The following is a 72,089-nucleotide window of genomic DNA, read 5'->3' as shown; positions in this document are numbered from 1 at the left end:
ACTAAAGTACTTCCTACCACAACATATATACTTTCCTCTTAATAAAATAATACAAGAGAATTCATACTACTATGATATTAAATAGGGAAAATATATTAAGGAAAATTAAAGGAAGAGGGGCTGAGTTTAGAATACACACAATTTCATGATCACACCATTATATGAATGAATCACTAAGGCATAGCATATTCAAACAGGCAGTGGTAATATCACTTGGCAACTTAAAGACATCAAGGCAGATTCAAACCAACAGTCATAGTCAACAATTGATTCAGAGATATAATCAATATCATGGGTCTGAATTCTCATCATGATTACACACTCACAGATTTAAACATAATATCCCTAAGGTATCAATAGGATCATGCTTCTAACAATATCAGCCAGTTATCATGTTCATGCAATATCAACAAAGGGACTTCAATAAGGTTTGAGAATTAATTCTAGTTTTAGATCAACAGTAGGAAGAAAGACTGAGCATGGTTAAAAACATAGTATGGTATTGCAGAATTAAGCAAAGGCTAGAAACCTTCAGTCAACTACTTATGGGAAGAATAAATGAGGTAGTGACCTAAAATAAGTATAGGAACTTTACACATTACAGAGTCAAACTGATCAAGCCAGTGGAGAGAAGAGATGAAAACATTGTGTCAAACAAGTTCAAACTGAACATGAACTTAGCTCGGGATATTGGTATGAAGTAATCATGCTTCAAGTCTATCATTGGTTTTAGTAGTAGGCCTAAATCATTTCTTCATGAGAGATAAACTAACTATAAATGTATGCAGACTTTTCAATAAACCCCAGGAGTTCAAAGACTAAGGAGAGGGATGTATTGCACATGTGTATGAAAATCTCAACTGATTATAGAATAGAAAAAACTAGTTATGCAACAATTACTAGTTGACTTTATCTAATCAAATCATGGCTTACATTAAAAGAAGAAAATAGTTAATCTTACAGAATGTATATGCAACAAAGATTCACGAGGAAGGAACAACTTGATATAAGTAAGATATTGTTCCTATGCATGAAACAATTAAACATGATCATGGGAAAGTCCTAGTGACAACTCAAATATCACTCTTAGAATTAACATGTATAGATATAGAGAAGAAAACCTCTAGACACCCAGACACCTTCAACTCAGTTAAGTGACATGGACATATGGTATATCAGTTAAGATCACCACATAATGAACCTGACTACAAACATATAGAATATAGGGAAATGATATACGGAGCTGAATATTATAACAATATTATTGGTGGAATGGAAACATGAACATGATTGGCTTATCGATGATAGTAATCAAACAGAATAAAGACCATAGTGCTAATTCAAAAGCAATTTTAAGAAACACAGACAAACAAGAAAGTTCTTGAACATTGTAAGTTCAAACTTAAGGTTAAAAGACAAGGACACAAGTCTTGAGCAAATTTAGATTTTAATAGATACCAAATAACACACTTAGCGTTTAGAACTCATAAAATTACAGAAGTGCAATAAAACATGAATAAGCTCATTATGAGTCACTAGGAACTATGAAGTTTACATTGAACATAAACATATAAGAATTTAGGCATAGATGTTGTAAGAAAGCTCAGAACAAAGATCAATAATTATCATTCAATTAATCGATTATCACTTAGGAATAATAACGGAATAGGCTGCTCGTAAAGGATTATTATGCTAACAAAACATGATTATCAAAACAAGTCCAATACACACAGTATAATTATAATATACATAACTTAACATGAACATATCTAAATCATTTAGAGAGGCAAACAATAGAAAATGGAAATAAAGGTGCTAGCCTTCTCAAGGGCAGCAGACCAAACGAATTCCATTTTATTGCTCAAAGATCCCAGAAAAATTTTAAGCTTGAACCAGCAAAGAACTCGACAAAATAGAAGAAAACAGTAAGAGAACTAATTATGAGAAAACCTAATTTCTTAGTATTTTGGTTTCTCTAGTTTGTTGTGTTAGGTTGTGTCGGTAAGAATATTAAAGACCCCTTTTTACAATGGCATTCAATGCTCTAAGGCTTCATGAATTCAAACCAGTAGTGGAGAGTGATGCATGGTAGATGATGACAGTTAATCGAGTGAAAATCAGAAGACAGAGGGTGGAATTAGTAATGATTTTACCTAAGTACTGGAGTGGAGTGAATCGTTGAACGTTGAGGCATAAGAAACCATCGGTTAAAACCCTAATACCTAAAGGTCATTGCATTTTACCTCTGGGTGTCGAATATTGATGATGAAGCCAGCTAACACCTCCTGCACGCTTTGATTTGAAAGAACAAAGGACGAAACATGTGAGTTTGATGTTTCACCTTTGAGGTCTGATTTTCTCGACTAGGGTTTTGAATTTGAAAGGCGAAAATAGAAAGAATGATAGGACTGAGAGTGCAGGAACAAAAGGAATAGCCATGTATGCCATGAATTTGAAAAATCAATGACAAATTGAAATCTCATCTCTAAGATTAAAGTTCGGATTTTGGGAGTTTTGATTTGGTGATAAAATAGGTAAACGTCCAGCGGGAATCCTGGATATGGAAGACAAATGAGATGATTTGAGGTCGATTTTGTGACCTTGCACCACTTTTTTCAAGGTTTGTTGATTGATGAGGGTTTAAGGCAGACGAGATAAAGAGAGAATAAGAGGAAAGAAAGGCGAATAGGTGCGGTGAAATGAGTTAGGGTTTGGGGTGTGAGACCAGTTGGTCTCTGAGTTAAAATGAGGGAAAAAGATTTGGGCCATTTGATCACTTGATCAACGGCCCTGATAAATCAGAGCATTATTATTTAAGAAAAATAATTTTAGGAAAATATGGGAACCATTAGATCTATGTGATTCAACGGCTGAGAGAATTTCTGATAATGGATCGGGATTTAAACGGAAAATAGGGAATAATTTGTGACCGTTTATGGTTTGAATCAACAGTTCAGATCGCTTGTATTTGTTTTGTGAGTAGGATCAACGGGTGATGTGTTAGGTCATGATTAGTTGAGAGGTAATGGCAAGGATTACCAAGTTGGAAGAGGATGGGGTGTTTGGACTGGGTTGTTCCGATTTGGACCTGGTATTTGTGCCAAAATTAATTTAAAGAATATCCACTTTGTGCTTGGTTAAGGAATTGAAATTGTAGCCTGTTAGTTTTAAAAATAATCCCTTTTATAATTAATTTAAATAAACTTAACAATTTTAATAAAATATGGTGAAATTATAATTACTATATGTTACTAATTATTTTAATTATCTATAAATGACACATATTTTAAATTAGCACTAATTTCAAAATATTAATAGAGTAGCCTAATTTTGGAAATTAAGGAATAATTTTGTCAAATTGTAAAACCTATGTAATGTACATACAAAAGTTATTTTATGATAGTAAATATATTTGTAATTACACAATATTAGTACTATGCGATTAATTTTGAAACTAATACTTAATTAATTTATAAAATAGATATTCATTACTAGAAAAATACCTTTAAAGCAATTATTATAAATTGTTAAGCTTTAATAAATTAATTTTAAAAGAGAGGGTCAAAATTGGCCGTCAACAGGGACAACCAACTGTACTAGTATGACCTTTGGGACCTGGTCAACCTGGACCCGCTGCTTTGGGGTACGAGCTGCGGGAGTCTGTGGTCCTCCCCCAGTCTGGGATATGGCCGGTGCAAGTGGGATCAACCCTGCCCGAGCTAGAGTATCAAACATGCTCAAGAACTGGGCGAGAGTCTCCTGAAGTGCAGGGGTAATAACAGGCGCCTCAGGTGTTCGCCCTCCAATTGGAGCTACTGGTGGCTCATATGTAGCAGCTCGGGCAGGCGCTATGGTTGCACCACGTGCCCGTCCTCGACATCTGCCCAAGCCCCGGCCTCTCGCGGCTCTAGCAGAGGGCGCGGGTAGCTGATCATTAGATGTGTTCTCATATCCTATGAAAGAATAGAAAGACATGGATTTAGAATTTCGAAGTCAACAAATTCGCACGATAAGGAATCAAAGAAATGAAGCTTTTTCCTAACAGTTCCATAACCTCCCGAAGAGAAGTACAGATGTTTTCGTACCGATCCACGAGACTCTACTAAACCTACTTGTGACTCATAGCACCTATGAATCTAGAGGTCTGAAACTAACTTGTCACGACCCCAATTTCTCTCCGTAGGATGTCGTGATGTCACCTAGTCTCTAAGACTAGGTAAGCCTAACATACATGCGGAATATAACTGAAAATAATGAATAAACTCTCAAATACTCAACCATTATCAAATAAGGAAACTCCATAACTCAACAGAATACAACTTTTCAAAATCCGGCGAATACAAGTTACAAGCTCTATAAGATGGTACTAAAAATCCCTATATATCAGTATCTATAAAGGGATAAGAAAAGAAAATAGACTAGATAAAGGGTGATTCTGAGGCCTGCGGATGCCGACAGGTATACCCTGAAGTCTCCGACTAGTCTCATCTCACTAGTGCCTGGACTGGTAGGAGGTACCTGGATCTACACAAAAGGATGTGCAGAAGCGTAGCATGAGTACACCATAACGGTACCCAGTAAATGCCAAGTCTAACCTCGGTAAAGTAGTGACGAGGGCAGGTCAAGGTCCTACTAGATAAATAAGAAGCTAAACAAGTATATAATAGTGAAATAGTGATAGCATTAGAAATAAGACAATAAAGAAATACACCGAGATTAGCTACACTAAACTAAGGCAAATAATGCATCACATGAGGAAAACAAGGAATGTTATGACACAGAACAAGCTACAAAATAAAAGTGAAGTAATAGAAAAGTATCAACAAGAATCACTACCTAGGTACTGCCTCGTAGTCTCAAATCACAAAGCATTTTACAATCTTTCCTTATATCACGTGTTTTAGCCCATCTTATCACACCGCGTTGCTTCAAATAGTTCTCCTACTAGCAACACGCATATCAAGCCCACCTTATCTCACCGCATACGTTTCAACCTCAAAACCTTATACCACCGCATGCGTATCAATATCACAACGTATCACAAATCGCACCTCAAGTGCCCAATAACACAACTTGCCAAGAAACCAACAACAATAGTGCTTTCACAACAAATAGCCCATGGCTCAACCACAATATGCACAAGAGTCTCACAATAACAACTGGAAGTGAATAACTCAACAAGAATAGTATTTCACAACTTTACGACTTTGCCTCAATGTAAATCACGACCTTTATAACCCAATACCAATTTCAACAACAAGATATTTAAATAACAATTTCAAGTAAAGAGGTCAACGGTCAAATAATAAATAAAGAGTAGAGGAAACAATTCTTCAACTAAACATGTAAAGGCAATTAATAAAAAAGAGATAAAACAAGTAGAGCATATGAAGATAGATTAATGATGATGAATATAACACGTTAAGATAACTCAATTAAGGTATGAAAGGAATCTACATAGATAAAATCGATCAATTTCCACATTTAGCCCGTGTACACACTCGTCACCTTGCGTACACGGCTTTCACACATCACAATTATCACAAAACAATACCAATCCTAAGGGGTAATTTCTCCATCCCCCCCCACCCACAAAGTTAGGCAAGGCACTGACCCCAAAATACGCTAACTCAATCTACTAGTAAGTCTTTCCCTTGATTAGCCAACTCCGTACTGCTCGAATCTAACCAAAATAACTTCATACCATAAATATAAATTATAGAAAACTATTTCGAACAATAAAGTTATGATCTTTACAAAAAGTCAACTAAAAAACTCAACCCGAGCCCGCATCTCGGAACCCGACCAAAATTATAAAATCTGAACGCTCATTCGATAACGAGTCCAACTATACAAGAATTACTCAAATCCGACCCCAAATCGCCTTTCAAATCCCTAAATTATAGCCTAAGAAGTTTTCACATCCTCCCCTCCCTCCCAAATTTCCAACTCAAATCACTAACTAAATAATGAAAATAACAATAGATTCGTGTAATATATTCAAAACCGAGTTAGAATCTCTAACCCTGATGAATTTCTTGAAAAACCTATGAAAACATCGCCACAAACCGAGCTCTCTAGGTCCAAAAATTAAAAATGAGATGAAACCCTCGTTTTGAAATTCTAATACTGCTGCCTAGTCGTCCTCTATCTCGATCGCAGATAAAGACTCACGATCGCGTAGAACAATTATCCCCATCTCAATAAAACACCCTTCGCGATCGCGTAAATCCAGTCGCGAACACGATGAACAAGCTTCCTCCCCCTACGTGACCGCGTCCAAGTTCACGTGAATGCAATGCACAAGCATGCTTCACCCCTAGCCTCGTCTTCCTTAAATGCGAACGCAGTATATCTTATGTGTTTGCGATGAACACGCCTAGCAAACTTTGCAATCGCGCCCTCACCTTTGTGAACGCGAAGGAAAAAATCCCAGCTGCCCTTGATGACTCTACGCGATCACGGGTGAACCTTCACGAACACGTAGAAGGAAACCAGAACAGGATAAACTAGTAGCTTCAACAAAATGATCAATTCCCAAATTTGTTCTAGATTCAATCTGAATCACACCCAGGGCCCCGGGGACCTCGTCCGAATATACCAACAAGTTCCAAAACACCTAACAGACTTACTCGAGGCCAAAAATCACATAAAAAAATATCGATTCTATGAATCGCAACCCAATTCAAGCCTATTGAAACTATGAACTTCCGAATTCCAAAACTAATACCGATTCATACCAAAACAACTCTGACTGATTTCAAATTTTGCACACAAGTCATAAATGACATGACAGACCTATTCCAACTTTTGAAATCGGAATCGGAATCCGACCCCGATATCAATAAAGTCAACTCCCGGCCAAACCTTCAAACCTTCCAAACCTTCAACTTTTTAACCTTCGCTAATTCAAGCCGAAACGACATACGGACCTCCAAATCAACATCCGGACACACTCTTATGTCCAAAATCACCATACAGAGCTATTGGAATCGTTAAAACTCTGTTCCGGAGTCATCTATACAAAAGTCAAACTATGATAAATTCTTTCAACTTAAACCTCGACTACGTGTCCCATTTCACTTCGAAACTCACCTGAAACCAAAACCAAATACCCCGACAAGTTACATAATCACAAAGTAACATAGAGAAGGAAATAAATAGGGGATCAGGGCTAAAATACTCAAAACGACCGGCTGGGTCGTTACACTAATGTATTCAGTAAGTATCTAACCTAACCTCGACGCGGTAGTGGCGAGGCTAAGACAAGACACCTACGATAAATATGTGACTTTATATATCGAGAAGTAGAAAAATAACAGATAAAGAATCAAATATAACAACAGGATAAGGACATGTAAATGGGACAATAAATGGAAACAATAAGTAAAGAATCACCAAGTAAACCTATTTTCAAAGTAAATAACGAAACCACCGAGTCATTTTCACATTCCAAGTATCAAGTTAAATCGCAGTGAAATCAACATATATGCATAACATCACCCTTCGTGCTTTTACTCTCATTCTCATATAATAATATAAAAGCAAGTGCACGACATAATCCTTCGTGTTTTTACTCTCATCCTCACATGATAATAATAATAATAAAGCATGTGCACGGCATCACCTTTCGTGCTTTTACTATCATCTTCACATAATAATAATAATAATAATAATAATAATAATAATAATAATAATAATAATAATAATAAAGAAGCATGTGCACGGCATCACCCGTCGTACGTTTACTCCCATCCTCGTATAATAATAATAATAATAATAATAATAAAGCATGTGCACGACATCACCCTTCGTGCTTTATCCTCACGTTCACTTAAGCAATAATATCAATATGCAAATAAGACACGACATCACCATTCGTGCTTTTCACTCTTCCTCACCAAGCAATCACAATAACATAATACCAAGCAACACTACAAGAAAAGTGCCATTTACATAGGGATGTTTTCAGGGATTATAATATAAAATTCGCAGGTAAAATCCTTACTTTGGGATTTTCATGCAAACGGGAATCCGCAGGAATAAAGGTTGTGGGTAACTATTACATGCGAATTTTAAATTCCCCAGGTATATTACCTGAGAATAAATTTGTCGCAGGTACATTACCTGGGCATGTTAAATCCCTATGTAAGTTATTTGCGAACTTTTTCGCAAAAAATACCAAAAAATCATAAGTAAATTTTGGTAAACAATTGTGAATGAAAGGAGTTTTCCTAGGAATTTTTATGGGCAAATATTCACATGTAATTCCTCAGCAAAACCTCCAAGTAAATTTGCAGAAAATATTCAATAAAACTTTCGTGGAAAAAGGGAATTTCGTGGGAATTTGATGTGATAATTTTGCAGGAGAATTCCAAACAAAATCCCCATGTAAATCCCCATATACTATATATTTGCAGGTAAATTCCTAATAAAAGATTGATTCACTTCAGGGCACTTCCCCATGAAAATCCTCAAGTAACTTGTACATTTTTCAAAAGAAAATTTATTAGTATTTAGTCCCAAATTATATTCCACACAATTCAATATACATATGATATTCATCCTCTCTTTTTTTCAAACAAACAACTCTGCACAAATCTGAAGTAATATATAGCCAAACTATGATCTATAAATTAATAAATAATAATGCATAATTGCTAAATGAAAAAAAATTAAAAGTCTAAACTGTAAATCTTAAATAGTACTACCAAGTATCTCAATCTTGATCATACTCATCTTCAGTACAACCAAGTATCTCAATCCTGATCATACTCATCTACCGAGTTGTTGTTATCATCATTATCACTCTGAGAATCTTGTTTGTCTTCCGAAGATGATGGTTATGCATTTGAAGATGATGCCAGGTAACCCACATGCTTCACATGCTTTATCAGTGCTGCTAATTTCTCATTTGTGTCACCTAACTCCTTCCTTATTTTTTTTGTTTTGGCGCCTCATCTCTTCATTTTGGCGTTGTGCTTCTTCCAACTGATTATATAACTCAACATTTAACACATGAACTTGGGCTCTATCCGATCATCAACTTATTCTGACACATCAAATGTTGTTTGCTTAGGTACTTTTACAAATCGACCCAAAGAGCCAAGACCTGCAACTCTTCCTTTTTGTAATATGGCCATTATTTTGTCAAATGGAGTCCATCTCACATAAGCATAAATATCTTTGCAAAGTGAAGACTTTGTTGGCAATATTCTTTGGGACTCAAAAATATTGCATTGTGTGTTGGACATCATTTGCACAAGTTGTATCTCTTCTTTTACACCTAAGAGGTCAAGACTTTTTTGCCTATAAAAGGAAAGGCCATTAGTTCATTTTAGACACACCAACAATACTTGAGTCTTCATTTCCTGTTTCTTTCTTTCTTCCTTTATTAAGAGTGTTTTGTATGAGAGTTAGTGTTGGGAAGCACTTGTGTGAACCCTTTCTTTGGAGTGATCTTGTGAGGTTATTCCCTTAGGGTATTTGGGATTAATTAGAGTATTTACTCTAATTTTGTACTCTTATTGTTATAGTAAATTGCCCTTCTCCGCTTGTGGACGTAGGTCACTTTGACCGAACCACGTTAAATTTGTGTCTTCTTTATCTACTTTAATTGTCGTTGTTATCAACTTTCATTGTCTTTGTTATTGCCATTTTACCGTTGTTTGGCTATATTTCACACTACCCGGGTTCCCGATCCTAAAAAATTGGTATCAGAGCCGGATCTAAGCGGGTTAGTTTTAATAGCCAAAATGACTCTAACAAAGACCTATGTTGAGAAATTTGACCGAACTGCAAACTTCGAAATGTGGCAATTAAAGATGGAAGCTATCCTAATTCAGGATGGCTTAGACTTGGCGTTGCAAGGAAAGGAGAAGAAGCCGGATAAAATGACAGACGAGGAGTTTGCCATCATAGACAAAAAGTCAAAAGCATGTATCATTTTAAATCTCTCAAATGAGGTTTTACGTGAAATTTTTGTAGAAACCACAGCTAAAGGCATGTGGGAAAAATTGAAAACCTTATATATGAAGAGGACGGTGGAAAATAGACTTTACCTGAAGCAGAAGCTTTATACAATTCGTATGGGTGAAGGTACCTCTATTCTCTCTCATCTTGACACATTTGATTCCATTCTTATGGATTTGAGTAATATAGATGCTGAAATAAAAGATGAGGATCAAGCCGTGTTACTGCTTTGTTCTCTACCCCCATCTTTTAAGCATATAAGAGATACTATGCTTTATGCAAAGGATAATATCTCTTATAAGGATATTAAATCTATCTTAAAATCAAAGGAACAGATAGATAGTGATATTACTGGGGAAGCTAGTGGAACTCAAGGGGAAGTTGGCTTGTTTGTTAGGGGCAACTCCGACTCCATATCCAGATATAATAATTTACAGTGTTGCTATTGTCATAAGAAACGTCACATTATCTCCGAATGCTATAAGCTAAAAAATAAAGAAAAGCATAAGGAAAGAAAAAATGAGCACAAAAATACTGACACCGCCGAAGCTAGTGTAGCAACTGATGAGAATGAGGGAACTATATTTTTAGCAACTGAAACTAGTTTCATATTAGACAATGAGTGGATTTTAGATTCCGGTTGTTCACATCATATGTGTCCTAGAAGGGACTTGTTTTCTACATATGATTCAGTTGCAGGTGGAGTTGTCCAATTGGGTAACAATGTTACTTGTAACGTTATTGGCAAAGGTACAATTCGGGTCAGAATGCACGATGATGTGGTGAGAACTCTCACCGATGTTAGATATGTTCCTGAGTTGAAGAAAAATGTCATCTCTCCAGGCACTTTAGAATCCCTTGGGTGCAAATTCACTGGTGAAGGTGGAGTTCTGAAAAATTTTCAAGGTGCTCGTTTGATCATGAAAGCACACAGATCTGGTTCGTTGTATACTTTATTGGGATCCACTGTTATAGGCCCTACTACCGTTTTGGTATCAGACAATTTATCTGATTTTGATGGCATTAAATTTTGACATATGCCCATTGGGACTTTTGCGGAGAAGGTGGAGCAAATTTACTATATCATCCAAAATTAGGCCAAGGTGGAGATTTGTAATATGGCCATTATTTTGTCAAATGAAGTCCATCTCACATAAGCATACACATCTTTGCAAAGTGAAGACTTTGTTGGCAATATTCTTTGGGACCCAAAAATATTGCATTGTGTGTTGAACATCATATGCACAAGTTGTATCTTTTCTTTTACACCTAAGAGGTCAAGACTTTTTTGCCTATAAAAGGGAAGGCCATTAGTTCATTTTAGACACACCAACAAAACTTGAGTCTTCATTTCTCGTTTCTTCCTTTCCTCATTTATTAAGAGTGTTTTGTATGAGAGTTAGTGTTGGGAAGCACTTGTGTGAACCCTTTCTTTGGAGTGATCTTGTGAGGTTATTCCCTTAGGGTATTTGGGATTAATTAGAGTATTTACTCTAATTTTGTACTCTTATTGTTATAGTAAATTGCCCTTCTCCGCTTGTGGACGTAGGTCACTTTGACCGAACCATGTTAAATTTGTGTCTTCTTTATCTATTTTAATTGTCGTTGTTATCAACTTCCATTATCTTTGTTATTGCCATTATACCGTTGTTTGGCTATATTCCGCATTACCCGGGTTCCCGATCCTAATATTCTTTTCTTTCCACCAACTGATAGCATCCAAATATCCATTTCACTTAATTGAGATTGTTCGATGGCTGAATTAATTTCTCCATCAACAGATGCATTTTGGGAAGCTAATAATTCTTCTTTCTTTTTTTCATAGTCATCCCCTAGAATGCTACTTTGACTGCTTGAAGCCATGTCAAATTTACACCCTTGATGACTACTATAAGCACCTGAATATTTATGTTCATTCAAATTAATGGGAGGTGCTTCCTCTCCATGTGATGTCCAATACCAATATCTTGGTGTGAACCCACTTCGATAAACATGTGCATTAACTTCATCTAGCCTAAGGTGCTTCAGATTTTTAGAACGCTTGCAAGGACACCTTATGACTCCCTCAGATAAGTACTTCTGTTGACGACAAGCAAATTCAATAAATTTTTCATGCCACTTATAAATTCAGTTGTATATCCCTAGACCTGGGAGATGTCTATTTTCCATCCATTTTTCAATGCTCAGTAATTCTCATTATCTATACCAAAAGTTAAACGTATTTAGACACATAAACAATTACATGCGGACACTAGATAAGGTATGCCACCAGTGTTATATAAGTAAACACAAATAGGCAAGAAGTATTATTTAATAATCTCACTAAAGCTTTAACCAACCAAAGCAGTAAGCACAGTGCCTTAACACCAAACAGTTAAATTTAGTTCCAGAGAAACTTTTAAGGTATCAATTATCAGTATATAATACCTTTGGTCCAATCTATTATTCGACGCCATCCTTCCTCGTTCACTTTTGTTCTTCTTTTATTCTTTTTATCTTCTCACTTCGTTAACTATATATTAAAAATAGTGTAAAGACAATAAGATCAGACTTAAAAAGTTTTGCAGCACGAGGCATTTGGAAATTCTATTACACTATTGTTTTCTTCTACATATAATTCTAACTATATAGATGATCATCACCATCATTATTGTTACAACGGAGATGTCACGACCCCAATTTTCCTTCGTAGGATGTCGTGATGGCACCTAGTCTTAGGGACTATGTAAGCCTAACACTTACTGAATTAATGGCAAACTCAACGAAAAAACTATTAAACATGAACATAAATTTTTCTTTACAAAGCTTACAATCTCAAAACTGGCAGTACAAGTCATTAGCTCTACTGAATTTACTGGAAGATCTCTATATACAAATGTTCCGGAATAGAAATAAATAGTACAAAGTAAAATTTCAGAAGGTGACTTCAAGGCTTGCGAACGCAACATCAGGTATACCTTGAGTCTCCACAGCAATGCCCGATCGACTAGCTAATGATCAACAAAGTCCGTGTACTTGGATCCGCACAAAAATGTGTAGAAAGCGTAGCATGAGTACACCACGGTGGTACCTAGTAAGTATCAAGATTAACCTCGGTAGAGTAATGACGAGTAACAATCAAGATATCTACTAGACTTAATAACATGTACAAGTATGAATGTGAAACTAATAGGGAACAACATCAATCTAAAGCTAAGCATGATAACACTAATGAAACAATGTTGGTAATAGGAAACTAAACGCAACAATTAGCAATGAGACACAACAGTTAATAACGCCGTGGAGTAAGCTGAATACAGTTTAAGTCCGATGAAACCAAGTAAGAAAAAACAAGTAACACTCAATAAGAGCAACCACTTTCTCACAAGATTTGTTCAAGGACATTCCCGAGGTACTTCACCTCATAGTCACATTTCATGGGTCCTAACGCATTCACCCTAATCACTTGGCATTTCGTGCCCACATAATAATTCATAACTGCACGGACGACTCATGTGCCAAGGGAGTGACAATATCAAATATTCACACGGACAACTCACGTGCCAACAATAATAAGGATTCATGACCACACGGACAACGCACGTGCCGATAGAACAACTCTCACACAGAAGGCAAGTAAATGATAATACATGTAAATGGTCAATAACATCAAGATTCATCTTCTTAAACCGATATGGGTGATTTATTTACGTGTATGCTGGTGCAAGTGTTCTACCACAATTCAAGTCAACAAGTAAGAGTAGAGATAATGAATGCCACACAAGAAACAATCACCCCAAAATGTACATGGTATAACTCACACAAGGTAGGCACACCACTACACAAATATCAACAATAATAATGCCTTCAGGCCATCACAAGTCATCACATATCATTTCCTGATATAGCCCACCTTGTCTCGCCACGTGCGCAACAATAAAGAAAATGCCCGTCTTGTCTCGCCACACGTGCATAATAATATTCTCACCTTATCTCGCCATATGCGCAAACCCACATATATAGCCCGCCTTGTCACGTCGCATGTGCAAATATCAATAATAACAACAACACTGACAACTCACGTGCGAACACCCCGACAATGCTCACAACAATACCACGTGTGCCAAAACATAACAACACAATAACATGGCTTTCAAAACATGTGCCCATATGCCACAACATTTTCTCAAAACAGTTTCAATACCACAACCACGCAAAGTCATCGGCTCAACAACACTGAGTACGACAACAACAACAATAATAACACGAGAATACGGCAAGTAAATCAAGATAAGAACTTCAGAATACAAAGAAAAAGAAGAACGAGCTCACAAAGAAAGGCACAACAAGGAATAATGGTCTCAACAAGAATAGCTCAACAAGGGAGAGATAATGTATAACAATGATTCATCAAAAGTACAATTCGACGATAAGAGAGATAGCATGAATCAATGACCCAAAATAAGAATACGTCAACAATGAAAGGGATAACAAACTTCAATTAAGGCTAAGCAATTACGAAAGAGATAATAGTAATTACAATTAAGATTAAGCAATTACGGAAGAGATACTAATAACTTCAATTAAGGTTAAGCAATTACGAAAGAAATAATGATAACTTCATTTAGGGTTAAGAAATTACGGAAAAGATAATAATAACTTCAATTAAGTTTAAGCAATTACGGAAAAGATAACATAACAATAAAAGAGGCAGCAACTTCAGTTAAGGCAAATAAGAGTTTAATTGGCAATAAGGGTAGAACATGAATCAATTAATTTCAAAAAGACACATGAGGGTGAATTTAGTAAATAGAGGATTTAACATGACAAAACAACTCATATCTAATGAACATAAGAACCTAAGAGCCCTAAACGGTCAAATTTCCATAAAAACGCCCGAGTACGTACTCGTCACCTCGCGTACACGACCTTCACATGACACAATTAGCACAAATGACTCAAATCCTAAGGGGTAGTCCCTCCCTTCCCCCCCCCCCATAAAGTTAGGTGAGATACTTAATTCAAAGAAGCTAGACTGTTACTCTACAATGACATTCTCGAGTGAAACAACCCCTAGACAACTCAAATCAAGCCAAACTAACTTCAAATCATAAATAAAACTCATAGAAAATAATTATGAATAATAAAGCTTCAATCTTTAACAAAAAATAAAAAGTCAACCCTGAGCTCGCACCTTGAAACGACATCAAATTGCCCTGCAAATCCTCATTTTATATTTTGAAAGCTTTTTACAAAATTTCCCATTTTATTAATTCACTAATTTAGTGATATAAATAAGTATGAAATCATGGAATGTAATCAATTTCGGATATAGAATACTTAACCCAATCGAACACGTGAAGAACCCCTCAAACATTGCTTAAATCCGAGGTCTATAACTCAAAATATGTTAAAATGGTGAAACCCCCAGTTTTAGAAACCTCACTAGGAAAGTCGCATTTCACACATGAGACTTATAAATCGCATTTGACACCTGCGATTTTCCTATGATCCCTCAAACACCAAACAAATAGCAGTCTTTCCCGACACGGAGATGGGCATAACTCTCCTATACGACCTCTGAATATGACAATTCTTGTTGCTATGGTTCTGTAATTACGATTCGGATCTGATGGTTAAATCAAATCAAAAATCAAAGGTAGTTTGCACAATGTGGTACCCTTTATGCCAAAAGAAACGATGCTGAAATATCAAATAAGAGCGCGGCACAATCCAAACCCATCTGAAACTCACCCGAGCCCTATGGGACCCCAACCAAGTATACTAACAAGTCTCAAAATATGATACGAACTTGCTCGAAGCCTCAAATTGCCTCTAACAACACTAAAATCACGAATCACGCATCGATTCAAGCCTAAGAAGCCTATGAACTTCCAAATTCCAAAACTAATGTCGATGCATACCAAACCAATTCTGATTGACTTCAAATTTTGCATGAAAGTGTCAAATGACATAACAGAGATAATACAACAAAGTCCGCTGAAATCAACAAATTGCAACTCGAGCCCAATATCAACAAAGTCAACTTCCAGTCAAACCTCTCAACCTTCCAAAACTTCAACTTTCCAATTCTCGCTGAAATGCTACAAATTATCCTACGGACCTCCAAATCCAAATCCCGATGCATGTCTAAGTCCAAAATCACCATACGAAGCTATTGAAATTATCAAAATGTCATTTTGGAGTCGTCTACACAAAAGTCAAACTCCGGTCAACTCTTACCACTTAAGCTTCTAAAACAAGAATCATTCTTCTAAATTGATCCTGAATCATCCGAAATCTGAAATCGACCACACACGCAAGTTATAATACATAATACGAAGCTGTTCGAGACCTTAATCCATCGAATGAGACGCTAATTCTTAAAATGATTGGTAGGGTCGTTACATTCTCCCCCCCCTTAAATAAATGTTCGTCCTCGAACGTGCCAAGAATCATTCTGAAGTCATGAATCACTGAGTGAACTTACCATACATACACCCGCAGGCGATCTCATATCATCCTAATCCACATAGGCCCGACGACACCATCCCAACTAAAAATTATTCCTTCCACCCACACTGATAACCTTAGAAAAAAATTCCTCACCTTCCGATCATTTCCAAAAGACCAGATTCACACACCGACACAAGGTATCAGCCTCAACCAGCTGCAACAACTCATGCCTACACACACCAGGTACAACCACACGATGTAACACATTACACATATGCCCAAAACAACATCTCAGATCATAATAGATGCCCATAATCAAATCCAGCACCCAAATCAACAAGTCACATTCAACGCCACCTAGGTACATACCTCGCAAGCTAAAACACAATAAGTACAACACGAATATGACTGAATATACAAGGAAACAAATGAAATAACTAACAAACAAGACCGATAGGGACAACTCCCTATCAGTAGTATACTACAAATTAATTACACTAGGGAATCAAAGTATATGAACAAATCACAAGGATCTCATCCTAATACAACTTCATCACGTCACACAGCTCGATCCAAACATAACAAACCTCATGGAAACGCGAGGATCCATCCTCAGCTCTAAATCACAAGTAGAATACACATCATATCAACCAAAACCTTCCACTTATTTAATTTCTGCTAGCAAGGTCACAACATATGCTGAACTCCCGTATTGGTAGAGCATCTAATTCACAAATCGTAACCAACCACCCAGAAATCACATCAAAAACTACCGTAATAGGTAACAGAAAGTCACTTATAGTCTCATAGCTATCAAGAGTGAACAAAACAAAATGACAGACACGGGCTACCGCTATAGAATCTTCCAATAGAGGTAAACACATAAGCAATGTACAAAATCACGAAACTCACCCATATGTGAAGCAAGATAAGAGGACTCACCCCGATAAGCAGAACTAAATCAAAATAAGAATGATGCTCCTCTATAATAATAGAAACCATACCTGTAACGACACCATCTGGTGCAATGGCCTCAGCCTACCATGGAAAGCACATCAACGGGTCGAACCTCCCCCTCTTGGGCGCCCTCTACTCGCCTGACCTGCACCCCAAGCTGGCGGTGCAGGGATATCATCAACTGGAGCATAACACTTAGCCTAAATACCCTATTGTGACACCTCTGTACGGAGTCTGGAACAATCTCTCACCATGTGGCTGGTATCTCCACACTCAAAGAAACCCTTTCGCTCACATGGCTGCGGAAGCTGTCCGGTACGGGCACTCTGAGACCTATGAATATCTGAAGCACCGCGCGAAGCTTGAAGTGCAAATTGAACTGGCTGACCCACAAAACTTCTACCATGGCTTATCCTGCCTCCAAAATAAGGACTAGTATATCCTCCCGGTCCACGAGGCTTCTTAGCCTCCATGTCCTCTCTCTCCTGGCCCCGTATGTCCCCTCTTTCCTGGTCCCACATGCCCTCTAATCGACAAGCGATCTCTATCACCTACTAAAATGGAACATCCGTCTCCAACTCCCGAGCCATGTTGAACCGAATATCATGACTGAGCCCCTTAATGAACCTACAGACTCGCTCTTTAACTGTAAAAAACAAAGCAGGTGCATGTCTGGACAAATCACTGAATCTAACGACATACTTTGACACTGACATAGTGCCCTAGCGCAGTTGCTCAAACTTCGGGGGCCAGACATCCCGAAGAGTTTGGGGAACAAAATCTCTCAAGAATATCTCTGAGAACTGAGTCCATAAAAGTAAAGTTGTATCGGCTGGGCTAACTTATTCGTATGTTTGCCACCGCTGATATGCCGCTCCCTTAAGCTGGAATGTAGTAAAAGCAACCCCACTCGTCTCCACAATACCCATAGTGCGGAGAATATGGTGGCACTATTTTAGGAAACCATGAGCATCCTCTGAAGCCAAACCACTGAAGGTAGGAGAGTAATACTTCTTAAACCTCGTAAGTCTAAGTTATTCCTCAAATGTTGCTGCCCTAACCACGGGCTGAACTGGAACAATAGGTTATGTCGGCATGACACCTGGAACCTGACCAACATAGACTCGCTGCTCTTGAGTACGGGCGGCGGGAGTCCTAGCTCCTCCCCTGGTCTTTGAAGTAGCCGGTGCAACCGGAATCAACCCCGCCTCAGCTAATGTACCAAACATGCTCAGGAACTGTGCTAAGGTCTCCTGAAGTCCGATAGTGACAATATGCGCCTCAGGTGCCTGTCCTCCCAACAGGAGCTACTGGCGGCTCCTCAACTGCTGCTCTAACAGGTGCTCTAGCTGTAACACGTGCTCTTCCTCAGCCCCTGCCTATGCCTCTGCCCCAGCCTCTAGCAACACCGACTCTAGGGGCATCGTCATCAGTAACTGCAGCTCGTGTCTTCACCATCTATGAGAGAATAAAATGACAAAGGATCAAACTCCGAGATCAATAAATCCGCACGATATGAATGAAAAAAGTGAAACTGTCCTAATAGTTCTGTAGCCACTCGAAGATAAGTACAGACTCCGCCGATCTGCAAAACACTACTAAACTCGCTTATGGCTCGTAGCACCTATGAACCTAGAGCTCTGATACCAACTTGTCACGATCCCAATTTTCCTCTATAAGATGTCATGATGGCACCTAGTCTTAGGGACTATGTAAGCCTAACACTTACTGAATTAATGAAACTCAACCAAAAACTATTAAACACGAACAAAAAATTTTCTATACAAAGCTTACAATCCCAAAACTGGCAGTACAAGTCATAAGCTCTACTAAGTTTACTAGAAGATCTCTATATACAACTGTTTCGGGATAGAAATAAATAGTACAAAGTAAAATTTCATAAGGTGACTCCGAGGCATGCGAACACAGCAACAGGTGTACCTTGAGTCTCCATAACGATGCCCGATCGGCTAGATAATGATCAATAAACTCCGAGTACCTGGATCTGCACAAACATTTGCAGAAAGCGTAGCATGAGTACATCACGACGGTACCCAATAAGTATCAAGACTAACCTTGGTAGAGTAGTGATGAGGGAAAGTCAAGATACCTACTAGACTTAATAACATGTACAACTATGAATGTGAAACGAACAAGGAACAATATCAAACTAAAGTTAAGCATGATAACAAACATGAAACAATGTTGGTAATAGGAAATTAAAAGCAGCAATTAGCAATGAGACACAACATGTAATAACGTCGTGGAGTAAGCTAAATACAATTTAAGTCCGATGAAACCAAGTAAGGAAAAACAAGTAACACTCAATAAGAGCAACCACTTTCTCACAAGATTTGTTCAAGGACATTCCCGAGGTACTTCACCTCATAGTCATATTTCACGGGTCCCAACTCATGAGCCCTAATAACTTGGCATTTCGTGCCCACATTACAATTCATAACTACACAGACAACTCACGTGCCAACAATAATAAGGATTCATAACCACATAGACAACTCACGTGCCGATAGAACAACTCTCACACAAAAGGCAAGTAAATGGGAGTGCATGTAAATGGTCAATAACATTAGGGTTCATCTTCTTAAACCGATATGGGTGATTTATTTATGTGTATGCTGGTGCAAGTGTTTTACCATAATTCAAGTCAACAAGTAAGAGTAGAGACAATGAATGGAACATAAGAAACGATCACCCCAAAATATACATAGTATAACTCACAAAAGGTAGGCACACCACTACACAAATATCAACAATAACAATGCCCCCATGCCATCCCAATTCATCATAAATAATTCCCTGACATAGCCCACCCTATTTTGCCATGTGCGAAATAATAAAATAAATGCCCGCCTTGTCTCGCCACACGCGCATAATAATATTCCCACCTTATCTCGCCACATGCGCAAACCCACATATATACCCGCTTTGTCACGCCGCATGTGCAAATATCAATAATAACAACAACACGGACAATTCACGTGTGAACACCCCGGCAATTCTCACAACAATACCACGTTTGCCAAAACATAACAATGCAATAAAATGGCTTTCATAACATGTGTCCATATGCCACAACATTTCCTCAAAATAGTTTTTATACCACAACCACACATAGCCCTCGATGCAACAACACTGAATATGACATCACAACAACAATAACACGAGAATACGATAAGTAAATTAACACAAGAACTTCAGAACACAACGAAATGGAAGAACGAGCTCACAAAGAAAGACACAACAGGGAATAATGGTCTCAACAAGAATAGCTCAATAAGGGAGAGATAATGTGTAACAATGATTCCACAAAAGTACAATTCGACGATAAGAGAGATAGCATGAATCAATGACCCCAAATAAGAATACGTCAACAATGAAAGGGATAACAAACTTCAATTAAGGGTAAGAAATTACAGAAGAGGTAATAGTAATTTTAATTAAGGTTAAACAATTACGGAAGAGATACTAATAACTTCAATTAAGGTTAACCAATTACGAAAGAGCTAATGATAACTTTATTTAGGATTACGAAATTACGGAAAAGATAATAATAACTTCAATTAAGGTTAAGCAATTACGAAAAAGATAGCATGACAATAAAAGAGGCAACAACTTCAGTTAAGGCATATAAAAGTTTAATTGGAAATAAGGGTAGAACATGAATCAATTAATTCCAAAAAGATACGTAAGGGTGAATTTAGTAAGTGGGGGATTTAACATGACAAAACAACTTCATATCTAATGAACATTAGAACCTAAGATCCCTAAACGGTCAAATTTTCACAAATATGCCCGAGTACGTACTCGTCACATCGCGTACACGGCCTTCACATGACACAATTAGCACATGTGACTCAAATTCTAAGGGGTAGTTTCACCCATATAAAGTTAGGCAAGATACTTACCTCAATAAAGTTAGACCGTTACTCTAAAATGATCTTCTCGAGTGAAACAACCTCCGGATGACTCAAATCTAGTCAAAATAACTTCAAATCATGTTCGGTAGATGAGGTCGCGAGTTCGAAGATTCACACCATCAAATTTCCTTATAAAAAAAAAACTTCAAATCATAAATAAAACTTATAGGAAACAATTCTAGATAATAAAGTTTCAATCTTTAACAAAAACTAAAACGTCAATCCAAAAGTCAACCCCGAAGCCGCACCTCAAAACCCAGAAAAATTCATAATATTCTGACACATATTCCGATACGAGTTCAACCATACCAAAATTATCAATTTCCGATATCGAATCGCCCTTCAAATCCTCATTTAATATTTTGAAAGATTTTTACAAAATTTTCCATTTTCTTCCATTCAATTAACTGATTTAATGATATAAATAAGTATGAAATCATGAAATGTAATCAATTTCGAACACTTACCAGAATCGAACACGTGAAGAACCCCTCACAAATCGCTCAAATCCGAGGTCTACAACTCAAAATATGTTAAAAATGGTAAAACCCCCGTTTTTAAAAACATCTCCAAGCAAGTGGCATTTGACACCTGAGATTTATGAATCTCATTTCACACCTGAGACTTATAAGTCGCATTTCACATGAGACTTATAAATCGCATTTGACACCTGCGATTTGCCTCTGATCCCTCAAAAATCAGAAAACAGCAGTCTTTCCCGACACGAAAATGGGCATAACTCTCTCATGCGACCTCAGAATGCGAGGATTCTTGTTGGTATGGTTCTGTAATTACGATACAGATATGATGGTTCAATCAAATCACAAATAAAAGCTCGTTTGCACAATGTGGTACCCTTTATTCCAAAAGAAATGACGTCGAAATATCAAATAAGTGCGCGTCACAATCCAAACCCATCTGAAACTCATCTGAGCCCCATGTGACCCAAACCAAGTATACTAACAAGTCTCAAAATATGATATGAACTTGCTCGAAGCCTCAAATTGCCTCTAATAACAATAGAATCACGAATCACGCATCGATTCAAGCATAAGAAACTTATGAAATTTCAAATCCCAAAACTAATGTTGATTCATACCAAACTAACTCCAATTTACTTTAACTTTTGCATGCAAGTCTCAAATGGCATAACGAAAGTAATCCAACTCTCAGAATAACAATCCGAGCCCAATATCAACAAAATCAACTCCCGGTCAAACCTCTCAACCTTCTAAAACTTCAACTTTCCAATTCTCGCTGAAATGCTTCAAATTATCCTACGGACCTCCAAATCCAATTCCGGGCGCACGCCTAAGTCCAAAATCACTATACAAAACTATTGGAATCGTCAAAACGTCATTTCGGAGTCGTCTACACAAAAGTCAAATTTCGGTCAACTCTTACAGCTTAAGCTTCTAAAATAAGAATCCTTCTTCCAAATTGATCACGAATCATCCAAAATCCGAACTCGACTACGTACGCAAGTCATAATACATAATACGAAATTGCTCGAGACCTTAAGCCGCCGAACGGGACACTAATTTTCAAAACAACCAGTCATGTCGTTACAGGAGATTCTTAGATTCCAATCAGTTTACTCAATCAAGTATTTGTCTGCGAAAAAGAATTTTTTTTAGCCATTTAAGAATTAGTTGATGAAGTTATTTTAGTCATTCCACATATCTCTTCAAAAAATCTCTCACAATGGCCCCGAAAATTGACAATACAACTATAATGAATATTAAGACCATAACATGACTGGACCAAAGTTTAAGCACCTAAAGCCATGTACAAAGGAGATAAAAACTATCTAGATGAAGAAGCAAGAAGGTATGCAAGTTACCTTCTTCAGGCCTTTGTCGAGGATTGCCGACCGTGAGAGGAAAGCCTTCGATCGAGAATAATTGTATTTTGGAGAAACTCTCGAGCCCTAGATTTTGATATTGCAATGTGAAGGGTTTCAGAAATTGAGAGCCATCTTAGAGAGGGAAAAACCGCACGTTCTGTATTTGGCAAAAAAACTTAAGAGGGAAACAATTCAATTGTGCGTTTTATTGCTTTTCATTTGTATTTAGTTAATTTTATGTATAATTTGTATCTTTATAAATCTATATTTATTTATTTAAGTGAAAATTCTTGAATATATAAATACAACTATCTCGTTGTTAAAAACAGATAAATAATGAGTCATGGAAAAATATATTATTTTAAATTTTTAAAAAATTCAAAAAATAAAATTCACATGGCTCAAAAAAACATTTCAATTTTTGACTATCCTACCCAATTTGATGTCATTATATATTGTCCGCAAGTGCAAATTGAATTTTTTTATTCTTTGATCTAAAAGTTATATATTTTTAATATCAAAGAGTAATTGAATGGATGTCTTAGTGAGATTTATTGTTGTACTTATAATTGTGTTCGAAATAAATAAATAATTTTTTTGTCACTAAAACAATTATTTTAATAAGATAAAATTATAATTAATAAAACAATATTTATAGTAATCTTACTATCATCGAGGCCAAAAGGTAACATGTGGCAAAACATCATCACCTCAATTGTAGTAAGATTACTATAAGTATTATCGTCGAGTAAACTGAGTATAAAGGTGATATATTGGTTTATATAAGCAATATATTGCTTATATCACCTTTATATTGGTTTATAAATCAATAAATTAATATATCACCTTTATAGTAATTAGTTTACTCGATGATAATCATCTTGTTCTTTATATATTATTTATATAAACCAATATATCACCTTTATAGTTAGTTTACTCGATGATAATGGCTGTAACAACGAGTCCCTCTAGTCCTTGATATACACTACAAGAAAAGTGTCATTTACATGGAGATTTTACATGAATGTTTTTCTCTAGGTAATACATGCGGATATTCATGGGAAAATCTAAAATTCCTAAATATAAAAATATTGTACTTGCGAAAACGGAATTCCCAGAAAATTTTGCATGTATATTTAGCGCCATCTAGCGCAAAAATAACACTTGCGGAAGTAGATGAGAATTAAATCCGCATATACAATATTCGCATGTAAATCCGCAGGAAAGCGAACGAAAAAATAATAATAATTTTTCCTTTGATAATCCGCATGAATATCTCTAGGTAGACTACCTACGAGTTTTGCTAGGGATAATCACATGGGGTTTTACATGGGGATATTATTTACTTTGAAATTACTTGGGGATATTGTTGTTGCAGATTTTGCTTGGGATTTATTCGTGGGGATTTACCTGGGGATATACGTACCTGTGGAATTACCTGGAGATATAGTTGCTGTTATTTTAGTTGGAGATTTATTCTTAGGGATTTACTTGGGGATATTAGTACCTGCAAAATTACACGGGAATAAAGTTGTTACGATTTTAGCTAGGGATTTATTCTTGGAGATTTACATGGGGATATTTATACCTACGGTAGTACTTGGGGAATTTCATGTGTTTACTCACATGAAATACATTGTAGAAGTATATTATCAACAAATAATTGACTTTTATGGTATTTTCTTTCCATTACGAACGATACGCTTCGCCTACTCCATGTCCACTAACGCTCTTGTCCAGAGCAATTTATTAGAAAAATATTATAATTAATGATAAGTGGGAAGAAAATTCAATTTCAATAATAGTATTTGAACACAACTCGTCATACAGATTCTTCCAACAATTAGTGCCAATCAACAAATTCCACGTTCTTAGTGCCCAATATCACAATAATTTCAACATAAGAAATAACATGAAAGTGAGTAATCAAAAAATTAACAATCTATCTAAGGCATGAGAGACACAGTACACACAATAACATGGTAAAAGTAAGACTAATTCAACCCGCATGCTTATACCATGGCCAACGCATATACACTTGTCACCTTGCATATAATACGCCCCCAACACATAATTCACATAGTAAATAGATTTGATTCTACCTTATTTTCCTAAAATCAAGGTTAACCAAGATACTTACTTTTTCCTGAACACAATCAACAATCCAACACGACTTTTCCTTTAGTACAAGTCTCCAAACCAATCAAATCTAGTCAAATATAGTTCAAACAATTCAAAACAAGCTTTAGAAACTACACACGAATGAAAAAGGGTCAATCTTTAACTAAATTAAAAATGTCAATAAAAAGTTAGCCCGGGCACACGTGGCCGAAATTCGAGATTGGCCAAATTCCGATTACCCATTTACCCCGAACCCAGATATGTGATTTGTTTCGAAATTCTCCAACAATTTAATGTCTAAATCTTAATTTTATAAAATTTCTAAATTATACCCAAAACCCCCTAATTTCTACCTTGAAATTCATAGATTTGATGATAAAATTCATGAGAAAGTAATTGAAATTCATTGAAAACAAGTTGAAGTCACTAGCCAATAAATTTGAGAAGAAAGTCCTCTAAAAAAATCGCCTCTATGGAGTCTAAGGTTCAAAAAAATATGCAAAATGGGCTAAGTCCCGAAATTCCCAACCTTTACCCAGTTGTAGATATTGTAATTGCAAGCTCTTGTACACAATTGCGACCATCGCAAATGCGAGCAATCACTCACAAGAGCGATGCTCGCATTTGCGAGCAGTACCTCACAAATGCGAGATCTGCAGGCAGTCCACACCAGCAATACATCAGTTGTCGCAAAACCTCCTAAAACTCATCTGAAACTCACCCGAGCCCTTCAGTCTCCAATCCAAACATTCTCACAAGTGTAACAACATCATACAAACCTGCCCGTTATCTCAAATCATTAAAATAACATTAAATATCAATAATCAATCATCAAAACTCTAGATTTTCTACTTTGAAACTCAATTTTCTATTTTTTCACATAATACGCCGAAACAGCCTCGGAACATCTGGAACCCCAATCAACACATGCGTGCAAGTCTAAAAACATCATATGAACCTACCGGAATTGTCAAAACACCGATCCGAGGTCGTTTATAAAAAACGTTGACCGTGTCAATCTAGTCATTTTAAAACTAGAAATCACATTTTCTTCAAAATTTCACATATAAACTTTCCGGAAAACGACACAGACTACGTACACAAATCATAGATCATCAAATTGAGCTATGGAAGGTCTCGAAACACAGAAAAGGGAGCTAGTTCTAGAAATAACCTATTGGATCGTCACATTTTTGCTAATGTAATCTAAGGTAGAAAATTTGTCAATTCATATTATATATTATCGCCTGGTATCAATTTTCCCCTTTCAGAGTAATGACATTACATTCTCTTAAAATAACAACCAGAGAATAATCACATAGAACATGACTGTCTATTGTTACTAAGCGACAAAGATATCGGCAGTTATAATATTTTTTTTCTTCTTGCGAAGAAGGGGATCTGCATTTTTTTAATAACCTTGCCACTGTCAATGCAGCAGCCTCTAGTAACCTCATTGCTGTAAACGTAGCAGCCCTTGCAAAACAAAGTGTTGATCCATAAATCACAAATAAATTACTATTATATTACATTAAATACTAAATACTAGAGTTTAAATTTTGTGCACAGTGTATTAATGGTATAATATATATTTACTCAATAAAGTGATAACATGCATGACATCATAGTTTATGCTGATAGTACAAAAATATTTTACATTGTCAAGCGTGTCATATGTACATTCTTGCAAGGTCATGAGTGGAGGATTTAGCAAAAGAAGCCATAGAGAAGTTCAAGTAATATATTGAAGAGCTATGTTGAGTGGATCATTCATTTGCTTAATATACCCTTGTCCAACAGGTGTAATAAGGGTGACAGTACTTCGTGCAAATTCTTCAAAATACACCAACAAAAAGGTTGCCGTAACTGGTGTTGTGCTGCATAATGGAGTCCTAGCAACATAGTTGAAGAGGCATCAGTTATAAGATTCAAAATATATGCAACAAGAGTGTATAAATTCAACGAATAGAGACTCCACTATTATTAATATTATGAAGTTCAATCTCCCATATATAAGGGACTTATTTACATGTTAGAATTCAGCATTTAGCAAGCTGAGCAAGGCATATACGATTTGGAAGACCATGGAAACATTTATTACAGCCTAATAAAGTTTCAAGTTCTTCAACTCTATCAACATCATGAGTAGCAACGCCTTCTTTGATCACCCCAAAAGTTTCAACATATTCTCTCCTGCAAATAAAAATATGTTCTGTTTACCCTAAAAGACGGATAACAATTGAATTTATATGTGGTTTTAAGGATATGTGGATTAGTTCAATACAAGTAATTAATAACGTTAGATTAAGCGAATGAAAGACCTAATAAATAGCCAAACCAATGATAATGATGATTCCGAGCTCGGTTGATGGCTCGATGAGGAACTTGCCATCGATTCCAAGCTTATACTTATGAAGAACTTAAGAACAAAAATAAGAACTTTGAACATCAAAGAGAATTAAAATAAATTGCTTTGATATGCGTGATACAATGTGTCCCATGAATAATAAGTTTCCCCCTTTATATAGTAGGAGAGTTTTACCCTAAGTACAATTCTAAGAAATGTAAAAATCTTCTGTTTCGATAATCACTGATTTTCTGCTGATACAGGCCGAGATGCACGCCGTGATATCCGGTTGGGAACGGACATCACGACCCTTGGTTAGTCATGTGTAGCCTTTTGGTAATGCTCTCTAAAGTCTTGATCCTCGAACCGGACCCGGAGGACATGGCCCCGATACCCCCGAGGGCAGGTGTTTTGTCCGAGCCCCGATACGAGGGGCTCCTCGCTTTGACTCCGATTCATTACGGTCACGTTCTTGCTCCGTTTGACTTACCGGAAAATCGAGGTGTTCAGTGGGCCCGGTTTTACCCGTATACAGATAGTCCTCTCGTTTCTCAGAGAATAGGCTTTCCAAAACGATGGGAAATGACAGATGACTCCGGTTCCTTCCTTCGTATGTTACGGCGAGGGAGCCAAAATGTCCCATCGCTCACATCATTCTGACTTCAGACACATGTCTCTCACCGGTAGGTCACCTTCGAATGTGAAACGTCGACCGTTTCCCTAAAAAAGCTTCCTCATTTTGGCCCTTTTCTACTTTTCGACCAAATCACTACCTTCGAGCTTTCCAGCCATCATCAAACCTTCTTCAAACCTTCATATCTTCATCCTTATTCTTTAATTTCCATAACAATCTCCAGACTTTTGTCCAGATTTTCCTCAAATCTTCATACTCTGTTCTTCATCTTCAAAAGCCATTTTTCCAAAACATTGCGTTCTTTTCTCAAAATTTCAAACACTCCCTCAGATGACAATGGCCAAAACATTGAAAACCGTTCCTCAAAAAATTTTCTCCTCATCTTCTCAACCAGTCGTTGGCACTGAAGCGGTTTTCCCTGAGGTGAAGACCGCGGATTTGATCCCCCCGGAATATATGCCATTCCCTGAGAAGTGGAATGTATCTCGTAAGTGCGACTCCCTCTCTCAACATCAATAATTCTTCTTCTTCCATTTCTATCTTCTCATTCATGCTTGTGGCTGTGCAACTGTCGCCCGGGTTCCGAATGCGGTCCCCCGGTTAAATGAGTGGATAGAGGGTATCCGTACTCAGATGTCGTGCTTCTAGCACACATGGCACGGACTCTCGAAGTGCTAATGGGAGACTCATTCTCATGGTAAGGTTTCTTTCCGAGTAGCCAACACTATGTCTTCACCTTTTATTATACTGACTCCTCTACCCTCTTTGTTATTGCAGGTTTGCCTAAGACCACCGAACTTAGGCTTTCGGAAGGGGATGAAGATGTGCCCCCATCAGTTGATCCATCCATTGCTGAAACGGAAGGAAAAAAGAAGAGGAAGAGAAAACCCTTGGGCTCTGAGGTGAATAAACCGAAGAAGCGGGTGCTTTGCAAGCAAGGAGGGGCTCCAATTCCCGGGTGCCAGACTCTGACTCCCTCCTCCGGCTTAGGGACGAGCCGGAGGATGAATCTATTTTTGTAACCCACGGGATGACTTATCCCGGAAACTAGGATGCATCCGAAGGGGAGACTCGCGATATCGACCCCCTCAAACTCAAAAGACCGACGTGGATACTCGGGGTGAAACTTCACAGGATGTCAGTTCTCCTCCAAAGGAATCACATAGTGTAATTGAGATCTTGGGGACGCCCTCCTATACTGAGTCTATTCTTGAGGAGTACCAAGCGAGAAAGGAGAAATCCAATGAGGGGAGCCAGGGTGCGGAATATCCTCTTCACTCATTTTTCAACGGAGTGGACTCGTCCGCTATGGAAGACTTTTCAGGTCTGGGTGATCTGGAAGTTCCGAAGAAAGACACTTCCTCGGAATCCGGCGGACCGAGCTCGATCCTAAAATTTGTCAATCAGTTCCCCGCTCCGAGCGTGGACCATGGTCGTAAGAGGTCGATGATACTAACTATCTCGGAGGATGCCCAGGTTTTGTCCGCTCCTGTGGGGGTAGCTAGCTACCTCCGATGCCTGGTGACCAAGGAGGACCGGGCATAAATGAATGCGGAGAACGTGCCATGCCTTTTCAATGAGGCACAGTAGGTGCGGAACTAGGTAAGGCATCATTCCCTTTAATCTATCTATAGTTATTTGTGTTTGACGTTTCTCACGTTTTTTTTGCATTTTTGTAGGACTCGGTACTTCATCACGAGAGCTTCTTTCGGTACCGGGTTGAGATGGAGGAGCTTACCCAAAAAAGGGACATGTACACTCTTCTTAGTTAGCAGCAAGAGGGGGTCGCCAAGAACTTCCAGGCCGAGCTGGAAGTAGGTCAAAAAGATGCATCGGCCTTAAGACAGGAGCACACCGACTTGGTGGAAAAGGTAAAGGTTTTCAAAGTTAGAAATGAAGGTCTGGTCACTGACGCTAACAACAATAATTCACAGGTCCAGCAGAAGATCGACCAAATCGAGCAACACTGCAAGGAGATGGATGAGATCCAAGTGATGGCCGATGGGTGGAAAAACAAGATGGACCCGCTGGCCTCGGAGAAGGATACCGCCCAGTACAAGCTATCTTCGGTGGAAGTTTAGCTTCAGGTGACGAAAGAGAAGGCTGATACACGCGCTCAGCAAAATGAGGACCTCCAAGAACGATTGGGCTCGACCATCGATGAACGGGATGCCCTTGGCAAGGAGCTCAAAATAACGAGGTCCAGGTTGGAAGCAACCTCGGCTGATGCTGACAATATAGAGGCCCAATATAAGGCCAATGTTGAAGCAGCCGAGGCCCGCCTGAAGGCTACTGCTGAGTATATGAGGCGGCTTTCCCGAAGGGAGGCCCTTGAAGAAATACATGCTCGATGCTTTGACCTATCTGCCGAGATCGAAAGGGAAAAAAGACTCGTGGTCGAGGCCAAGAGGCTAGCTGAACCCTGAGGTAAAGAGGGCTCTGAGGGCTCTGAAGAATCCGAAGGTCCCGATGGTTCTGGTGACGAGTCAGGTTCCGGTGAAGAACAGGTGGAAATGCCTTAGGATTTTTTTTTGTTTTTGTATATTGTACATATATTTTGTTGAGGCTATTTTTATTGGCCTTTGTAAAGAGATTCCATAATATATAAAGTTTTTTCCTTTTGGCAATTTTCAAGTCTATTATCTTCAGCATATTTTTACAATTGCAAATATTTCTAATGCCTTAGCACAGAGTCCAACATAGTAATAAGTCATTTTCGGAGATCTGTACAAGACCTTTCCTCGATGTAATTTTTCCTCGAACTAATGGAAGCTCAGAGTGATCGGAAATTTCCCTATGATGCTTGTTTAAATGTTTTTATACTATATCTTTGCCGAGGGTAACCTTTGAACAAGTTTAGAATTTTGTTGAAGGCCTTATGTTTTGATTAAGGGCTTCGGACATCTCCGAACCTTTTTTAGGGTGGTCGTAGTCTTTTAGGTTTAGGCACTGCCTAACAGGTTTTGTGCCTCCGGGTTTCGATAACCCGAACCACCCGAACTTGTCTCGGATGAAAGTCCGTGAGTGGGAGTAGCCCTTTGGGCTCGGATAAGGGTGGCCCTTGGCTCGATAGTTCCCGGGTAGGAATAGCCCTTAGGCTCGATAATTTTAAGAAGCAAAAAATATTTGTTAGCAAGGTAGGAACTTTGTTTCATTTCTGTGCGTAACGTACAAGATTGTAAGCGTGTAAAAGCTTGTATTATGGCGGAGGTGGCCTACGCTGGTATGACTCACTTGACCGTTTGACCCTTACAAGAAATCCTAACCACCGAGCCTCGATTGTTTGAGTACAAAATTTCCTTCCTTGCTAAAAATCTTGACCCGAGGGTGATGACCTCCAGTATTCGAGGTCGATCTTTGAGAGGGCTCAGATACTTTTTATGCGACCATTGACTCCGATTTAAAACCGGTCTTCGACGCTGAGTTAGCATAATTTACTGTTGCCTCGTTAAAAACCTTGCCGGAAAACCCATTTGGGACAAAATCGGTTCAAGGGAAAAAGAGTGTAACGCGTTCTTTCAGACCTAACAACTACATTCTCCTTTGGTCGTTGCCTGCATGTGTTAGCCTATTCATTATATTAAAAATGAAGTGAATGAGGTCATACCTTAGCAGTAATACCGTTTTAAGTGGGTCACGTTCCAATTGTTTGGTAGTTGTGCACTGTTCCCTGCTTCGAGTTTATATGAACCCTTATCGGTAATACCGATGACTCGATATGGTCCTTCCCAATTCGGTTCCAGCTTCCCTTCATTCGGGTTCTGGGTGTTCAGTGTTACTTTTCTTAACACCAAGTCCCCGACACTGAAGTGTCGAAGGTTGGCTCTTTGGTAGTAATATCTTTCTATCCGTTGTGTCTGGGCGGCCAATCGGACTAGGGCAGCCTTGCGCCTCTCATCCAATAATTCCAGGCTCGTGCTCATGGCCTCACTGTTTGATTCTTTGGATGCATATCGGAACCTGAGGCTCGTTTCTCCCACCTCAACTGGTATTAGTTCTTCGGCACTGTAGACCAATGAAAACGGAATGGCCCCGGTACTAGATTTGAGTTCGTACGGTATGGTCTTGTTCGTAGATTCCTCCTGTCCAATCCCACTAGGGTGATAGGGTGTTGACAAGATCTTTTTTATCTTATGTTCCTCAAACAATTTGCTTACCTTGCTGCCGATGAACTGCTTCCCGTTATCACACACTATCTCGGCCGGTATACCGAAGCGGCATATTATATGGTCCCAAATGAAGTCGATGACTTCTTTTTCCCGGACCTTCTCGAATACTTGAGCTTCAACCCACTTAGAGAAATAGTGAGTCATAAATAGTATAATTTGAGCCTTATCGGGTGCCCATGGTAGGGGACCGACAATGTCCATTCCCCATGCCTCTGACGGCCGGTTTGACAAATCATTTGTGCATGCCTCTGACGGCCGTCACATCTCCATTCAAAGTCCATCATGTATTTATCCATGTTGATCCAGTAATAGCCGGCTCTGATTATCTTAAGAACCAAAGATTTTGTCCTGAATGGTTTCCGCATGTGCCTTCGTGAACTTTCCTCAAAACATATTCGGTGTCTGTCAGCCCAAGCATATGGCGAGTGGGATATCGAATGCTCTTCTAAATAGGGTACCTTCAGATACGCTAAACCTGGCCGACTTCGTGTGCAGAGCTCTGTATTCTTTAGGATCCGAGGGTAGCTTCCCGGTCGTCAGGTAATCTATATACTTGTTTCTCTAGTCCCATGTTAAGCTTGTTGAATTTATTTCGGCATGGCCTTCCTCCACTACCGATTTCATGAGTTGTACGACTGTTCCTGAGCTGAATTCACCATCATCTACCGATGACCCGAAGTTAGCCAGGGCATCGGCTTCGCTATTTTGATCCCGGGGCACGTGTTGTAGGGTCCATTCCTTAAATCGATACAGAGTTATTTGTAATTTATCCAAGTATCTTCGCATTTGTTCCTCTTTCACTTCGAATGTCCCATTGACTTAATTTACCACAAGAAGGAAATCGCATTTAGCTTCGACCACTTCGGCCCCCAGGCTTTTAGCCAATTCGAGATCTGTAATCATGGCCTCATACTTGTCCTCATTGTTAGTCAATTTCACAGTTCTAATAGATTTTCTGATTACGTTACCCGTAGGTGGCTTCAACACGATGCCGAGTCCGGATACTTTTGCGTTTCAGGCACCGTTCGTAAAGAGGGTCCAGATTCCCATTGAAGTCCCTGAGGTTAACAACAATTCCCTTTAGACTTCGGGTATTAAAGCTGGCGTGAAATCGGTCACGAAGTCTGCTAAAATTTGAGATTTGATGGTGGTTCGAGGTCGATATTCATTATCGTACCCGCTAATTTTTATGGCCCATTTGGTCAATCGTCCCGAGAACTCGAGTTTGTGCATTATGTTCCTCAGCGAGTAAGAAGTTATGACACATATGGGATGGCATTGAAAATATGGCTTTAACTTTCTGTAGGCGCTACGCAAAGCGAGCGCCAACTTCTCTAGGTGAGGGTACCTTGTTTCGACCTCGGCTAAAGTACTGGTAACATAATAAATAGGAAATTGCATACCTTCTTCCTCCCGGACTAAGACTCCACTTACCGCTATCTCGGATACTACTAAGTACAGGTACATCTTCTTGTTTACCTTCAAAGTATGAAGTATGGGTGGACTCGAAAGGCACTGTTTGACTTCTTCCAAGTCTTTCTGGCACTTCAGGGTCCACGAAAAGTTGTTCTTCTTCTTCAATAATGAGAAGAACTGATGGCTCTTATCGAAGGACCTTGCTATGGACCGACCCAGGGCGGCTATGCGCCCGGTTAGCCTCTAAACAGCCTTGACATTGTCCACCACGGTCATGTCTTCTAAAGCTTTGATTTTGTCGGGATTGATCTCAATCCCCCGGTTGGACACCATAAATCAAAGGAACTTCCCAGACCCGACCCCGAATGCGCATTTCTTAGGATTCAGCTTCATATTGTATTTCTTCAGTATGTTGAAAGTTTCCTGCAAATATTCCAAAAGGTCCTCTGCTCGCAGGGACTTAACTAACATGTTGTTAATGTAAGCCTCCATTGATTTTCCTATTTGTTCTTCGAACATCCGGTTTACTTGGCGTTGATAAGTGGCACTGGAATTCTTTTGTTGGAACGACATTACGTTATAACAATAGGTGCCGAATTTAGTGATGTATGAAGTTTTTTGTTGATCGCCCGGGTCCATCCGGATTTGGTCATACCCGGAATAGGCATCGAGAAAGCTGAGTATCTCGTGCCCGACCGTTGCGTCGATCATGCGATCGATATAAGGCAAAGGAAAAGAATCCTTGAGGCACGCCTTGTTCAAGTATTTGTAATCTACGCACATTCTTAATTTATTTCCCTTTTTAGGCACTACTACTACGTTAGCCAACCAATCTGGGTACTTAACTTCCCGAATGGAACCTATTTTAAGGAGTTTGGACACCTCGCCTTTGATGAACGCATGTTTGACTTCGGATTGAGGCCTCATTTTCTATTTAATCGGATGGAACTTCGGGTCCAAGCTTAGCTTTTGAGTGGTCATTTCTGGTGGGATCCTTGTCATATCTAGATGGGACCAAGCAAAAATAATCCACGTTAGCTATAAGTAATTTAATGAGTTTTTCCTAAGCTCGGGAGTCAGCCCCGTGCCTAGGTATACCTTCCGATCAGCCAAATGTTCGATCAATATGACTTGCTCCAGATCCTTGACCGTTGGTTTGGTGGTATCGGAATCGGCAGGGGCGATGAATGACCTAGGAACTCCGTAATCATCATCCTCGCTAGCCTCTTGCTTCTCCGGTTCGGTCGGAGCCGGTGTCGATGATTGCTATTTAGTTTCCTCCTTCCTGACCGACCCCGGGCTCATTGATGTCGAGAATGCAGACATCGGGATCACCTCATCAACTACGACCATTTCTTTTACGGTCGGTTGTTCTCCGTAAACTGTCTTGATCCTTCCTAGTGTGGGGAACTTCAATGCCTGGTGTAGTGTCATGGGTATTACCCTCAAGTTCTGAATCCACGACCTTTCGAATAGAGCAATATACCTCATACGCCCTTCGATGATGTAGAACTTCATTTCCTGAATGGTTTCGGTGGTGTTTACTGGCAGGTTTATCTCCCCTTTAGTAGTTTCACATGCCATGTTGAATTCGTTTAAGACCCGTACTGTAGGCACTATTTGGTCTTGTAGACCCAACTGCTCTACAATCCTCGATCTAATGATATTGGCCGAGCTACCTTGATCAATCAACACATGCTTAACTCGAGATTTATTTATGAGTACAGAAATTACCAGTGCATCATTATGCGGTTGCACGATGTTTTCAGCGTCTTCATCATTGAAAGAGATGGTCTCCTCTGGCATATAATCTTGGGTTCATTTTTCCCTTGTGATGGACACCTTAGTACGCTTTAGCATTGGCCCCTGGAGGATGTCGACTCCACTGAAGATCATGTTGATGACGTTCTTAGGTTCCTCTTGCTCGGTCTGCTTGTTGGAGTCCATATTCTGGAAGTGGTTTTTGGCTCGATCACTTAGAAATTCCTGGAGGTGTCCATTATTGAATAACCAGGCCATTTCTTCCCTTAGCTGTCAGCAGTCTTCGGTCTTGTGGCCGTGAGTGCCATGATACTTACACATCAGGTTGGTGTCTCTTTGGGCAGGATCACACTACAATGGCCGAGGCTACTTGGTATCTTTGATGCGTTCGATGGCTGACACGATGCTGGCAACATCGATGCTGAAGTTGTATTTTGATAACCTCGCTGCCTCTTTGGGCCCGATTGGCCTGTCAAAACCACTTTTGCTCATGAGTCCCCGACTATTATGACCTCGATCGCTTCTTTTTTCATTCCTCATAGGGTTACATCTCGATTCGTTACCCCTTCGATCTCTGATATACTGTTGATACCAATCTCTGCTTGGTCTTGGTTCATGATCGACGACTCTTTTAGACCTGTCATTAGTTCTGATGGGATACACGAACCCAGAGGGGGCCTCGAGCTGATCATCCTCAACCATGTTTTTCGATTGGTACCTATTATGGACGTCAGCCCAAGTTACCGCCGGGTACTCTATCAAATTCGGTTTAAGCTGTTGTAAAGCCAAGGAGCTTTGGGGGTTGAGTCCTTGAGTGAATGCTTGAACGGACCAATCGTCCGCAATCGGGGACAGGTCCATCCTTTCCATTTGAAACCTCAATACGAATTCCTGAGCATTTCGTTATCTCTTTGTTTCACTTTAAAGAGGTCCGGTTTTCTGGTCTCGAATTTGATGGCCCCGGCATGAGCTTTTACGAAGGAATCTAAAAGCATAGCAAACAAATCAATGAAATTAGTGGGCAGGTTTTGATACCATATCATTGCTCCTTTAGACATGGTTTCTCCGAACGTTTTCAGCAGAATCGACTCCATTTCGTCATCTTCTAAGTCATTCCTCTTGATGGCACATGTGTAGAAGGTCACGTGTTTATTTGGATCTGTAGTCCCATTATACTTTGGAATATCAGGCATACAGAACTTCTTTGGGATTGGTTTCGGAGCTGCGCTCGGAGGAAAAGGTTTTTAACAAATTTCTTGGAATCCATACCTTTCAATATCGGGGGCGCTACTGGGATTTGATCAACCCTAGAGTTATAGGTCTCCACTTGTTTGTCGTTGGCTTCAATTTTATTTTCTCATGATTCCACCCGCTTTGTTAGTTCCTCCAGCATCTTTATTATCTCGAGGTTGGTCCCGGGTTCAACTTCACCAGGCCTTTTATTGGCTGGTTCATTTATGCAAATGTTTTCCCGGGATGATTCGGGCTCAACTCTGCTAGGGGCACGGCTTTGTTCCTGCAACTGGGCTATTGCTGCTTATTAAGCCTGTAACATTTTGAAGATCACCCATAAATTAATCCCATCACCTTCGACGTCGTGTGTACTCCGGGATATCGATCGAGCTCCCTCGCGAACGCTGTTTTGGGGTAGATAGGCAAGTTTGCGTTGAATACCACATGTGAGTTAGCATCTATCGGGTCCGCGACTGGAACTCCGTTGGAGTCAACATGAGGCACCTCGTTGTTGGGCACTGCATCGTTGTTCTCACCATGGTGTCGAGACTCACCGTCAATGTTCAAATGAGTTGATTGAGAGTTCGACATTTTTAATTTGACCTAAAGTTAAAATCTCAAAAATTAAGTGTAAACCAGAATGCGTTATGGAAATTTGTATCAAATTATCACTATTATTCCTAGCCCTATGGTGGGCGCCAAACTGTTTACCCTAAAAAATGGATAACAATTGAATTTATATGTGGTTTTAAAGATATGTGGATTAATTCAATATAAGTGATTAATGACGTTGGATTAAGCGAATGAAAAATGTAATAGATGGCCAAACCAATGATAAGAATGATTCTGAGCTCGGTTGATGGCTCGATGAGGAACCTGCCCTCGATTCCAAGCTTATACTTATGAAGAGTTTAAGAACAAAAATACAAACTTTGAACAATAAAGAGAATTAAAATAAATTGCCTTGATATGCGTGTTACAATGTGTGTCCCGTGAATAATAAGCTTCCCCCTTTATATAGTAGGGGAGTTTTACCCTAAGTACAATTCTAAAAAGGTAAAAAACTTATGTTTTGCTAATCACTGATTTTCTTCCGATACGGGGCGAGATTCACGCCATGATATCCATTTGGTCACGGACATCACCACCCTTGTTTAGTTGTGTGTAGCTGTTTGGTAATGCTCTCCGAAGTCTTGATCCTCGAAACGGACCCGGAGGACATAACCCCGATACCCCCGACGGCAGGTGTTTTGCCCGAGTGATATTTAGCTTAAAGTATATATATTTATATGTATAGCACCTCATGTTTTACTTTTGTTTAGTGGATTTTGGATGTAAAATGTATTGGATTATAATATTTCATGGTGTTTTATGTGTAGGAATCATCCGGAAGCAATTGAGGGTGAAAGGTGCGAGATTATAGCCAAAATGGAGGGAAAATGGGAAATGTTGAATTCCAGCATCACAGGCAGCACGCCACCTGTGGCGCCGTGGACAGAATATTCAATTTGCCAGTGCCAGGAACAACGCCCCACGGTGACCAGGACGCTAGTGACGAGAATTTCTCCAACTTTGTCCAGGATAAGGTTATTTCGACCCTAGACCTACCCAACGTGCATAAAAGCAAGACTAAGCCTATTTTGAGAGGGGAGACGCCACTTTGAAGGAAAAATATACACGAGAAACATCGGAGAGCGAGAATATCTCAGTTTTCTTCATCTTTTCTTAGTATTTTCAATTATCCAACACTTATGAAATTGTTTGATACTATCATGAGTGGCTAAAACCCATAGTTCTGGGGTTGTGATTTAGCCATGAATATTGTCGTTTAACGTTGACTTAACCTTAATTATAATTCACCAATATATGGTTGTTTCTTCAATTCTGTGATTAATTGCTTAATTGTATGGTCAGCAGTTAGGCTCTATCTACTATCTATGCTATGCTTGGAAAAGCAATGTTTAGATTAGAGAAGAATTGAAGAGAGCACGATCTTAACTCTGAGGGGGTGGATTTGTGGTTAGGATAGGAATATACCTAGTCAATGTGCTTAATTAAATATCGTAATCTTAATGCCATTCTTAATAGATTGATTTCATACGAATATAGGCATTAATCTATTTTGAATAGGAGAGTAGTACTTCGGGAGAAGGCTACGAGAGCAATTGTTCGATTAATTAGCAACCATGAGTGAATTGTATGAAAGGGAGAGTTAACTAGAACACAGTAGGATTAGTGAATTGATCGCAACCCTGGAATATTTGTCTCTACTAAATACACAACAACCATTTTGCTATTTGATAATTTGGTTACTAGTTAGAATTATTGTTTAGTATAGTCACACTTTTGAACTCGGATTGACTTGACTGATTAACAATCTTGGTGAATTTAGTGGGTAGTTAATACAAGTCTATGTGGGTTCGACACTCGACTTATCATCTTATTACTTGTACGACCACGTATACTTGCGTGTGCGTTTTGGAGCAACAAGTTTTTGGCACCGTTTCCGGTGACTTGAATATTGACTACTCTCTAGTTTTTTCTTTAATTGTTTATTTCGTCATGTCTAACTTTACTTGATTATTTCTATGCACTTAGGAACTTTGATTGAATGCGAAGGGTCAGAATCCAGGATAGACTTCAACGCTTTGACCCCAAACCTGAGAGAACATTTCACAAGAGGTTGAGGGAAGCAAGAGACACGAATAATCTTCAGGCACTTATTCAATTTCCTGTGAACATGGCAGAGGAGAAACACATGGTTGTTTAGGAGGTGGTGATGCCCAGCATTGCTAATGTTACCTCTAGCATTGTGAAGCCCAGAATCACTAGGCACTTTGAGGTGAAACAAAGCATGATCTAGCTACTACATGCGAATGGGCAGTTTATGGGTCTTCCACACGAGGATCCACAACAGAACATCCAGAACTTCTTGGAGATTAGTGATACTTATATCACTAACGGAGTCATTCCAGACTATGTGAGGCTTACAGTATTCCCGTTCTCTCTGTTAGGCGAAGAAAACGATGGTTGAAGGTAGAACCAGCTAATTCTATTACATCATGGAATGATCTGGGAAGAAACGTTTTGGCAAGGTTCTTCCCTTCAGGGAAAACTGCAAAGATCAGAAGCGAGATAGTCACCTTCAAACAGAAATCGAGGGAGTCTTTATACTCAGTTTGGGAGAGGTTCAAGGGGTTTCTCAAAGACTGTCCTCATCACAATCAGACAAACGATGTGTTATCTCACACTTTCATAGAAAGGCTACATCTTGAGCCAAAGATTGTGGTAGATGCTGCAATTGGAGGTCAAGTGTTGGAGAAAATCTTCGATGAGATATATGCATTATTGAACAAATACTCCAAAAGCAATTCTGATTGGAAATGAGAGATGGACAAATACACGGTGCAAAAATCTGCAAGGGTTCTCGTGTTAGATGTCGTCTTTGCATTATTAGTGTAGATTTTCACATTGACCAACCAAGTCAATCAAATCACCATGGTTATTAACAAAAAGACAAGCCCAGCCAATGCAATCAATTATTTTGTGAAGTATGTGGAGAGGGTCACACGAGTGACTTATGCCCAGTTAATCCAGAGTCTGTCTATTTTGTGGGTAATACAAATAGGGGCCAGATAAACCAGTATGGGAACACTTATATTCCTAATTGGAGGAACCACCCAGACTTCTCTTGGGGTGGAAACCAAGGTGCTCAGAATCAGTACAAACCATAAGCACCTCAACAATAATATAGACCACCTCAGGCTGAACAACATGCAAACACGACGAGTCACCTTGAGGAGATGATGAGGAAATTAATGTCTGACCAGTAGGCCCAAGTAGCAGAGATGATGAAGAAATCGATGGCTGATCAGCAGGCCCAAGCAGCAGCGATGGGAAATTTGGAGCGACAAGTGGGGAAACTTGCTAGTACCCAAAATACTCGACTAGTTGGAGCTATTCCAAGTGACACTGAGGCTAATCCTAAGGCATCTATTAATATTATGTCATTCAGAAATGGGAGACAGTTAGAAGAAGTCTAGTCGAAAAGGAGAAAACAGGTGACCTTTAATGAGAAGCCGGCCACCATAGAGGCAGAATCGGAAAAATCAAATAAGCCAGAGAAGCCAACTGAAGATGTGGTGGCTAAGCAACCCTAACCATTAGTTGCGAGGCCACCACCCGCATTCCCTCAAAGATTGCAGAATGTGAAAGATAATGTCGCATATAAAAAGTTTCTTGATATTTTGAAGAAGGTGCAAATCAATATTCCATTGGTAGACATCTTGCAAGAAGTGCCCAAATATGTTAAATATATCAAGGACATAGTGTCAAATAAAAGAAGGTTGACCGAGTTCGAAATCGTGGCACTCACTGAGTAATGTAGCTCAAGAATGAAAAGCAATTTACTTCAGAAATTGAAGGATCCGAGTAGTTTCACTATCCAAATCTCGATTGATAAGCATGCAGTCGGGCGAGATTTGTGTTATCTTGGAGCGATCATAAATTTGATGCCGCTATCTATGTATAGATAATTAGGGTTGGGTGAGCCGTGCCCAACATCGGTAATCTTACATAGATAGCGGCAACAAATTGATGCCGCTATCTATGTTTAGATAATTAGGGTTGGGTGAGTCGTGCCCAACAACGGTAATCTTATAGTTGGCTGATCGCTCCCCTGTTCATCCTGAAGGAGTGATTGAGCATGTGTTAGTTCAAGTGGGTTCTTTCATATTCCCTGCTAATTTCATTATCTTGGACTACGAGCCTAATCAGGAATTCCCATTTATTTTGAGGTATCCATTCTTAGCCATGGGCCGAGCTATTATTTATGTATGCGAAGGAAAGATGATGATGAGAGTATGTGACCGAGTGGAGATATTCAATGTGTATAAAGCACTTAGATTGCTAACCCACTATGAAGAACTATCCATGATTTCTGTGGTGGAAAGTGCTGCTACGTCGTTGGTGTCTTATATGAGCCCCATAGATCCTCTTGTACGAGCATTGATTGGGGATGAAAAAAACAGTGAAGATGAGATGATGGGACAAATTGAGCAAGTACTTGACACGTCTTGCAGTTATGTCCATGCGTTTGGGGGATTTGAGGAGTTGGACAGGCTTGTCACTCTGACCCCTCCTAAGCCATCTATTGAAGAAGTTCCAAAGCTAGAACTTAATCCCCTTCCAGCGCATCTGCGCTATGCTTATTTGGGGAACTCTGAGACATTGTTAGTGATTATCTCATCCAACTTGACTAATGTACAAGAATAAAAATTGCTCAGAATACATTGCGAGCATAAAAAGGCTATAGGGTGGACAATTGTTGACATCAAGGGAATCAGTCCATTATGAAAGAGGTCGTGAAGAAGGAAGTAATTAAGTGGCTCGATGCAGGTATCATATTTCCTATATCTAACAACAACTGGGTCAGCCCAGTGCAATGTGTGCCTAAAAGGGGGGGATGATTGTGGTAGAGAATAAGAAAAATGAGCTAATTCCTACTCGCACCGTGACGAGGTGGAGAGTTCACATTGATTACAGAAGGCTCAACAAAGCAACCCACAAGGACCACTTCCCACTTCCATTCATTGACCAAATGTTGGACAGATTGGCGGGGCATGAATATTATTCCTTCATTGATGGTTATTCAGGGTACAACCAGATTGTCATATGCTTAGAGGATCAGGAGAAGACCATTTTTACTTGTCCTTATGGCACATTTTCCTTCAAGCGAATGTCGTTTGGTCTTTGTAATGCACCAGTCACTTTCCAGAGATGCATGATGGCTATTTTTACCGATATGGTGGAAATATTTGTGGAAGTCTTTATTGATGATTTTTCAGTCTTTGGGTCTTCTTATGATGATTGTCTAAAGAATTTGAGCAAGGTGTTGGCTCGTTGTGAAGAAACAAATCTAGTGTTGAATTGGGAAAATTGCCATTATAGGGTGCAAGAAGGCATCATGTTTGTCCACAGAGTGTCAAGGAGCGACATTGAAGTTGATAAGGCGAAGGTGGAGGCGGTTGAAAAATTAGCTCCACCCATTTCTGTGAAGGGTGTCCGGAGTTTCTTGGGACACACGGGATTTTATAGATGCTTTATTAAGGATTTTTCAAATATTGCTACTCCCTTGTGCAGGTTGCTTAAAAAAATGCAACTTTCAATTTTGATGACGCCTACATGAAGGCATTTGAAGAGCTCAAAAAATAGTTTGTGGCTGCCCCCATTATTGCGACACCGGATTGGTCCTTACCATTTGAACTTATGTGTGATGTAAGTGATCATGCTATTAGGGCAGTGCTAGGCTAGAGGAAGGACAAGATGTTTTATTCCATCTACTATGCGAGTAAGACTCTTGATGATGCACAGCTGAATTACATCACTGAAAAGGAGTTATTAGCTGTTGTTTGGGCCTTTGAGAAATTTCGGGCATACTTGGTGGGAGCAAAATTCATAGTCCATACCGATCACGTAGCAATCAAGTATCTATTTACAAAAAAAAATAATCCAAGGCTAGATTGATGCGTTGGATTTTGTTGCAGGAATTTGATGTAGAAATACGATATTGAAAGGGCACATAGAACCAAGTAGCTGACCATCTATCAAGGCTAGAAAATCATGACCACGTGGAGGATGGTGGACAAATTAAAGAGGCATTTCCTGATGAGCAACTTTTTGCTATCACCCAAGACCCTCCCCCATGGTACGCGGACTATGTGAATTATCTAGTGAGTGGGGTACTTCCTCCTGAAATTGAATCTGAATCTAGAAAGAGGTTTCTACATGATGTGAACTTCTACTACTGGGATGAGCCATACTTGTACAAACAATGTGTTGATTAGTTGATGAGGAGATGCATTCCAGAAAAGGAGGTGGAATTAGTGTTGTATGATTGTCATGCATCACCCTATGGGGGGTCATCATGGAGGCGATAGAACAGCTGCAAAGGTATTACAATATGGATTCTTTTGACCTACATTATTCAAGGATGCCCATGCATTTGTTAAGAAGTGTGACTAGTGTCAAAGAACATAAACAATCACAAAGAGGCATGAGATGCCTTTGAATAACATCCTGGAGGTCGAGATTTTTGATGTGTGGGGGATAGATTTTATGGGACAATTCTCATTGTCCAGAGGAAACAAATACATCTTGCTAGTAGTTGACTACATGTCAAAATGGGTAGAGGCGATTGCATTGCCAACAAATGATGTTATTATGGTAGTGGTGTTTGTGTAAAAGAACATATTTATGAGGTGTGGGACTCCACGTGCCTTGATTAGTGATGAAGGGACACATTTTTGCAATCGGTTGTTGAATAACCTTCTAGATAAATATGGAGTCCGCCATAGAGTTACTATGGCATATCATCCTTAAACAAATGGACAAGTTGAGGTGTCTAACAGAGAAATAAAGCAAATATTAGAGAAGACGGTGAGTGTGAATAGGAAGGATTGGGCTGCAAAGTTAGATGATGCCTTGTGGGCATATAGAACTGCATACAAAATACCAATTGGGGCGTCGTCGCATAAGCTTGTTTATGGGAAGGCATGTCAATTGCCTGTTGAACTTGAACACAAGGCATACTGGGCCATTAAAAATTTGAATATGGACCTTGAAGTCGCTGGCGAGAAGAGACTCATGCAGTTGAATGAGTTAGATGAGTTCAGGCTTCACTCCTATGAAAATTATAAGCATTACAAAGAAAAAACGAAAATATGGCATGACAAGCGTATCAAGCCACGTCACTTCGAACCGGGCCAACATGTACTATTGTTCAATTCTAGGCTCAAACTATTTCCTGGGGAGTTCAAATTAAGATGGTCAGGTCTATTTGAGGTAGTGAGAGTCACTCCTTATAGTGCAATTGAGTTGCGCGCTTCAAATGGTGAAAGAAAATATTTAGTGAATTGACACAGAGTCAAGCACTATTGGAGAGGAATCATTGATCATGAGAAGACCAAAGTAGTACTCGCTGATGAGTAAGTGAGGCCCTGCATCGTACCGCAATATTAAATCGGACGCTTGTTGGGAGGAAACCCAATTTTTATTGCTTTCATAGCTTAGTTTTAAAAAAAAATTAGTTAGAGTAGACTAGAGTTTGCATTTTCTTTGTAGACATAGAATTTATAGGTAGAATGATGTGGGGCATGAAAATTAGATATATAAAGGGCTCGGGGGATCGGGATGTTATTTCAAAAAAAGAAAATCGCGAATTAGCGCCCAGGCCAACACCCCACGCTGCATGGGGCGTCCTTTACAGAATGTCCAAACCTCTCAGTGCCAGGCATAGCGTGGGGCGCTGGGCTGGGGGTACAGGTGAGTTTAAGTTTTTCTTTTGGTTATTAGGGTCATACCCATACCCATAAAACCCGACCCATATACCCATATATCCTAACATTATAACCCACCTTACAATCCATACCCATACCCATTTTAAATTAAAATACAACTCCAACACCTTAACTCTATTTCTCTCTCTCTCTCTCTCTCACTCACCGTAACTCTCTCCCTCTGTAAAGCTTCTGTCGCGCTTCTTCACTCCTTCTCTCCCTCAATTTTCTCAAGCTTCCTTCTTGCTCTCATCCTAAATCCTACAAGTATGTCTTCTTCTTCTTTTTCTTCTTATTCTTTTAATTGGTAGATGAGAATAAACATCACCCCTCCCAAATACCCTAATCCCAAATGTTTCCCCTAAGTTACTTCTTAAGACTTGTTCTATGGTGGGTGGCCCGAATTTGGGACGAAATTAGGTTGTGGTTGTATTGTATACGGAGTAGTAAACTAGAATTCCCTCTACTTCATTAAACTTTGGTAGGGCCACCATGTTCCACCATTGTTAAACTAAAGTGCACACACTTCATGCCCACAAGGTGTTTGTTCAAATGTTTGAATGAGTATTTTGTGCACCGGTGAAGTCTGAGTAATCGAGTGTGGTTGTATATGATATTGGGCTAAGTGTGGGGTGTGTGGGAATGATTTTACATACTTGGGAGATTGGTTTTAATGCATATATGCCAGTTGAATTTCGTGCAGGCTCGACTCATGCCAGTTGAACACAACAGCGAATGCACTCGAGCTCGAGTGTGTGTGATATTATTTTTGACTGGGAGACCCATTAATGTGGGTGATATCATGCTAGGGGAGATGGCCCGCACACGATTAGGGCAGAATATTAAAAGGTTTTTCCTTCTTAACTTGCTCACGCAATATATGCTCTCCCGGGAGGTGCCGGAATACCTCGGATATGATGAGGTGGTGGAGGTTCCTAAAGGGTTGTTGGAAATCATATCTTTGTTGGAGACTACGTCTAAGCTCACTCAGGCAGCACGGAATGAAAGAGACGAAAACTTCAACAGGTATCTCTATAACTCCTTAAATATAATCATGAGCAGGATGAGTGTATCAGACGAGGAGCGTATGTATTTACGCAATGATTTGTCTAGTTCTTCCAAAGAGATGTTGGGGATTGCACATGGCAGCCCCGTTCACTCATAGGAGGACGCACACACTTGCAAAGGCTCCGACACGGAGGATGAGATTGGTGATGATGTCACGGAGCTGATGGCTTTGGTGCCCCTGGGAGCTGATGGCTTTGGTGCCCCTGGGACCTGATGATGATGTGCCCGGAGTTTTCCTTTCACCCTACTTTGCTTTACATTTTTACATGCATATGCTAAGTATGGGGTGGGAGAATTACTACTTGTGATGTACTTTGTATAAATTGTATCAATTTGTTTCTTTTATTAGTTTTTATTTACTCTAGTTTGTTTTAGAAAAAAAAAATTAGAAAAAGCCCGGACTTTTTCCGACGATGGATCTGTTGGATAATTTTCTTGAGGGATAAAGTCCGATTAAAAATACCAAAATGATTTTTTTTAGGATAGTTAGGTTTTGGTTTTTCTTTGGCGTCAGTTCTTTTCCAAGGGTGTAGCTCGAACCGGGTACTTTATTTTTATTAGGAGTAGGTTAGGAAGTAACTGAGTTGCTCTGAGATACCTAGTGACATGTTTGGTGCTGGCATATTAGGCTATGATGTGCGATTTATCTTCTCGTGCATTTGGTTTGAATTGTGATGCCTAAGTAAAGAAATAACCTATTTTGTGATGCCTTTTCTCAGTTGTTCGACTTGTATGCCACATAGTGCATTATTGCTTAAATTGCTCAATTATATGAGCTTGTTTGACTTGAGAGTTGAACAGAACCGTCTTGATTGAGTCATGTGCAATGTGTGTGTGAGGAATTGTGATTCTCTGTGCTATCTTGTGTAGTCTAGAACTTGCCCCGTGTGTTAATCGAAGCGAATTTGTTAAGTTGTGCTAATCTAGAAGATGACGTAGGCGTTTCTTGCTTGACAATAGATATGCTTGTCACTTGAAGATAAAAGTTTCCGTTGCTAGCCCCTTTGAGCCTATAGACCTTTTCTTTGGCACCCACATTACAAGTCGTACCACTATCTTAATTGAGATTGTTGAATCTTTAACTTCTAAGGTACTTAGTCACGAAAAGATGTAAGGTGAGAGATTGGGGAGTAGCTTTCGAGTGGAACCATGGAAGGGCCCTTTGGTGAACTAAAGTTGAAAAAACACGGTCACTAGCCGATGAACCATAATGTATGGAGTGTGTGTAGAAAAAAGAAAAAAAAAGAGAAAAAGAAAAAATTGCAAGAAAAAAAAATTATAGTCAAATAATGTAAGAAAACACACACCTTCTAATCTTACTAATTTGTGCTAGTGAGAGTATAGAAGTGCTTAATGAAAATAAGGGCTATGTTGTATATGGTTTGTGGCGAGTGAATAGGTTGAGAAGAATATGTGCTCGATTTGTGAGTGTAGTGTATTAAAGTTCTTAGGAAGGTTAGTCATTATTCCTAAATGTATCCTACCCATCCATTAGCTTACATTACAACCTTAAAGTCCCAATTAATCCTAGATTTGGCTAGCTTAGATTAGTAGAGATGTACACTACGGGCAAGATTATGGTACGACCACAGGATGCACATGAATGTTTTGTGAGAGTGAGCGAATTTTGTTCAATTGTGTGATATCCTTAATTTATATTCAAAAGCATACTTGAATGTCTGGACTATTTTATATTCACTCTTTTGTTTGTTGGTGAGGGTACATGATCTCATGAAGGATTGGTAATGTTGCAAATGTCTCTTGTTGGGTAAGTGCGCGAGTTGAGAGAGCTTAGTGGTAACGAGTCGACTTTTGAGGTAGGGTGGTTACGGATGGGTTGTTTGAATTGATTAAATTGAAATGGATATAGTTGGGCATGTTTAAAATGGGAAGAATGTGAATTTTGTATGTTCATGCTTGATTGCTGGTATCGATCATAGTCAAGGGTAGAGAGTATGGTTAAAAACAAAAATTGAAATGCTCCTCTCTAGTTGAGATTTGTACGTAGTTGGGATATAGTTAATAGTTCCATTGCTCGGGGACGAGCAAGAGTCTAAGTGTGGGGTGTTGATATTTAGCTTAAAGTATATATATTTATATGTATATCGCCTTATGTGTTTACTCATGTTTTGTGGATTTCAGATGTAAAATGTATTGATTTATATTAATTCGTGGTGTCTTTATGTGTAGGAATCATCCGGAAGCAATTGAGGGCGAAAAGTGCGAGATTAGAGCCAAAACGGAAGAAAAATGGGAAATGGTGAATTCCAGCGCCACAAGCTGTGGCGCCGTGGACAAAATGTTCAATTTGTCAGCGCCAGCGCCCCACGCTGCCCTGGACGCTGGTGACGGAAATTTCTCCAACTTTGCTCGGGACAAGGTTATTTCGGCCCTAGACCTACCCAATGCGTATAAAAGCAAGACTAAGCCTATTTTGAGAGGGGAGAAGCCACTTTGAAGGAAAAATACACACGAGAAACATCGGGGAGCGAGGATTTCTCAGTTTTCTTCATCTTTTCTTAGTATTTTCAATTATCCAGCACTTATGAAATTATTTGATTACTATCATGAGTGGCTAAAACCCATAGTTCTGGCGTTGTGATTTAGCTATTAATATTGTTGTTTAACGTTGACTTAACCTTAATTATAATTCACCAATATATGGTTGTTTCTTCAATTCTGTGATTAATTGCTTAATTGTCTGGCCACCAGTTATGTTCTATTTACTATCTATGCTATGCTTGGGAAAGCCATATTTATATTAGAGAAGAATTGAAGAGAGCACGATCTTCACTTTGAGAGGGAGCGGATTTGTGGTTAGGATAGGAATATACGTAGTCACCGTGCTTAATTAAATATCGTAATCTTAATGCGTTCTTAATAGGTTGATTTCATAGGAATATAGGCGTTAATCTATTTTGAATAAGCGAGTAGTACTTCGGGAGAAGGTTACGAGAGCAATTGTTCGATTAATTAGCATCCATGAGTGAATTGTATGAAAGGGAGAATTAACTAGAACACAGTAGGATTAGTGAATTGATCGCAACCCTGGAATATTTGTCTCTACTGAATACATAACAACCATTTTGCTGCGTGATAATTTGGTTACTAGTTAGAATTATTGTTTAGTATAGTCACACTTTTGAACTCGGATTGACTCGACTGAATAACAATCTTGGTGAATTTAGTGGGTAGTTAATACAAGTCTATGCGGGTTCGACGCTCGACTTATCATCTTATTATTTGTACGACCACGTATACTTGCGTGTGCGTTTTGGAGCAACACTGAGCCCCGAAACGAGGAGTTCCTCGCTTTGACTCTGATTCATTACAGTCACGTTCCTGCTCCGCTTGACTTACTGGAAAATCGAGGTGTTCAGTGGGCCCGATTTTACCCCTATATATGTTCTTTAATTAGTGTCCATGCCCAATAATTAACCTTTTTTAATGATCAAAGTACAAAGTAAAAAAGAGGATAAGGAAGGTTTATAAAACAGACCTTGCAGGTGGTTGATCTGCATCCGGACGATTGTACGCTGTCCAAATTGGGTCACCAGCAAAGAGCCGGATTGCCTACAAAAATCATATTTCATAGATGGCACATTTGAGAACGATTGTATTTATCTGTATCAATTTAGATAATACATTTCGCTTATCGAGAGTTAATTTGATTAAACTTTGAAACTAAATTAAATTAGTTCAACTTAGTATTTTAAAATTAAATTTCAGATATTCATAAACTAAACGAAAAGTGATATAAGTTATAATTTTTTACATGTCAATATGATAACAAAATATATTTTAAAATATTTGTCAAACTTCACACAGTTTGATTTTCGATAAACGAAATGTATCATCTAAATTGAAATGGTGGGAGTATAATACAAAAAAGTGCAACCAATGTTAGCCTTAAACCATGAGGGAGCAGTGACGATAACATAACCGCGAGATTAGATCATTAAAAAAGATCGAAAGGGTTGATCAAGAACTAAAAAAGTTTGACTAATATTGAAAACGGATTTGACCACCCTTGGAGCTTAATTCAAGTATAATTTCACATACCCCATTAGCCTACGACTCCGTTAGTTATGGAAAAGCTTTTAATAGTCTAGTATATTTGGACTTGGGGGCTGGGGCTAAACTCTCTGTTTAGCTAACAACAAAATAAATAGGAGCACTGTAGTGTTTTGGCTGATAAATTTAGGTAAGACTCTACCGAACTCATTGGATTGCAATTGAAGGTTTTTTTAAATTTTTAATTTTGGGTAATATTTTTGCTTATCTTTGACATCTTTATGTTAATATTTACGCAATGAGGATGTAATCATTGTTATATACTTATTGTGGTCTAATTTTATCAATTTAGTTCCTAAATCCTTCTATATTTTTATCTCCTTTTGGGGTTTCCCTTACTCAAGAAAATGAATAGTCACGCACTCACGCTGCTCTTCATCATTTGCTTAGGAATTAATGGTCTTATTAAGTAACTTAATGTTATTGCTTGAATCAAGTGTGAAGCGATGATAAATTCCAGCAGGCACAACAATGAGTCCACCTTTCTTTACCCATATCCGAATCCAAGCGCCATTACTATCCGGGACATCAAACTAGCCTACAACAAGAAGAGATGCATATATATTTTGGCAATGTCAAGAGTATATATAGTTTACAGATTGATTTGAAACGTCAAGAGATTTCTTACCGCTTCCTGCAAGACAGTAACGAACCTCCTCATCAATGTTCTTGTTTACCCGAAAAACGATACAATTGAATTTGTTCTAGACAACATTCAAAAAATAATAAAATAAATGATAAAATATGAAAATAACCTACAACAAGAAGAGATGCATATTTTAAACAGAGTATAGTTGACAGATTGATTTGAAAAGTCAAATTAATAAAGTCTAGCATTATTACCGCCTCCTGCAAGACAGTAATGGACCTCCTCATCAATGTTCTTCAAAGAATTTCTTCATCATCTCCTCGTAATTTCCTAATTTTTTAGGGGAAACCTCAATCATGTCCTGAAGAAATTATATAGTAACCGTTTGGACAATATTTTAGTTGAAATTGAACAATAAGAGTATTAATTTGAAGTTGACGTTTAGAATTTGAAATACTAGTATTTATGGCCAATTAATACTATAAGCCTCATATGCTTTCAGCTTACGTAAATTTCAACTTACCATGTAAAGATATTTACGTGATTCTCGAATTTTCTTCAACTCCTCATCACTCTCTCATACTTGTCTGCATCAAGTCTCCAGCTGAGCACTCCAAGCTCCGAAATTTTCACATATAGTAACTAAAGAAAATAAGTAGGACAATCTAGGACTTCAACTTGTATTAATAATTAAGGTTTACATCAAATTTTAGTATGCGTAAAATTTAAGAAAATAAGTGATCACGCCCAACTATGCCTTGTAAAAAGGACTAAGCGGTTGCTGCAAATATAACCCGGTTCAAGTCCGGAGTCGAATCCCACAGGGAACTAACCTATTTACTACAACTTTAAATAATGCTAATGATAAGCTCCGACAACTTCCGGATGCAAGAGTTTTATGAATAATCAGTAGAATTTATTTAGCTAAGGAAAACTAACAATAAAATTAGCAATAATCAAGACTAAAATTGAATTCAAGGGTAAAAGGATCTAGGGCTATTGATTTCCCCAATTGCCGGATTAATTCTCAACTCTTCAGCTATAATCTCGTCGTAATACTCTATAAGGATTATGAGTTTCGGGCTACCGTAATTACCTCTCGATCAATCACGATAATTTACTAGAAGCATTCTCTCGAACTACTCTAGTTAACAATTTATGCACTCAAAATTATCTCACCAAAGCTTCGTTATTTCTAACACCACTTTTAAATTCAAGTAATTATCTCTTAACTTACCCAAAAGTGATGTTGTTCAACAACAATCTAACCAGGTGTTCTTTCTCAAGCAACACAAGGTAACTAGACACGATTAATCGAGGGCCCTTCCAATTAACCACAATACAATACGTAGATGAACAATCATAGAACAAACACGGCTCAATTATAACAAAATAGAGTCAAGACTCCATCCAACAATTGGTTCCATCAACCCTAGATAATAGATTTAGCTACTCATACTAATGAAAAATAAATCACTAAAATAATTCATAATCAACAAATAGAAGTATGAAGAAGAAGATGAAAACTCTTAGGAAATTATCCGTCTTCTCTCCCTCGTTCTTGCCTCTAAAATCTTCTAAAACAGCTATATCCCACTTCTGGGCGAGTTTAGGTGTCATTTAGGTTTACGTTAGTCGCCTAGGAAATTACATAATTAACCCTGCGTGTTTGGCTTTCGTCCGCCCGTCCGCGGTCGCGGATTCGACCGCGGATCCAGCCGCAGATTTTCACTGCCTCACTGCCTTGAGTTCGCGGACCAATTCACGGCCTACTCCGCGGCCGCGCACCTGGAGGGGTCGTCTCGCTTGCTTTTCTCGCTCCTTTTCGACCGGGCTAACCTTCGATTGGCCTTTCACACTCCATGTTGACTCCAAAACACTCGTTAGCTCCCTCCTAGCTCGGAGTAGCTCCTGCAAAGCATCAAATTCTTAATTAGAGCATTTTGTTATCTTTTAGCATTCAAAAATCAATAAAGTGCGACTAAATTAGAGTGTAAGTAGTGTCTAAATTGCATAAATATAACCTACTATCAATAAGCTAAATTTTTTCTAAATTTAAAAAGTTATTATTCTTTTTGTAACAAACTAAAAAGAAAATATTACCACATGAACTGAAACAGTGGGAGTAATATATATTAACGTAATGTATTACCAGCAAGCTTGTCAAGAGACACAAATTCCTTAGGGTGGCGGTGAAGGGGAAGCCTCTGATTGACAAACATGTACCATGCCTCTATCACTTCCTCTCTCGGATCCTTTACAGCTACTTCTGATAGTTGTCAGACCCCGAATCCACAAAAGAAGGCAAGGGAAATTAAAATCTGTGTAGAGAAACTTTCAATTAGTCTTCATTCCATCTTAAAATAAAAAGAATGCGCCTTAACATCTGGCTAGCTAGAGAAAAAATGATCAAGTAAAGGTATTTAGTTTCAAAAAGTTAGTTGAAGTACCACTCAACACACCTCCTAATTAGGAAGAAAAAAAGAGAATACTATAGTGTCACTCTTGATTGTAAAAGATATCTCTATTATCTACAGCAGGTTGGGACTTACCTAATACAAGCCAACCCCGTAATACTATTATAGAGCTATGGTCAATTTTCCACCGTGCACTAATGTAACTTTATGGACATGAAAATATTTGGTAGAAAGAGAAGAAGTGATTGGATAATAACTTACTATATAGTGTGACTAAAATTCTTATACATCATGCATGAAACTGCATGCATCGGATGTTACTTTGTTTATCTATAATTCCAATAGAAATTACGCATAATAAACATTGTAAATAGCATCAAGAAACTACAAAAACACCCATGAAAGTTGAGGAAGATTTGTATATCCCTTCCAAGAACAACCAATGAAAAATTAAGGAAATAAAAAGAGAAAAATTGTCAATTACCTACCTTTGCAATAGAAACCATCTTTCCTTATTTGCTAATCTCTCTTCTGGAACGTGGACGAATGTTGAAAATCTGATACTAATGTAAAATGCTAGAAGAAAATATATAGTGGTAGTGAGAACCATCTTTAAATCAATGTCCATCGTCTTTTTTTTTTCTTTCCCGCAAGTGGAAACTTCTTTTTTTTCAAAACTTTGGTTTTTCAAAAAACTAAAGATCATGTCACTATAAAGTCCAAGTCAACCGACTTTTTCTTTTCGAGGCTAGTTGGGTGTGAATCTCCATAATTTTATTACTACCAGTGTCTATTTTTTAGTTATTGCTAACTCGTTCAGTTTCAGTAATCTATATACTAATACAAATATAAGTTTCATTAAGTCTTTTCTTTTTAATTTTTAAACCAAATTCATGAAGACTTGGTCGACTAAAATGCTAACCTCGTTGTCACTGCCCATTGGAATGCAACTCTTAGTATTTAAGTATTAAACACTGTTTAAGTGGAGGTGGGAGGAGAAGTTGTTTTATACAATTCATGTAAGGTTTTTAAGGTTTAATTAGAGTCATTTTATAATAAAAGAATTGCACTCCAATATAAATTTCTTCATTTTTTTCTTAAATAAAGTGCATTCCATTATCCATTTAAACAAAATTTTCATTTACAATTTGTACATAATCCAATTTCATCAAAGATTCCATTTAGTTTTCGAAGAGGCGATAATATCATTTGAAGCTACTTTAGTCTTCTTTTTTGATATCACGTTGCAATATTTATTCAACAATAAGTTAGTGCTATGTACATTATGCTTAGAATTCGATATATATGAAATACGCAATAGACAATCTATTTATTCATATTATTACAAAAGCAAGAAGTTCCATAGCAAAATGTCGAGCGACAAAAATAACTTCGTAATATTTACCAACTTTTATATTCTTTAAAAGATACTAAATATTTTTTTCAAACATATAGTAATTCTTTATAATTTTTTTGAATTTATAATGGATTGCAAAGTTCCATTATCAGCTCTTCGAAGGCCATGCGCATTATCTTCAAAGGCCATATACATTATAACAGAGGCGTTTATGCAAAGATATTAATATCACAGAGTTTGATTTTTAAAGTTCTTATCATTGAATTATCATTATATCTTTAAAATTACGAATTGAGATCTAAAATTTATAAAATGTTTATTGAATTTTTATAGAAAAATTATACCCGCGATGAAAATACTTGTTTTAGATAAACCAGATGTTGAAGCATTGAATCCACCCTGGCATGATGAAATTTTAAAATATATTCCTACTAGTGTCTTGTTTATTATTATTGGTAACTTCAGATACACCTTCACTTTCAGTAATCAACTAATCTAATACTATAATGTAAATAAAATTCTCATAAAAAGCTTTTCTTTTAACTTTTTGACAAAATCCATCAATAACTGGTCCATTAAGGCTGCTAATCACATTGTCATGTCGCATGGGAATGCAACTTTTAATTTCGAATTAAGTATGAAGTAATAAACAATCTAACTGGAGATGGGATACTGTTTTAAACAACTGACGAATGGTTTTTAAGGTTTCTTAATAATTCTATATTAATAATTTTGTTCACATTCGACAAGTTGTTATATTTTATAAACATCACGCAAGTTTTTTTTAACAATAATTGCATTCCAATAAATATTTTTTTCAATAATACATTTCATCAGAATTTTCACTAACAATTTGCAATAATCGAACTTCCTCAAAAATTTCCATTTAGTATTGCGAGAGGTGACAATATCATTTGAAGCTGCTCTGAGTTTGAGTCAAAATGTTAACTCAAAATGCTGCCTTGGTTAATATAGATATATATACTCTATGTGATAGTGACCAAGTAGCCATAAGGGATTTTTACGTTTGAAATATGTGGATTGGCACATTTTGTTGTTGAGTCCAGCTTAATAACCTCGCATAATGAAATTAGAATTCACTTAAATCGCATAATTTGAATTAAGTTTAATTCAATTTTATTAACCTCAGAATATTTGCTTAATTAAGTCAATACTTCTTGTATTTAAGATTTAGCTAGTAGTATTTTATATGGACTTCATCCGATCAAATTTCAGTATTTACAGACTGTTTTAGCTAGTAAGCGTTGAACTTAAAATACAATTTGTATTATGTTACAAAGATAGTTCCAGTCCAAAATTCAATCAGCTTTTGAAAATTTGGAATAAACCTTTTGAGCTATAATGCGTTTATCTTAAGCAATTTTCCGTGCCATCAACTTTTTCTTTCTTTCGTTTCTCCCTTCTATTCCCCTTTATATCCCTTAAAGTAGGAATTACCTTTATGTTTGAAAAAATTATAATTCTTGCCTATGGGGAAGATAGAGTTTCAAAAAACCTACTTCTCTTTTTAAAAGAATTTAGAGTCTGAATGAGATAAGTATTAATAGTGGAAGAAGGGAAAATCTTAGTAAGATTGGTTTGTATGCCTAATGAAAGATAAAGTTGCAACTAATTTTAAAGACTTTTAATAGTCAAATCTTCATTTGGAAAAATAGGAACTTCATATATCAAGGCCATAACTAATTATGTATTAAAAACCTCATAGGAGTATTTGTTTTATGTATACAACTTTTAGGGAAATATTTTGGCCCTTGTTACCACAGGCCATTGGCAATATCTGAACATAGCATAAATTCACCAAGTAAGAGTTCATTTAGATAACAGAGGCCAACTTAAGCTCCTAGTCCAAATATATTCATTTGTTGCCTCAAATAAGTATATTTTCTACACTGTCTCCAGATATACAGAAGATATTCTATGCCAACTTACAACAACATGCAGCAAATCCTATTTCCAAGTTCTTAATAATCTGCTTCACACGAGCTCCATTTAACAAGAAACAAATGTCTCAGTGTGCTGCAAGAGGCACTCCTGCGCTTTCAGTAACACTCTTGATATACTCCCTCCTTGCTGGATGATCTTCTTGTGGTCGATTGTGAGCTGTCCACACCGGTTCTCCCACGAACAACCTCATCAACTGCACACAAAATCATTTATGAAATGGGAATTTAAAATCAGGGAATGACTCATCAGGTATCACATTCACCAAAGAACTAGTTAGTTACATCCTTGCATTACCAATTACTATAAGATTAAGTAGCGATAAGCTTCACTTAGTTTGAACGGGACATATTCACTTCTTTGATTGATTAGGATAGAGCTTGAACTATGAAAATTTTACAAGCACTCAAACAGAGAACTGCACTCTGTGTGATCTTTGTTAATGTCACTGGCAAACCAACTTTTCTTCTCTGCTTACTGAAAGAGAAACTCAAGTTTCTACATACCTTGACATAGTTCCCAGTGTCGAGAGTGAACCTGTGGTAAATCCCCGCAGGTAGGATGATCAGATCACCAGCCTTGATCCAGATGCGAATCCAGCGATCTTCCTTGTCTCTCACATCGAAATATCCACTCCCTTCCAGACAGTAGCGTATCTCCTCATCTGCATGTATGTGCTCTGTGTAGAAATTCTTCAACTTCTGCTCATAGCTCTCCACCTTCTCAGGGGACAAATCCAGCAAATCCTTCAAGGCAAAAGCGGGACAGAAGTAAGAAAATGAAGCTGCAGCATATTCTAGATAGCTGGTACAGATCCAGAGTTTAAAATGGACACAATTATTACAGTCTGAACAGAACGAGAGAATAAGATCATGTGCGCTCTATAGGGAGTTCTGGTAAAGCTACACTTAAAGTCGATAGACTTATAGAACTAAGAAACTGAAGTTGCAAGTTTCGGTTTTGCGTGCATTGAGTAGTTACTTGTGACACCCGAACAAAACAATAAATGACCACTAATACTGAACCTTAAATCGCACATTTCTAATAGCTGATGTATAGTATGCGCATGTTTAACATGCTATGATAGTGGCAATTCTATATTCACTATCATACAACTTCTTGATAGTGGGTTGCTCTAGTGGTATGCACCCCCCACTTCCAACCAAGAGGTTGTGAGTTCGAGTCACCCCAAGAGCAAGGTGGGGAGTTCTTGGAGGGAGGGTGCCGAGGGTCTATCGGAAACAGCCTCTCTACCCCAGGGTAGGGGTAAGGTCTGCGTACACACTACCCTCCCTAGACTCCATTAGTGGGATTATACTGGGTTGTTGTTGTTGTTGTTGTATACAGCTTCAATTGAGAAAAGATTTCATTTGAAAAGCACATACAGCAAAAAGAGCGAAAGAAGGTTTCAGAAGACCGAAAACCAGCCGCATATTTGCATGCTCCTCACTGCCTTTTATCTCCCTGGACCCAGATTATTGGGATTTTGGCATAAGGTATGTTGCATTACATTGCATCTCATCACCACCTCCCTTGGGCTGCTGGAAGTTCACGTATAGCTCAATCACTACCTTCTTGGATCCTTATCACTCTAAGACACCACATGTTAAACAAAAAAGCACCACTAAAACATCTCACTTTATATTATACTCTATCCAGAAGATGAGAAACCTGAACCATTCCATTCAACCTAATTCCCCTAGCCTCTATAATTATCAACTTAACTTTCATTCATGCTAGTTTTGACCAATGTCTCCATCTATATCTGTCCTGTGTGTTTCCACCCCGTTGCACAATTATTCACATGTTTCAACAATTAAAACAAAGTCCCTGACCGAATGCCTGAAACTAATCAAAGGATATAGAGAACCAAATATGCAAGGACCCAAAAAGGATCATCTTGTCCATAAATGCAAATAATATTTCAATACTCTATTAGTTATATCTTTAATAAATATTCTAAGACTCCTCAAGTAAGCCCTAGTCTTCAAATTGATATCATCAATTTAAGAAACACTCACAAAAGATGAATTGAAGAAATAGATAAAGCACAAAGACAAATACCATGTAACTGTATCCTCTATTCTCACGAATTTTCTTCAATTCTTCATCGTTCTCGTACTCCTTAGGATTCAGTTTCCAGTACAATACTCCAATTTCTGCCAAGTGATCCACAGACACAAACTCCGGTGGATTCTTTTGGTGAGGTAGCCTCTGATCTTCTGAATTTTCATCCATGAACCATGCCTAAACTTATACGCAATCAATTAATCAATCAATAATTTGTAGTAAAACAAAAGTAATTTTTGTTTTTAAATTTAACTAATCTATCAAAAATAAATAAATAAATAAATAAATAACCTATCAATAAACTCACCTCGATTGCCATGTCTGCTGATACTACCTTTCTTAGGTAAGATCGACCTCAATATAGAGTTACAGTATTTTGGGAAATGCTAAGTTCATTGGGTTAATATATCACTGATATTTGGAGTTTAATGCTGTTATTTTATGCCACGTGTACACTGTGATTTTTATTTAATTTATGTGGCGAAAGTTTGTTTGACTGTTTCTCGTAGTTTAATCAAATATCTACAATGGGATGGAGTTTTTCACCATACGTTCAGTTTGTGAATCGGAATATTTCACCAAATGCAATAGAATTCTCCGGAGAAAAAGCTTGGCACAATCTTACAAGCTATGGACCAGTAGCGTAGTAAGAAATTTTGTCAAGGGTATTCAAACTTTAAGCAAGTCAATAATATTTTTTACTCATGAATGATGTACCAAATTTTCTAAATAAAACTACACAACATTTAGCTAAATAATAAAAAAATTAATAGAATTATAATTTTATAAATCAAAATTAAAATAACAAAAAGATGACATTAGAAATTTTACTAATAAAAATAAACATAAAACCAAAGGAAAGAGAGAGGCGAGAGGATTTGTAGTTTGTAGAGAGCTGAAAAAAAATTTGTAGAGCTTAAAATTTATTTAAGAAATAACTTTTAGTTAAAAGTTTATTTTTAAGATTAGTTGTTTATTTCTACACCAATTTTAAGTATTAAGAATTACTTCATTAGGAAACTTTTTTAGATTGAAAAAGAATTAAATAGACCATACATGATTGTCTCCGTTTAGTTTTGGCAAATAAAATGGTAGAACTTTGAACTCATGAACGTTACTTTGAACACACTGGACTGCTGGACTTCCTCACTCAACTATGTTAAGGGTGTTCAAAATATAATATATAACCATATAAAATAGTATCAAACTTATATGTGCAGTAAATTTTTCAGCGAAGGGCGTGTGCTTGACCACCCGTGGCATAGGATTACGCCACTGCTAGGGACTAGAAATAATTCTCAATATTCATTATTAGCACTAGGGATGTGGCGGGTGAATAAAGTGTCTCCACTCTTAATTAGCATTCATATATATATATATATATATATATATATATATATATATATATATTAAATCAAACAGGCCACATTTATTAAATTTTCAGAAATCACACAGCATTAGGAAAACCGGCACGGCCCTTTCACGCTATTTGAGAGTTTGGGATCCCAAACTAGTATAGGAAAAAATACGACATGACACGTGACAGCTTAAAGGAAGGACACGTGAAATATAAGATGGGGATGATCACCGAACATAGCTATTCCGCTTGTCACCGGAAGGAATAACGATCATAAAAGGAGTATTAAATGTTTTGCGCCCGGTAATATTTAATACAGAATATTTTGCAGCATTAAGGATGACGACCCGCTACAAGGAATTTGGCATTTATGTCTAACGTTAAATCTTCATCAATGGCCCTCATAATTGACATTAAAGAAGGGCATGATCCTAGGACTTCCTTCCCTAGACATGGCTATAAATAGAGAGCTCAGTTATCATTGTAATGGACACGAATTTTCTGGCTAACTTATACTACATTCGATACATCATTTTAATACAATTTTATTTTCTCGCTTTTGATCTCATCATTGTTGTGCCTGGAAACCTTGTTCCCGGACTCATCAGCTATGTCGTTCCATCTACATTCTAAGGCTAAGTATTTTATATTTCATCAGTTATTTCATTATCTTTTGGATCAAATTAATTCACTTGTATAGAAACCACGAATAAATTTAACTGTACCGTTTTACGAGTAAATAATTTAGCATCCACCGTGGGGCCTAGACAGCCGTGCGATTAAATTGATCCTTGCTTTTTTTACTAATGTGTTTTGATTACTTTGTCTTAGCAAAAAAATCACAAAAAATGGCAGATAATATTGTTAACGGCACACGCAACCCTGAAATTCAAGGGGATTCAACCACACCGGTATATGACACACGGTACCCTCGACAGGTTCGGGAGGCAACTCCTGATGATGCTGTTGAGGGGCATGTGGCGGATGCAGTAACGGTCCTACAAGAGCAACATGCAATCATTCTAGGCCATCTCACGCGGCAGGATCGGGTTATGACGGAACTGAAGCAGGCGCTATCGGGTGCCTCAAATAATGCAAACATGCAAGATCCAGTTCCTCTTGATGTTCCCGCGAACCAGATAACGCAGAAAGTTGATAATAACACTCCTAGGGGCGAAGTTGGCTCCGACGAGGCTGGGGGGAGTAGATCCGTCCTCAACAACGAGAAAGATCCGCTCAAAGATGAACTTCTGTGGTTCATGAAGGAACTAAATGCTCGCATTGATCAAATCTCGGGCGCACCACCAGTACTAAAAGGCCCAAACTTGAAGAAGTATATTCAATTACCGTATAAACCAAGCGCGACCCCGAAATTAATCCCGAAGCGGTTCAAAATTCCCGAAGTGCCAAAGTATTACGGAACTTCAGATTCACAGGATCACATTACCACCTACATAATAACGGTGAAAGGAAATGATTTGGCTCCTCACTAAATTGAATCAGTGTTGCTAAAGAAATTTATTGAGACTCTTACGAGGGGAGCTTTAACATGGTATTCATTATTGCCCGAGCATTCAATTGATTCCTTTGAGATGCTCGCGAATTCTTTCATCAAAGCTCATGCTGGTGCCAGAAAGGTACAAGCCCGAAAGGCTGACATATTCAGGATCGCGCAGGGAGAATCCGAGTTATTACGAGAGTTCGTAACCTAGTTCCAAAAGGAAAGGATGTTACTGCCGGCAGTCCCGGATGAATGGACAGTTGAAGCATTCACCAAAGGTTTAAATTCGAGAAGTTCCAACGCTTCCCGAAAGTTGAAGGAAAGTCTACTCGAGTTTCAAACGACGACTTGGGCGGATGTCCACAACCGATACGAGTCGAAAATAAGGATCGAACACGATCATGTTGGTTTTCCATTGTCGACCAAAGGACGGGAGAAGAATAGAGAAAAAATGAAAGATGATATTGACACGGATAGACGGACTTCAAGGGGCCGGATTTTGCCCTACGAGTTGACAGAAGGTCGTGGCAGGAGCTTTCGGACAGCAGACAAATTCACCATTGATAGAAGGACCGATTGTGGTCGGAACAACAGATCGCTACAGGATAGAGAAATCTTGGGGTCGCGAGATTCTTCGTACCCAAAGTTGTTGGAGTATAACTTCAACGTCAGTGTGGTGGTGTTTGTATCAGCCATGAGAAATATTAAAGAGGCACAATTCCCAAGACCTATGAAATCGGATCCCAGCCAGAGGGATCCAATTTATGGTGTGAATACCATGGCACTAACAGCCATCGGATTGGGGACTGCCGACACCGTTGGGAAGAAGTGGCAACACTGTTAAAGAATGGTCACCTCAAAGAATTCTTGAGTGACCGAGTTAAAAATAATTATGGTCGGAACAAGGGTGATGCGGAAACCTTGAAAGCAGGAGAAGAACCCCCACGCAAACGATCAACATGATCTTCGGAGGAAATGAAATAAACGAGGTCACCTTTTCGGCGGCAAAGAAGACAAAAATATTGATAAATCATAGTAAAAGGCACCGGGAAGACGATATCACATTTACGAATGAAGATGCAGATGGATTACTGCTACCGCATAAAGATGCACTGGTAATTTCTTTAAATGTGTTAAATTTTAAAATTAAACGTGTTTTAGTGGATCCAGGAAGTTCAGCTAATATCGTACAATGGAGAGTACCGGAGCAAGCTAAACTTACTGGAAGCATTATCCCGGCAAAGAAACTCCTTGCCGGATTCAACCTCACAAGCGTGACAACCCGGGGAGAAATTTTTCTGCTCACAAACGTTGAGGGAGTAATGAAGATAACTCTCTTCGAAGTGGTGGATGGAGACATGGGATATAATATCATCTTGGGAAGACCATGGTTGCACGAGATGAAAGTTGTGCCTTTAACATATCACCAATTGTTAAAGTTTCTGACACCCGAGGGGATCAAACAGATAAGGGGTGATCAACTGGCAGCAAGGGAGATGAATGCAATTTCGGTCTCCAGTAGCAAAGGAAAGGAACGTGTGGCATAGCAATTACTAGAACCGGCACCTGCCCCCGAACCAGATGAAGTTAGCCCGGGGACAGAAGAGTCAGAACAATACCAGGTACCAAGGTATTTTCAAGTACCAGAAGAGACGAATGCGACGAAGTCCACCTCAGAAGAACTGGAGTAAGTTGCATTGTTCGAAGAATTCCTAGAAAGGAAATTCCATTTGGAGCTCAGGACTGCTTTTATCAAATTCCTTAAAATTAACACTGATTATTTTGCATGGTCACACGAGGATATGACAGGAATTCCGACGGAGATAGACGCGCACAAGTTAAGCTTGGATCCCAACATACCTCCGGTAAGGTAGAAGAAGCGCCCTATTGCCAAAGAAAGGAATAAATTTGTCAAAGAAGAGGTAACCCGTTTACTTAAGATTGCTTCAATCCGAGAGGTAAGATATCCGGACTAGCTAGCCAATGTAGTAGTAGTCCCTAAGAAAAATAATAAATTTCCATGTGCGTGTATTATAAAGATCTTAATAAGGCGTGCCCCAAAGACTCACTCCCGTTGCCAAATATATCAAATGATTGATGCTACGACCGGGCATGAGTTAATGAGTTTCCTCAATACTTATTCTGGGTACAATCAAATTAAGATGAATCGAGAAGATTAGGAAAAGACTTCGTATATAATGAAATTTGGCATATATTGTTACAATGTGATGCCATTTGGGGTTAAAGAACGCCGATCAACGGCTCGTGAATAAGATGTTCGAAAAACAAATAAGAAAGATTATAGAAGTATATATAGACGATATGCTCGTTAAGTCTTTGAATGTAGGTGATCACCTGAAGCATTTGCAAGAAACATTCAACATCCTGAGGGAGAACAATATGAAACTTAACCCCGAGAAGTGTACGTTCAGGGTCAGTTCGGGTAAGTTCCTAGGATTCCTAGTCTCACAAAGGGGAATTGAGATAAATCCCGACAAAAACAAGGCCATAAAGGACATCCTAGATCAATTGTCTAATGTAATAGAAGTCCAGAGGCTTACATGGAGATTGGCAGCTTTGAGAAGATTCATTTCCCTTTCATCGGAAAGATGTCATCGCTTCTTCGCACTGCTCAAAAAGAAAAATAATTTTGAATGGATACCGGAGTGTCAGCAAGCCTTGAAGGAGTTGAAGAAATATTTGTCAAGCCCTTAGTTGCTCTCAAAACCAAAAGAAGGTGAAATTTTGCTAGTCTACCTCGCGGTTTCAGAAGTTGCGGTATGTGCAGTTTTAGTCCGGGAGGACGAAGGTACGCAATATCCCATCTATTATGTTAGTAAAATTTTAGCGGGATCAGAAACTCACTACCTACATCTGGAAAAGCTGGCATTAGCTCTCGTAGTCACCGCTCGGAAGCTAAGGCCCTATTTCCAATGCCACTCGATAGTTATGGTGACTACTTTCCCTCTGAGGAACATCCTCCAAAAACCCGAGCTCTCGGGTATATTGGCCAAATGGCCCTTCGAAATGAGCGAGTTCGATATAGAATATAAACCGAGGACTGCAATTAAGTCGCAAGTCTTGGCTTACTTCATGGCCGATTTTAGTCTGGGACTATTGCCTCTAGCAGCCAAAGAGGTAATAATGGTATCAGAATCGACATCGAGAGTTTGGACCTTATTTACGGATGAAGATTCAAACGTAAAAGGGTCCGGGCTTGGAATAGTCTTGATCACGCCTTTGGGGGAAACCGTAAGGCAAGCCATCAGAACGATTCATTTAACTAACAATGAATCAAAGTACGAAGCTTTGATTGCAAGGCTCGAATTGGCCCGGGGGCTTGACTCTGAAATCATCAAAATCAAATATGATTCGCCATTGGTGGTGAATCAGGTCTTCGGAATTTTTGACACCAAAGAAGAATGTATGCAGTAATACGTGGTAAAAGTTTAGGCTTTATTGGCACGATTCTGAAAGTGGTCAATTACTTATATCCCGAGGGAAGATAACGCTGAAGAAGATGCATTGGCAAATTTGGGCTCATCGATCGAAGTCCAGGGATCAGAATAAGGAATGGTAGTACAACTGATAAACTCAGTGTTGAACACATATGGTTACTATGAGGTGAATTCGACTAGTTTTGGTCCGGGACTGGAGAAAAAAAATAATTGATTATCTCGAGCATGGAAAGTTGCCCGAAGACCCCAAAGCATCAAGAGCGTTACGCGCCAAAGCTGCACGGTATAGCTTCAAGAAAGGCCAATTGTACAGAAAATCCTTTCAAGGCCTATTGGCCCGGTGCTTAAGAGCATCGGAAGCTAACTATGTCATGAGAGAAGTCCACGAAGGGATATGCGGCAACCACTCAGATGTAGATTCTTTGACGCTAAAATTAGTTCGGGCAGGGTATTACTAGCCTCGTATGGAACAAGATGCCAAAGACTTCGTACGAAAATGTGATAAGTGCCAACATTACGCACCACTAGTACATGAATTGGTAGAACCCCTACATTCGGTTATGTCCCCATGGTCGTTCATGAAATGGGGAATGGACATCGTCGGACCACTACCACCGGCTCCCGGAAAGGTAAGGTTTCTTTTAATATTTACTGACTATTTTTCTAAATGGGTGGAAGCAGGTCCTTATCAGAAGATCAGAGAATGCAAAGTGGTCGACTTCCTGTGGGAAAACATAATTTGCAGGTTTGGAGTACCAAAAACAATTGCATGGGACAATGGGCCGTAGTTTATCGGCGTAAAAGTTACAAAGTTCCTTGAAGATTTGAAGTTAAAGAGGATTACCTCTTCACCTTATCATCCGAGCGCGAATGGTCAAGCAGAGTCAACAAACAAAGTGATTATACAAAATCTAAAGAAAATGTTGGAGGCAACAAAAGGCAACTGGCCCAAAGAATTACCTCTGGTTCTATGGGCCTATCGAACAACGACCAAGTCAAGCACGGGAGAAACCCCTTTTTTCCTTTGTGTATGACGCATAAGCTTTGATACCGGTGGAAGTAGGGGAACCAACCTTAAGGTATTTCCAGGCGAACGAAGAATCGAACAACGAAGCAATGCTAATCAACTTAGAGCTGCTCGAGGAATGCAAGGACTTAGCACATGTTAGAATGGCAGCTCAAAAGTAGTGAATGGAGCGATATTATAATCGAAGAGCCAACCTTCGTTATTTCAAAGTAGGAGACTTGGTCTTGAGGAAGGTAACTCAAAATATCCGAGAACTCAACGCGGGCAAGTTAGGCCCAACATGGGAAGGCCCTTATCGGGTTTCAGCTATCACTGGGAAAGGATCATACGAGTTGTAGAACCATAATGGAGACAAGTTGCCCAACAACTGGAACGTGGCTCACCTCAAAAAATATTATTGCTGACAAACAACAATCAAACGGAAAGTATGTGCTGCACTTGTTTCCCTTCGTTCAGTTTTTGTCCCAATTGGGTTTTTCTGGGAAGTTGTTTTAACAAGAAAGCGGCGGAAAGCATACTACAAAGACATCAGCAATAAGATATATGATTCCAAGGCTTCACTCGGGGGAGATTAGGTAATCTTTGGTTCGATAGCAAATTCCCACCGAGAAGTTAAGTTTGTTAACAGAGGTTACCCGGTCGTTCACGAGCACAACCCACTAGAGGACTGTTAGGTATTCTTTCGCTCGAGAGCATGGGTTCCTAAGGGAAAACAAGATATGTTGCCGAGTGAAGGATTACCTAGCAATTCATTGGTGGAATCTTCGAAGATATAAGACTTCCAGTGTTCCAATTTGCATTCTTCACATTCGAACATTAGGGGGGAATGAAATGAGAATAAAACAACACCGAATGCCACGTCAATCGAGGAACGAAAATTCAGGAACATAATACATCATTGGGATCGGGGACTGCACAGTCAGCCCCATAGAAACATATTGTACAAGATAGCCACAAGTCATGGCAATTTCTTTTCTGCATAGCAAAATACTTATGTACTTTTGAAAATATAAGGAATTAAATTAAAAGAAATCATTTTGTTTTTATCTTGTTTCTTGTCTGAACGATGAGTTAATTTTGTCATTTGAAAGTTAAACAAGTACTTCAAATGTTAGTGCCATAATGAACAGGAGACGTCCTCTTCAAGAGAACCGTAAACATAAGAGGGGCCTCTCTTATAAAAACCCTCTCGTTAAAGGGCTGGTTCCGGAAGAATCAATGCCCGGAATCTAGAATGACATCGGGGAAAAATACACCCGAAGCCGCATACGAAAACGACGCAAAAAGCAAATCTGCGCAAATACCTATGGAAACCCTCATGAAAAAGGGATAATACTCGGAACCAAAATGCTTCGAAGAAAAAGCATCCGAGATTACACATAATAAAGTGCGAACAGAACAACATGCATAGAATACTTGAGCAAGTACGAAAGTTAAAGACTTGCATGAATATTCAAATGAAAGTAAGACTCAAACAATACTTGAGAAAAAATATGTTTTTATTTACAAGGACGCGTTAAATTGATAAAGGTACAAAATAGAAAAAGAAACAAAACAGTTAAACTGCAACGTCTCCGGAATCAGGAGGAAGAGAAGTATCCGCATCCCCAGGAGTAGTAGATGGTTCCACCGATGGCTCAATATTTTCCCCAGCTTGGCCTTCAACATAATCGCCTTCCGATCCTTCTTCAGTTTCCGAAAACTCGGAACCGAAATCAGAAGAACCTGGAGCATCAGACTGCGCTGGGAGTCCATTTCTTGCAGCCAAGTCAAGCTTTGAGGCCTTAGCAATTTCGACACCAATGTCAATGATACCAGTCTTGGCCTATTCCAAGGTTTTTATCCTCATGCTATACATGGAATAAGTTTTTTCAACAATGAGGGAAGCCACTCAGCACTTGAGTTCTGCTTTGAGTTGAGTATCTTCAGCAGAAAGGTTTTCCCGAGCGGACCTAGCAGATTTAAGACTGACATCGAGCTTATGGACAGTTGAACTAAAGAGACTATTATGCTCGATAAATTTTCTGTACTTCTCTTCTAGCTGAGCATGTTTTGCCACCACAACAGCAAGCTCTTCACTCTTTCAGTGGAGGCAGCCTCACGATCGTTTGCAGCAAGAACGACATTCTGGACTTCTGCCCATTTAGCTTTGGCTTCATCAAATATAACCCTCAGCGGCCCAATTTCTTGGCTAAGGGTTACCACTTCTTTCTTGCTCTGCTGCAAATGAGCCTCCAAAACAACGGCCTCGGTAGCCTTGGTTTCCAGTTCCAAGAGGCGGCGAACAGTCTGGTCCCGTTCCGCCAAAAGCTAATCCTGTTCAGAAGTAAGGTCTTCCTTCTCACGAATCAATCTTTGAAGGCCCTCAGAAGTAAGAAAGTTGGCCTACAAAACAAGATGAGGTAAAACTTAGAGTACATTTATTCAAAAGTAGAAGAACTAATAGAAGAAGAAAGGAACGTACCGCTGCGGCATTATGCATAGCATTGTTCAACAAATACTCCCCTGAGAGTGTCTAAATATTTTCCCAGTCTTTTTATGAAGCCAAAGGCTTCAGATAATTAGCAAGCTCCACTAGCTGGGATAGCAGGTTGCACCCAATAGAGACTGAAAGAGTAATATTCCTCCTCCTTTGTGGATCTTCGGAAGGGTCAGCATAATTTTTCCCTAAATTCCCATGAACTAGGGACTGTGGAGAAGGGATACCTTCTTCATGGTCAGGTGCGGCCGATGGAGATAATGTAGCATCCGATGTTGGAAAAGTAGATGAAGATGGAAATGATGTAGCAGTTGCTCGTGGTGGTGAAGGTGGAGATGAAGCTGATGGAGTTGAAGAGTGAGAAGCAGCTGCATCAAATACAGTGCTGGTTGTTTGATGCTCGCCAACCAAAGACGGTATGGACCCGGTACTCAGCCCCGCGGTACCGATAATAGCAATTAGGGCCCGGAAGCGGGAGTTAGCATATTCAACTAAATTAGATACTCCCCAAAGTACTGAGATGTCATAGTCAGTTGGTGCAGTTGTCTCAACAGGTCGAACATCCTGTTGAGATGATGAGGATCGTATCCTTCTATGTAAAGAAGCTCCCCCATCACTAGATTCTTCATCATCATCGATCATTACAGTGTCTATGACCGTCCCGGAAGGAGGACCGGTCATCATCATAACTGGAGATGACTCAGGGGCATCAACCTTTGCCCTCTTATTCTTTTCCCCGACCGCAGAGGAACATCTTCTCTTTGGTTGCTTATTCTCTGGCCTGGGACTCCGTAAAGAAACGTTTGCGCCTGAAGCAGGCCCGGAGATGCCTGTTTGAGTAAGTTCCTCCTGAAGCAGCCTCGCCGCATCAGCAGGGTCAGCCAAAATATTTTCCTCGGGGACATCAACTGAGCCCACAGGTAGACCTAATTTCGTGAACAAGTCAGAAGGGTTCAACTAAGTTCTTCATATACAAAAAGTGAAAACAAGGTAAAATAAAGTTATCATGATTTTTTGGCATTCCAACTGTATTTAAGGGACAACTCTTTCCACAAACGTGTTTCAGGAGTTGTGGCATCCAAGATCTTCTGAACCCACCGATCTAAGACTTCTACCACCGGTGGGGTCCATCAAGTTTCTGTAATATACGAAGGTTGAAGGATCAATACATGCATAAAATATTTAGTAAGAGAAAGTGTATTAAAAGGAACTTACGAGAACGGTTCCAAACAACCGGAAAAGATGAAGCCATTTTTGGAATAATGTCACTAATGGCAACTGCAACGAAATGTTCCATCCACCCATGGTTGTTGTCATCATCCATGCTAGTCAACAAAGCATGTTGGCCATGTTTACATAGATTTATCATACCTCCCCGAAAAATATTGGGGGAATAAAGGTTCATCATACGAGCTAATGATAGCTCTTCCCCAGTTTCCTGACACAGGCGTCGAAGGCAGGCAACCATCCTCCATACTGAAGGGCTCACCTGTGCCAAGCACACTTGGTAGCGAAGGCAAAATTCTGCAATCACAGGATCGAGCTCTCCGATCAAAGAGAACGCACCCAAAGTAAAGGGGTACGTGAAAAAATATGTAAAACCTTTCTTGGGATGCGTCACTCACTCTAATAAATCAGGAGCAATAATATCTAACTTAGGGCAGCGACAGTCCTCCTTCAGAATAGGAATACTAGAAGGATGAATAGAAGAAGGGTACCTACTAGCAGCCCATGTGCGAGGGTTAGCAGTAGAAAATTTCTCTTCAAAATCCTTCGAAGTACTAAGCCTTCTTGGGATGATGGAAACCACTGTTGGAGGAATGAAATCCTCGATTTTGTTCTTCCCCTTTGAAGAACTAGCACGTTTTGAGAGGAAGCCATTGGAATATAAGGAAGGAAAATTTCTGGTTCGTAGAAGATCAGAGAAAGGTTGGGAAATAGAGATGTAAATTAGAAGTTTGAGAAATTATGAAGTACATAAGAGGAGGATGATGCGTATAAGTAAAATTTTGGCGGCTAAATTCATGGCCACGATTACCTCGATAATCGGCAAATATTGTGCTGAATCATGGGATGACGCGTGTTCGGGGCATTAAATGCGGAGAGACGTGCGTCTAATCAAATGTCAGAAAACTTCAAAGGGAGTTATAGCAATTCCCGTCAAAAAGGTGCTTTCTACCAACTTCTCGGTAACTCAAGAGTATGTCACTGGAAAGCAGGGGGACTATTTGTATAGGAAAAAATACGACATGATACGTGAACACTTAAAGGAAGAACACATGGAACACAAGTTGGGGATGGATACCAAACATAGCTATTCCGCTTGTCACCGGAAGGAATAACGATCATAAAAGAAGTATTAAATTCTTTGCGTCCGTTAATATTTAATACATAATATTTTACAGCATTAAGGATGATGGCCCGTTATATGGAATTTGGCATTTATGTTTAACGTTACATCTTCATCAATGGCCCTCATAATTGACATTAAATAAGGGCAAGATCCTAGGACTTCCTTCCCTAGACATAGCTATAAATAGATAGCTCAGTTATTATTGTAATGAACACGAATTTTCTGGCTAACTTACACTACATTCGATATAGCATTTTAATACAATTTTATTTTCTCGCTTTTGATCTCATCATTGTTGTGCCTGGAAACACTGTTCCCGGACTCATCAGCTCTGTCGTTCCATCTATATTCTAAGGCTAAATATTCTATATTTCATCAGTTATTTCATTATCTTTTGGATCAAATTAATTCACTTGTCTAGAAACCACGAACAAATTCAACTGTACCGTTTTATGGGTAAATAAAACTCTGTAACACTTGAATAAACAGTATTAAGAAGGAAAGAAAATAAAATGTGGCATTGCACTAACAACTGCACACTTCTCAGGGTTGATCAAACTGACGCTTTCATTTGCCTGATTCCAAAAGAGGCCATCTCTAATATGTCTTTGGTAAAGCTTCATTGTTGGAGAATATGATGTGTCGCTGATGTGTATGGCTAATTGTTGGCGTAAGTTTGTTTTGATGATTGACAAAGGAACACATGCATGAACCAGGTCCATGGACAGTGTACACAGGTGACGGACATAATCAAGCAAAAGGCATGCACGTGAAAGGGATAAGTATAAGTGGTTATTTTTAATAATCCCTGAATGAAAATGTTGCATAATTGATAAGTAGCAGGACTCCTTACTTGAAGAGAACTCTATCCAAGAAAAGAAAAGAGTTAGAAGTTGGAGATAACTAGAACTCTTTTACCAAGGAAGAGTAAAGCATTAGACTTCTAGTTAACCTTTATTCACTAACTCTATATATACTAGTTCTATTCTCTTTTACAGGGATGCAAACATACTGAAGTTAAGCACGAATTGAGAGTAAAATAGCAAGGCATTTTGTGAGCAATTCCTGTGAGATTTAAGAGTGCGATCCTGAAGCTACACGAACCAGATTGAAGAACCAGCTCCATAAAGAGTTTTATGTGTCTTTCTTTATTTCCAGTTCAAAGTGTAGTAGGCGTTTTGAGTTGTACCTTTCAGCTTTCTAAGAAACAAA

At 38.7% G+C, this 72,089-nt stretch overlaps 2 protein-coding genes and 2 long non-coding RNA genes across 4 annotated transcripts; 1 reads left to right on the top strand and 3 right to left on the bottom strand.

The window, feature by feature from the left end:
- Positions 1–27,222: 27,222 nt before the first annotated feature.
- Positions 27,223–49,842, bottom strand: LOC108945948 (uncharacterized). Its single transcript, XR_011411162.1, has 2 exons — positions 49,733–49,842; positions 27,223–27,462 (listed from the first exon to the last, which is right to left on the bottom strand). It is a non-coding gene; the product is annotated as an uncharacterized lncRNA (long non-coding RNA).
- Positions 49,843–52,267: 2,425 nt separating this feature from the next.
- On the bottom strand, positions 52,268–54,991 carry LOC108945949 (uncharacterized). Its single transcript, XR_001970170.3, has 3 exons — positions 53,802–54,991; positions 53,049–53,217; positions 52,268–52,807 (listed from the first exon to the last, which is right to left on the bottom strand). It is a non-coding gene; the product is annotated as an uncharacterized lncRNA (long non-coding RNA).
- Positions 54,992–56,356: 1,365 nt separating this feature from the next.
- On the bottom strand, positions 56,357–59,157 carry LOC104100931 (acireductone dioxygenase 1). The gene is made up of 4 exons (XM_009608299.4): positions 59,010–59,157; positions 58,697–58,879; positions 57,139–57,378; positions 56,357–56,828 (listed from the first exon to the last, which is right to left on the bottom strand). The coding sequence occupies exons 1-4, from the start codon at positions 59,019–59,021 to the stop codon at positions 56,700–56,702; spliced, it is 564 nt and encodes a 187-aa protein (XP_009606594.1). The 5' UTR covers positions 59,022–59,157; the 3' UTR covers positions 56,357–56,699.
- Positions 59,158–62,519: 3,362 nt separating this feature from the next.
- Positions 62,520–63,107, top strand: LOC138898758 (uncharacterized). The gene has a single exon (XM_070184855.1). It carries the CDS (start codon positions 62,520–62,522, stop codon positions 63,105–63,107), a length of 588 nt encoding a protein of 195 aa, XP_070040956.1.
- Positions 63,108–72,089: the final 8,982 nt, after the last annotated feature.

This window comes from Nicotiana tomentosiformis, chromosome 9 (genome assembly GCF_000390325.3).
Source record: "Nicotiana tomentosiformis chromosome 9, ASM39032v3, whole genome shotgun sequence".
Classification (NCBI taxonomy): domain Eukaryota; kingdom Viridiplantae; phylum Streptophyta; class Magnoliopsida; order Solanales; family Solanaceae; genus Nicotiana; species Nicotiana tomentosiformis.
The sequence above is the reverse complement of the archived record's forward strand: the minus strand, read 5'-3'. Positions and strand labels throughout refer to the sequence as shown.

Coding starts and splice junctions, on each gene's coding strand:
- LOC104100931 (XM_009608299.4), bottom strand. Junction 57,379..58,696: donor ATAGAGGATACAGTTACATG/GTATTTGTCTTT, acceptor TTTGCCTTGAAG/GATTTGCTGGATTTGTCCCC. Junction 56,829..57,138: donor ACACTGGGAACTATGTCAAG/GTATGTAGAAAC, acceptor TTTTGTGTGCAG/TTGATGAGGTTGTTCGTGGG.
- LOC138898758 (XM_070184855.1), top strand. CDS start 62,520: ATGATCTTCGGAGGAAATGAAATAAACGAGGTCACCTTTTCGGCGGCA.